The 69,108-nt window shown below is 39.0% G+C and overlaps 1 protein-coding gene and 1 pseudogene across 2 annotated transcripts; both read left to right on the forward strand.

Moving 5' to 3' along the window:
* The first annotated feature begins 187 nt into the window (after window positions 1-187).
* On the forward strand, window positions 188-724 carry LOC308615993 (acireductone dioxygenase-like; annotated as a pseudogene). The gene has a single exon. The product of its transcript is annotated as an acireductone dioxygenase-like (transcript).
* A 27,364-nt stretch (window positions 725-28,088) lies between these two features.
* GAPT (GRB2 binding adaptor protein, transmembrane) lies at window positions 28,089-55,169 on the forward strand. Its single transcript, XM_081233012.1, has 4 exons — window positions 28,089-28,185; window positions 50,324-50,489; window positions 52,789-52,853; window positions 53,384-55,169. The coding sequence occupies exon 4, from the start codon at window positions 53,750-53,752 to the stop codon at window positions 54,233-54,235; it is 486 nt and encodes a 161-aa protein (XP_081089138.1). The 5' UTR covers window positions 28,089-28,185; window positions 50,324-50,489; window positions 52,789-52,853; window positions 53,384-53,749; the 3' UTR covers window positions 54,236-55,169.
* Window positions 55,170-69,108: the final 13,939 nt, after the last annotated feature.

Below are 69,108 nucleotides of genomic sequence, written 5' to 3' on the forward strand. Positions count from 1 at the left end.
ACCAAACCTAGTTTTATATTTGTCACAGTGTATCTAATTGATTGGATATTTAAATTTAAGGTCTAACTCTTTGAAAAGCAACTTAATAAATATAAAAGAAAAGGTTAATTTTAAGATTTAACTTTAAATATTAGGCGTGGCAGCCCTTGCAGGTCCGGGGTCAGGCAACCGTGCCCCCGGCCCAGCCATGGTGCAGTCCTGGTACATGGACGAGTCGCCGGCGACCCGCGGCAGCCCCACGGTGCAGAGCCCGTGCACCCGGTCTGCCTGGAGTGGCTGTATGGGCTCGGCGTCCTTTACTGGACATTGGATGCTGACAAAGATGAGAATGATCCAGAATTAGAAAAGATCCGAAAAGAGAGAAACTACTCCTGGATGGACATAATAACCATATGCAAAGACAAACTACCAAATTATGAAGAAAAGATGAAGATGTTTTACAAGGAGCATTTATACCTGGATGACGAGATTCGCTACATCCTGGACGGCAGTGGGTACTTAGATGTGAGGGATAAAGAGGACAGGTGGATCCGGGTCTTCATGGAGAAAGGAGACATGGTCACTCTCCCCGCCGGGATATACCACCGCTTCACACTGGACAAGAAGAACTACACGAAGGCCATGCAGCTGTTTGTGGGAGACCCAGTGTGGACGGCGTACAGCCGGCCAGCTGACCACTTCAAGGCCCGTGGGCAGTATTGAGTTTCTGGCACAGATGGCCTAGCGGTGCCCCGGGGCCTCAGGCACCCGAAAGTCCGGGACATGATAGCGGCAGAAAATCTGTCCTATTCTCCTTGCTTTTGTGTTGTAGACTTGAGGCTAGGTGAGCTTTCCTCTGCAAGATTGTTTGATCAGAATACGTTTTAATGGAAGTAGCTGTAGAACCGGTTGGTACATGGAAGCACCTGTGGAAATCTGGGCAAATCCGTTCATTTTCTCTAATTCAGGACCAGTGGTCAGTGGCCCTGTATCAGCTCGTGCCTTCAGCTGTGACCGAGTGAGTTTCAACTCCCCAAACGCAGCCACTTAGCTGCCACATCTGGACCTGATTCTTGGACTTTAAGCAGGTACCAAGCAAGGCCATGCCTGCCTTGTGTGGAGGAGTGACAGTGGATGACAGGACTGGGCAGAGAGAAGAAGCTTTTCTCCCAAAACATGGGGGGAAGCTGGGTGGGGGAGTGCCGTGGGGGATGAGCTGGCGAGTTAGGGGGGCCCTCACTTGATTATGCCACTTTCTTCTTCAAAATAGAGTAGGTGCCTTAACGTTTAAAAATAAATAAATAAATAAATAAATATTAAATATGTTGAATACCTTTTATGTTACATTCATTTTGACATACTGGCATTTTGTAAGTGAATAAAACTCTGTGGTAAATCCTGCCAGTAATCTTTGGTGAAGGTTTATATTATACATTTATCAAAATAGTTGACCAAACTTTTATTCATTCATCTGTCTGTCTACCTGTCTACCTACCTGAATACCCATCCACCTATTTCCTGGACATGATAATAACAGTGTTTGAGAGCAACTCCCCTTTCCCTTCATTCACTGTTGCACAGACTGAAACTACTAATTTATTGCAGTGGACATAGATCTCCCTCTACTGGTACAAAATGATAATGCCAATCAATGCTACAAAGTTTTTGTTTGTTTGTTTGTTTTTTATAATTGCTTTACAATGGTGTGCTAGTTTCTGCTCTACAACAAAGTGAATCAGCTATACACATACACGTTCCCACATCTCCTCCCTCTTGCGTCTCCCTCCCTCCCAACCTCCCTATCCCACCCCTCTAGGTGGTCACAAAGCACCGAGCTGATCTCCCTGTGCTATGCGGCTGCTTCCCACTAGCTATCTATTTTACGTTTGGTAGTGTATATACGTCCATGCCACTCTCTCGCTTTGTCACAGCTTAACCTTCCCCCTCTCCATATCCTCAAGTCCATTCTCTAGTAGATCTGTGTCTTTATTCCTCTTTTACCCCTAGGTTCTTCATGACATTTTTTTTCTTAAATTCCATATATATGTGTTAGCATACGGTATTTGTCTTTCTCTTTCTGACTTACTCTGTATGACAGACTCTAGGTCCTTCCACCTCATTACAAATAGCTCAATTTCGTTTCCTTTTATGGCTGAGTAATATTCCATTGTATATATGTGCCACATCTTCTTTATCCATTCATCCGATGATGGACACTTAGGTTGTTTCCATCTCCTGGCTATTGTAAATAGAGCTGCAATGAACATTTTGGTACATGAGTCTTTTTGAAATATGGTTTTCTCAGGGTATATGCCCAGGAGTGGGATTGCTGGGTCATATGGTAGTTCTATTTGTAGTTTTTTAAGGAACCTCCATACTGTTCTCCATAGTGGCTGTACCAATACACATTCCCACCAGCAGTGCAAGTTCCCTTTTCTCCACACCCTCTCCAGCATTTATTGTTTCTAGATATTTTGATGATGGCCATTCTGACTGGTGTGAGATGATATCTCATTGTAGTTTTGATTTGCATTTCCCTAATGATTAATGATGTTGAGCATTCTTTCATGTGTTTGTTGGCAGTCTGTATATCTTCTTTGGAGAAATGTCTATTTAGGTCTTCTGCCTATTTTTGGATTGGATTGTTTGTTTTTTTGTTATTGAGCTGCATGAGCTGTTTGTAAATTTTGGAGATTAATCCTTTGTCAGTTCCTTCATTTGCAAATATTTTCTCCCATTCTGAGGGTTGTCTTTTGGTCCTGTTTATGGTTTCCTTTACTTTGCAAAAACTTTGCAGTTTCATTAGGTCCCATTTGTTTATTTTTGTTTTTATTTCCATTTCTCTAGGATGTGGGTCAAAAAGGATCTTGCCATGATTTATATCATAGAGTGTTCTGACTATGTTTTCCTCTAAGAGTTTGATAGTTTCTCGCCTTACATTTAGGTCTTTAATCCATTTTGAGCTTATTTTTGTGTATGGTGTTAGGAAGTGACCTAACCTCATACTTTTACATGTACCTGTCCAGTTTTCCAAGCACCACTTATTGAAGAGGCTGTCCTTTCTCCACTGTACATTCCTGCATCCTTTATCAAAGATAAGGTGACCATATGTGCATGGGTATATCTCTGGGCTTTCTATTCTGCTCTATTGATCTATCTTTCTGTTTTTGTGCCAGTACCATACAGTCTTGATTACTGTAGCTTTGTAGTATAGTCTGAAGTCAGGGAGCCTGATTCCTCCAGCTCCATTTTTCATTCCCAAGATTGCTTTGGCTATTCAGGGTCTTTTGTGTTTCCATACAGATTGTGAATTTTTTTGTTCTAGTTCTGTGAAAAATGCCGGTGGTAGTTTGATAGGGATTGCACTGAATCTGTAGATCGATTTGGTTAGTAGAGTCATTTTCACAATGTTCATTCTTCCAATCCAAGAACATGGTATATCTCTCCATCTATTTGTATCATCTTTAATTTCTTTCATCAGTGTCTTATAATTTTCTGCATACAGGTCTTTTGTCTCTTTAGGTAGGTTCATTCCTAGATATTTTATTCTTGGGAGTGTTTTCTTGATTTCACTTTCAGATTTTTCATCATTAGTGTATAGGAATGCCAGAGGTTTCTGTGCATTAATTTTGTATCCTCCTACTTTACCAAATTCATTGATTAGCTCTAGTAGTTTTCTGGTAGCACCTTTGGGATTCTCTATGTATAGTATCATGTCATCTGCAAACAGTGACAGCTTTACTTCTTCTTTTCTGATTTGGATTCCTTTTATTTCCTTTTCTTCTCTGATTGCTGTGGCTAAAACTTCCAAAACTATGTTGAATAAGAGTGGTGAGAGTGGGCCACCTTGTTTTGTTCCTGATCTTAGTATAAATGCTTCGAGTTTTTCACCATAGAGGATGATGTTGGCCATGGGTTTGTCATATATGGCCTTTATTATGTTGAGGAAAGTTCCCTCTATGCCTACTTTCTGCAAGGTTTTTATGATAAATTGGTGTTGAATTTTGTCGAAAGCTTTCTCTGCATCTATTGAGATGATCATATGGTTTTTCTCCTTCAATTTGTTAATATGGCATATCACATTGATTGATTTGCGTATATTGAAGAATCCTTGCATTCCTGGAATAAACCCCACTTGATCATGGTGTATGATCCTTTTAATGTGCTGTTGGATTCTGTTTGCTAGTATTTTGTTGAGGATTTTTGCATTTATGTTCATCAGTGATATTGGCCTGTAGTTTTCTTTCTTTGTGACATCCGTGTCTGGTTTTGGTATCAGGGTGATGGTGGCCTCATAGAATTAGTTTGGGAGTGCTCCTCCCTCTGCTATATTTTGGAAGAGTTTGTGAAGGATAGGTGTTAGCTCTTCCCTAAATGTTTGATAGAATTCGCCTGTGAAGCCATCTGATCCTGGGCTTTTGTTTGTTGGAAAATTTTTAATCACAGCTTCAATTTCAGTGCTTGTGATTGGTCTGTTCATATTTTCTATTTCTTCCTGATTCAGTCTTGGCAGGTTGTGCATTTCTAAGAATTTGTCCATTTCTTCCAGGTTGTCCATTTTATTGGCATAGAACTGCTTGTAGTAATCTCTCATGATCTTTTGTATTTCTGAAGTGTCAGTTGTTACTTCCCCTTTTTCATTTCTAATTTTATTGATTTGAGTCTTCTCCCGTTTTTCCTTGATGAGTCTGGCTAATGGTTTATCAATTTTGTTTATCGTCTCAAAGAACCAGCTTTTAGTTTTATTGATCTTTACTATCGTTTCCTTCATTTCTTTTTCATTTATTTCTGATCTGATTTTTATGACTTCTTTCCTTCGGCTAACTTTGGGGGGGTTTTGTTCTTCTTTCTCTAATTGCTTTAGGTGCATGTTTAGGTTGTTTATTCGAGATGTTTCCTGTTTCTTAAGGTAGGATTGTATTGCTATAAACTTCCCTCTTAGAACTGCTTTTGCTGCATCCCATAGGTTTTGGGTTGTTGTGTCTCCATTGTCATTTGTTTCTAGGTATTTTTTTATTTCCTCTTTGATTTCTTCAGTGATCACTTCATTATTAAGTAGTGTATCGTTTAGCCTCCATGTGTTTGTATTATTTATTTATTTATTTATTTATTTTGCGATACGCGGGCCTCTCAGTGTTGTGGCCTCTCCCGTTGTGGAGCACAGGCTCCGGACGCACAGGCTCAGTGGCCATGGCTCATGGGCCCAGCTACTCCGTGGCATGTGGGATCTCCCTGGACCGGGGCACGAACCCATGTCCCCTGCATCGGCAGGCGGACTCTCAACCAGTGCACCACCAGGGAAGCCCATGTGTTTGTATTTTTTACCGTTCTTTTCCTGTAATTGATATCTAGTCTCATAGCATTGTGGTCGGAAAAGATACTTGATACAATTTCAATTTTCTTAAATTTACCAAGGCTTGATTTGTGACCCAGGATATGATCTATCCTGGAGAATGTTCCATGAGCACTTGAGAAAAGTGTGTATTCTTTTATTTTTGGATGTAATGTCCTTTAAATATTAATTAATTCCATCTTGTTTAATGTATCATTTAAAGCTTGTGTTTCCTTATTTATTTTCATTTTGGGTGATCTGTCCATTGGTGAAAGTGGGGTGTTAAAGTCCCCTCCTATGAATTTGTTACTGTCTATTTCCCCTTTTATGGCTGTTAGTATTTGCTTTATGTATTGAGGTGCTCCTATGTTGGGTGCATAAATATTTACAATTGTTATATCTTCTTGGATCGATCCCTTGGTCATTATGTAGTGTCCTTCTTTGTCTCTTCTAATAGTCTTTATTTTAAAGTCTATTTTGTCTGATATGAGAATTGCTACTCCAGCTTTCTTTTGATTTCCATTTGCATGGAATATCTTTTCCATCCCCTTACTTTCAGTCTGTATGTGTCTCTAGGTCTGAAGTGGGTCTCTTGTAGACAGCATATATATGGGTCTTGTTTTTGTATCCATTCAGCCAATCTGTGTCTTTTGGTGGGAGCACTTAGTCCATTTACATTTAAGGTAATTATTGATATGTATGTTCCTATTCCCATTTCCTTAATTGTTTTGGGTTCGTTATTGTAGGTCTTTTCCTTCTGTTGTGTTTCTTGCCTAGAGAAGTTCCTTTAGCATTTTTTGTAAAGCTGGTTTGGTGGTGCTGAACTCTCTCATCTTTTGCTTGTCTGTAAAGGTTTTAATTTCTCCATCAAATCTGAATGAGATCCTTCCTGGGTAGAGTAACCTTGGTTGCAGATTTTTCTCCTTCATCACTTTAAATATGTCCTGCCAGTCCCTTCTGGTTTGCAGAGTTTCTGCTGAAAGATCAGCTGTTAACTTTATGGGGATTCCCTTGTGGTTTTTTTGTTGTTTTTCCCTTGCTGCTTTTAATATGTTTTCTTTGTATTTAATTTTTGATAGTTTGATTAATATGTGTCTTGGTGTATTTCTCCTTGGATTTATCCTGTATGGGACTCTGTGTGCCTCCTGGACTTTATTAACTATTTCCTTTCCCATATTAGGGAAGTTTTCAACTATAATCTCTTCAAATATTTTCTCAGTCCCTTTCTTTTTCTCTTCTTCTTCTGGAACCCCTATAATTCGAATGTTGTTGCGTTTAATGTTGTCCCAGAGGTCTCTGAGACTGTCCTCAGTTCTTTTCATTCTTTTTCCTTTCTTCTGCTCTGCAGTAGTTATTTCCACTATTTTATCTGCCAGGTCACTTATCCGTTCTTCTGCCTCAGTTATTCTGCTATTGATCCCATCTAGAGTATTTTTCATTTCAATTATTGTGTTGTTCATCTTTGCTTTTTTCATCTTTACTTCTCCTAGGTCCTTGTTAAATGTTTCTTGCATTTTGTCTATTCTATTTCCAAGATTTTGGATCATCTTTACTATCATTATTCTGAATTGTTTTTCAGGTAGACTGCCTATTTCCTCTTCATTTGTTAGGTCTGGTGGGTTTTTATCTTGCTCCTTCATCTGCTGTGTGTTTCTCTGTCTTCTCATTTTGCTTATCTTACTGTGTTTGGGGTCTCCTTTTTGCAGGCTGCAGATTCGTAGTTCCCGTTGTTTTTTGTGTCTGTCTTCAGTGGCTAAAGTTGGTTCAGTGGGTTGTGTAGGCTTCCTGGTGGAGGGGACTAGTGCCTGTGTTCTGGTGGATGAGGCTGGATCTTGTCTTTCTGTTGGGAAGGTCCACGTTTGGTGGTGTGTTATGGGGTGTCTGTGGACTTATTATGATTTTAGGCAGCCTCTCTGTTAATGGGTGGTGTTGTGTTCCTGTCTTGCTAGTTGTTTGGCATAGGGTGTCCAGCACTATAGCTTGCTGGTCGTTGAGTGAAGCTGGGTGCTGGTGTTGAGATGGAGATCTCGAAGATTTTCGCCGTTTGATATTATGTGGAGCTGGGAGGTTTCTTGTGGACCAGTGTCCTGAAGTTGGCTCTCCCACCTCAGAGGCACAGCACTGACCCCTGGCTGCAGCACCGAGAGCCTTTCTTTCACAAGGCTCAGAATAAAAGGGAGAAAAAGAAGAAAGAAAGAAAGAAAGAAAGAAAGAAAGAAAGAAAGAAAGAAAGAAAGAAAGAGAGAAAGAGAGAAAGCAGGGAGTGAGGGAAGGAAGGAAGAAAGGAGGGAGGGAGGAATGAAGGAAGGAAGGAGCAAAGGAAGGAAAGAAAGAAGAAGGAAGATAAAATAAAATAAAGTAAGATAAAATGTAAAGTTATTAAAATAAAAAATAATTATTAAGTAAAAAAAAACGGACAGATAGAACCCTAGGACAAATGGTGGAAGCAAAGCTATACAGATGAAATCTCACACAGAAGCATACACATACACCCTCACAAAAAGAGGAAAAGGGGAAAACATTATAAATCTTGCTCTCAAAGTCCACCTCCTCAATTTGGGATGACTCGTTGTCTATTCATATATTCCGCAGATGCAGGGTACATCAAGTTGATTGTGGAGCTTTAATGCGCTGCTTCTGAGGCTGCTGGGGGTGATTTCCCTTTCTCTTCTTTGTCCGCACAGCTCCCGGGGTTCAGCTTTGGATTTGGCCCCTCCTCTGCATGTAGGTCTCCATAGGGCGTCTGTTCTTCGCTCAGACAGGACAGGGTTAAAGGAGCAGCTGCTTCGGGACTCTGGCTCACTCAGGCCGGGGGGAGGGAGGGGCACCGATGCGGGGCGAGCCTGCAGCGGCAAAGACCGGTGTGACATTGCACCAGCCTGAGGCGTGCCGTGCATTCTCCCGGGGAAGTTGTCCCTGGATCCTGGGACCCTGGCAGTGGCAGGCTGCACAGGCTCCCCGGAAGGGGGGTGTGTATAGTGACCTGTCCTCGCACACAGGTTTCTTGAGGGCGGCAGCCTCAGCAGCCCCAGCCTCCCACGCCCGTCTCTGGGGTCCGTGCTTTTAGCCGCGGCTCACGCCCGTCTCTGGAGCTCCTTTAAGCAGTGCTCTTAATCCCCTCTCCTTGCGCACCAGGAAAGAAAGAGGGAAGAAAAACTCTCTTGCCTCTTTGGCAGGTCCAGACTTTTTCCCCGGACTCCATCCCGGCTAGCCGTGATGCACTAACCCTGTAGGCTGTGTTCTTGCCGCCAACCCCAGTCCTCCCCCTGCGCTCCGACCGAAGCCCGAGCCTCAGCTCCCAGCCTCGCCAGTCCCGGTGGGTGAGCAGACAAGCCTCTTAGGCTGGTGAGTGCCGGTCGGCACCGATCCTCTGTGCGGGAATCTCTCCTCTTTGCCCTCCACACCCCTGTTGCTGTGCTCTCCTCCGTGGCTCCGAAGCTCCCCCACTCTGCCACCCACAGTCTCCGCCCACGAAGGGGCTTCCTAGTGTGCGGAAACCTTTCCTCCTTCACAGCTCCCTCCCACTGGTGCAGGTCCCGTCCCTATCCTTTTGTCTCTGTTTATTCTTTTTTCTTTTGCCCTACCCAAGTAGGTGGGGACTTTCTTGCCTTTTGGGAGGTCTGAGGTCTTCTGCCAGCGTTCAGTAGGTGTTCTGTAGGAGTTGTTCCACGTGTAGATGTATTTCTGGTGTATCTGTGGGGAGGAAGGTGATCTCCACGTCTCACTCTTCCACCGTCTTCCCCTCGTCCTCTAAAGTTTTTAAGGTTGTTTAAAATGTGGCTATTCCTTTAAGTCATACCCACCATTCCATTGCCTTGTGTAGCATCAGCATAAAAAGCAATCTCACTTTTGAATCTATCTTAAAGGCCACAGTTCTTTTCTAAAATCAAATTATCTAAATTTTTATAAATAAAAACAAATTATTAAGTGAATATAACACAAACAAAAACAAGGTAAAGGTGTTTTAGCTTTTCCTCATTCTTGGAAGTAAAATCATCTTGTCTTATTGAAACCTTAAACAAATTTTTTTTTCAATTTTATTTTATTTATTTTTTTATACAGCAGGTTCTTATTAGTTATCCATTTTATACCTATTAGTGTATACATGTCAGTCCCAATCTCCCAGTTGATCACACCACCACCCCGTCCCCAGCCACTTTCCCCCCTTGGTGTCCATACATTTGTTCTCTACATCTGTTTCTCTATTTCTGCCCTGCAAACCAGTTCATCTGTACCATTTTTCTAGGTTCCACATATATGCGTTAATATACGATATTTGTTTTACTCTTTCTAACTTACTTCACTCTGTATGACAGTTCCTAGATCCATCCATGTCTCTATAAATGACCCAATTTCATTCCTTTTTATGGCTGAGTAGTATTCCTTTCTGAATGTGTACCACATCTTCTTTATCCATTCATCTGTCAATACTCATTTAAGTTGCTTCCATGACCTGGCTATTATAAATAGTGCTGCAATGAACATTGGGGTGCATGTGTTTTTTTTGAATTATGGTTTTCTCTGGGTGTATGGCCAGTAGTGAGATTGTTGGGTCATATGGTAATTCTATTTTTAGTTTTTAAGGAACCTCCATACTGTTCTCCATAGTGGCTGTATCAATTTATATTTCCACCAATAGTGCAAGAAGGTTCCCTTTTCTCCACACCCTCTCCAGCATTTGTTGTTTGTAGATTTTCTGATGATGCCCATTCTAACTAGTGTGAGGTAATACCTCACTGAAGTTTTGATTTGCATTACTCTAATAATTAGTGATGTTCAGCAGCTTTTCATGTGCTTTTTGGCCATCTGTATGTCTTCTTTGGAGAAATGTCTATTCAGGTCTCTGTCCATTTTTAGATTGGGTTGTTTTTTTAATATTGAGCTTCATGAGCTGTTTATATATTTTGGAGATTAATGCTTTGACTGTTGATTCATTTGCAAATAGTTTCTGCCATCCTGAGGGTTGCTTTCCATCTTGTTTGTAGTTTCCTTAGCTTTGCAAAAGCTTTGAAGTTTCATTAGGTCCCATTTGTTCATTTTTGTTTTTATTTCCATTACTCTAGGAGGTTGATCAAAAAAAATCTTGCTATGATTTATGTCAAAGAATGTTCTTCCTATGTTTTCCTCTAAGAGTTTTGTAGTGTCCAGTCTTACATTTAGATCTCTAATCCATTTTGAGTTTATTTTTGTGTATGGTGTTAGGGAGTGTTCTAATTTCACTCTTTTACATGTAGCTTTCCAGTTTTCCCAGCACCACTTATTGAAGAGACTGTCTTTTCTCCATTGTATATCCTTGCCTCCTTTGTCATAGATTAGTTGACCATAGGTGCGTGGGTTTATCTCTGGGCTTTCTATCCTGTTCCATTGATCTATATTTCTGTTTTTGTGCCAGTACCTTACTATCTTGATTACTGTAGCTTTGTAGTATAGTCTGAAGTCCAGGAGCCTGATTCCTCCAGCTCCTTTTTTTTCCCTCAAGACTACTTTGGCTATTTGGGGTCTTTTGTATCTCCATACAAATTTTAAGATTTTTTGTCCTAGTTCTGTGAAAAATGCCATTGGTAGTTTGATAGGGATTGCTTTGAATCTGTAGATTGCTTTGGGTAGTAGAGTCATTTTCACAATATTGATTCTTCCAATCCAAGAACATGGTATATCTCTCCATCTGTTGGTATCATCTTTCATTTCTTTCATCAGTGTCTTTGGTATTTTATTCTTTTTCATGCAATGGTAAATGGGAGTATTTCCTTAATTTCTCTTACAGATTTTTCATCATTAGTGTATAGGAATGCAAGAGATTTCTGTGCATTAATTTTGTATCCTGCAACTTTACCAAACTGATTGATTAGCTCTAGTAGTTTTCTGGTGGCATCTTTAGGATTCTCTATGTATATTATCATGTCATCTGCAAACGGTGACAGTTTTACTTCTTCTTTTCCAATTTGTATTACTTTTATTTCTTTTCTTCTCTAATTGCCGTGGCTAGGACTTCCAAAACTATGTTGAATAATAGCAGTGAGAGTGGGAAACCTTGTCTTGTTCCTGATCTTAGAGGAAATGCTTTCAGTTTTTCACCATTGAGAATGATGTTTGCTGTGGGTTTCTCATATATGGCCTTTATTATGTTTAGGTAGGTTCCCTCTCTGCCCACTTTCTGGAGAGCTTTTTATCATAAATGGTGTTGAATTTTGTCAGAAGCTTTTTCTGCATCTATTGAGATGATCATATTGTTTTTATTCTTCAATTTGTTAATATGGTGTATCACATTGATTGATTTGCGTATATTGAAGAATTCTTGCATACCTGCGATAAATCCCACTTGATTATGGTGTATGATCCTTTTAATGTGCTGTTGGATTCTGTTTGCTAGTATCTTGTTGAGGACTTTTTCATCTATGTTCATCAGTGATATTGGCCTGTAGTTTTCTTTCTTTGTGACATCCTTGACTGGTTTTGGTATCAGGGTGAAGATGGCCTCATAGAATGAGTTGGGAGTTCATTCCTCTGCAATTCTTTGGAAAAATTTGAGAAGGATGGGTGTTAGTTCTTCTCTAAATATTTGATAGAATTCACCTGTGAAGCCATCTGGTCCTGGACTTTTGTTTGTTGGAAGATTTTTAATCACAGTTTCAATTTCATTACTTGTGATTGGTCTGGTCATATTTTCTGTTTCTTCCTGGTTCAGTCTTGGAAGATTATACCTTTCTAAGAATTTGTCCATTTCTTCCAGGTTGTCCGTTTTATTGGCATAGAGTTGCTTTTAGGAGTCTCTTAGGATGCTTTGTATTTCTGTGGTGTCTGTTGTAACTTCTCCTTTTTCATTTCTAATTTTATTTATTTGAGTCCTCTCCCTCTTTTTCTTGAGGAGTCTGGCTAATGGTTTATCAATTTTGTTGATCTTCTCAAAGAACCAGCTTTTAGTTTTATTGATCTTTGCTATTGTTTTCTTTGTTTCTGTTTCATTTATTTCTGCTCTGATCTTTATGATTTCTTTCCTTCTGCTAACTTTGGGTTTTGTTTGTTCTTTTTCTCTAGTTCCTTTAGCAGTAAGGTTAGTTTGTTTAGTTAAGATTTTTCTTGTTTCTTGAGGTAGGCTTGTATTGCTATAAAACTTCTTCTTAGAACTACTTTTGGTGCATCCCTAGGTTTTGGATCATTGTGTTTTCATTGTAATTTGTCTCTAGGTATTTTTTGATATCCTCTTTGATTCCTTCAGTGATCTCTTGGTTATTTAGTAATGTATTGTTTTGCCTCCATGTGTTTGTGTTTTTTACATTTTTTCCCTGTAATTGATTTCTAATCTCATAGCATTGTGGTCAGAAAAGATCCTTGATATGATTTCAGTTTTCTTAAATTTACTGAGGCTTGATATGTGACCCAGGAAGTGATCTGTCCTGGAGAATGTTCCATGTGCACTTGAGAAGAAAGTGTAATCTGCCTTTTTGGATGGAATGTCCTATAAATATCAATTAAACCTATTTGGTCTATTGTGTCATTAAAAGGTTGTGTTTCTTTTTCAATTTTCTGTTTGGATGATCTGTCCATTGGTGTAAGTGAGGTGTTAAAGTCCCCCACTATTATTGTGTTACTGTTGATTTCCTCTTTTATAGCTGTTAGCAGTTGCCTTATGTATTGAGGTGCTCTTATGTTGTGTGCCTATATATTTATAATTGTTATATCTTCTTCTTGGATTGATCCCTTGATCATTATGTAGTGTCCTTCCTTGTCTCTTGTAACATTCTGTATTTTAAAGTCTGTTTTATCTGATATGAGTATTGCTACTCCAGCTTTCTTTTGATTTCCATTTGCATGGAATATCTTTTTCCATCCCCTCACTTTCAGTCTGTATGTGTCCCAGGTCTGACGTGGGTCTCTTGTAGGCAGCATATATATGGGTCTTGTTTTTGTATCCATTTAGCGAGCCTGTGTCTTTTGGTTGGAGCATTTAATCCATTTACATTTAAAGTAATTACCAATATGTATGTTCCTATTACCATTTTCTTAATTGTTATGGGTTTGTTTTTGTACCTCCTTTTCTTCCCTTGAGTTTCCCACTTAGAGAAGTTCCTTTAGCATTTGTTTTAGAGCTGGTTTTCTGGTGCTGAATTCTCTTAGCTTTTGCTTGTCTGTACAGCTTTTGATTTTGCCATGTAATTTGAATGAGATCCTTGAGGGGTAGAGTAATCTTGGTTGTAGCTTCTTCCCTTTCATCACTTTAAATATATCATGCTACTGCCTTCTGGCTTGAAGAGTTTCTGCTGAGAAATCAGCTGTTAACCTTATGGGAGTTCCCTTGTATGTTATTTGTCATTTTTCCCCTGTTGCTTTCAATAATTTTTCTTTGTCTTTAATTTTTATCAGATAGATTACTGTGTGTTTCAGCGTGTTTCTCCTTAGGTTTATCCTGCCTGGGACTCTCTGTACTTCCTGGACTTGCATGGCTATTTCCTTTCTCATGTTTTGAAGAACGCCTTTCTATGTGAATCCTTGCAGGTTTCTTATCCTCTACACATGTACTTCTGAATTTTTTATTCATTTTAGACCTTTCCTTTTTTTGTTCTTCTAGCGTTACTGAGATATAATTGACATATAGCACTGTGTAAGTTAATGTGTAGAGCATAATGATTTGACTTACATATATCATGAAATTATTATTTCAGTAAGTTTAGTGAATATTCATTATCTCATACAGATACAAAATTAAAGAAAAAGAAAAAAAATGTTTCCTTGTGGTAAGAATTCAGGATTTATTCTTGTTAAAACTTTCATATATAACATATAGCAGTGGTACATTATATCCCTAGTACTTTTTATCTTATAACTGGAAGTTTGTACCTTTTGATTGCCTTCATCCAATTCCCCTTCCCCCCACCCCCTACCTCTGGTAACCATACATCTGATCACTTTTTCTGCGAGTCTTTTTTGTTTATTTTTGAATTATAATTAACCTTCACCACCAAGTTAATTCCTGTTATACAACATATTGATTCTATATTTCCATATGGTTCAAAATGATCACCACGATAAGTCTATAGTCACAATCTGCCATCATACAAAGTTACTACATAGTTACTCACTATATTCCTCACCCTGTACATTTCATACCTGTGATTCATTTGCTTTGCAACTGGAAAGTTTGTATCTCTTAATCTCCCTTACCTATTTCTTTCCTCTGCCGCCCCCCCAAACTCTCCCCACCCCTGGGTCTGGCAACCGTGTGTTTGTTCTATGTATCTATAACTCTGTTTCTGTTTGGTTACATTTGGTCATTTGTTCTGATTTTTTTAGGTTCACATATAAGTGAAAGCATACAGTATTTGTCTTTCTCTGTCTTACTTATTTCACTTAGCTAATACCCTCTACATCCATCAGTGTTGTCACAAATGGCAAGATTTCATTCTTTTTTATGTCTGAGTAACATTCCATGTGTATATTTATACCACATTTTCTTTATCCATTCATCTATTGATGGGCACTTAGGTTGCTTCTGTATCTTGGCTATGATATGGAATAATAATGCTGCAATGACATAGGGATGCATATATCTTTTCTATTTAGTGTTTTCATTTTTGGTTTTGTTTTGTTTTGCTTTGTTTTGTTTTTGGACAAATACCCAGGAGTGGAATTGCTGGATCATATGTTTGTTCTATTTTTAGATTTTTGAGAAACCTCCCTACTGTTTTCGATAGTGGTGGTGCCAATTTACCTTCCCAACAGTGCATGAAAGTTCCCCTTCCTCCACATCCTTTTCAATACTTGTTACTTGTTGTCTCTTTGATAATAGCCATTCTGACATATATGAGGTGATATCTCCTTGTGATATGCCTTTCCCCATTGATTAACAGTGTTGAGCACCTTTTCATGTGCCTGTTAGCCATCTGTATATCTTCTTTTGAAAAATATCTGTTCAGATCCTCTGCCCATTTTTTCAATTGGGTTTTTTTTTTAATGTTGAGCTGTAGGAGTTATTTGTATATTTTGGATATTAACCCCTTATCAGATATATCATTTGCATATATTTTCTCCCATTCAGTAGGTGGCATTTTCAGTTTCTTTATAGTTTCCTTTGCTTTACAAACACTTTTTAGTTTGATGCAGTCTCAGTTGTTTATTTTTGCTTTTGTTTCCCTTGCCTGGGGAGCATGGCCAATAAGAAAGAAAAACGTTACAAGGACCAATGTCAAAGAACATACTGCTTATGTTTTCTTCTAAAAGTTTAATGGTTTCAGGGCCTACATTTAAGTCTTTAATCCATTTTGAATTTATTTCTGTATATGGTGTAAGAGTGGTCCAGTTTCATTCTTCTGCATGTAGCTGTCCAGCTTTCTCAACACCATTTATGGAAGAGGCTGTCTTTTCCCCACTGTACATTCTTCCCTCCTTTGTCATAGATTAATTGCCCATGTACATATGGGTTCAGTTACGGGCTCTGTATTCTGTTCCATTTATGTATGAGCATGTTTTTGTGCCAGTACCATACTGTTTTGATGACTGTAGCTTTGTAGTATAGTTTGAAGTCAGGAGGCATAATACCTCCAGCTTTGTTCTTCTTTCTCAAAATTGTTTTGGCTACTTGGGTCTTTTGTTTCCATACAGATTTTAGAATTTTTAATTTTAGTTCTGTGAAAAATGACATTGGTATTTTGATAAGTATAACATTGAATCTGTAGATTGCCTTGGGTAGTATGGCCATTTTAACAATATTAATTGTTCCAGTTCATGAACACATTGTATCTTTCCATCTGTTTCTGTCATCTTCAGTGTCTTGTAGTTTTGTGAGTACAGGTCTTTTATCTCCTTTGTTAGATTTTTTCCTAGGTATTTTATAATTCTTGAAGTGATTGTAAATGGTATTGTTTTGTTAATTTATCTTTCTGTTAGTACATTGTTAGTGTATAGAAATGCAACATACTTATGTTTATTAATTTTGTATCCTGCAACTTTACAAAATTCAATGATGAGTTCTAGTAGTTTTTTGGTGGTGTCTTTAGGATTTTCTATGCATAATATCACATCATCTGTAGTGATCTGTCAATGGACAGATCATCCAGTCAGAAAATCAATGGCAAATGACACACTAGGTCAAATGGATTTAATAAATATATGTAGAACATTTCATCCAAAAACAGCAGAATACACCTTTTTTTCAAGTACGTATGAAGTATTTTCCAGGATAGATCACATGCTAGGCCACAAAACAAGCCTCAGTAAATTTAAGAAAATTGAAATAACATCTAACATCTTTTCTGACCACAATGCTATGAGTCTAGAAATGAACTACAAGAAGAAAACTGCAAAGAACACAACTATGTAGAGCCTAAACAATGTACTACTAAACAACCAATGGATCATGAAGAAATCAAACAAGAAATAAAAAAAAAAATACCTGGAGAAAAATGAAAGCAAAAGCACAGTGATCCAAAAACTATGGGACACAGCAAAAGCAGTTCTAAGAGGGAAGTTTATAATGATACAGTACTACCTCAGGAAACAAGGCAAATCTCAAATACGTTAACTTTACACCTGAAGAAATTAGAAAAAGAAGAATAAATAAAACCCCAAATAGTAAGCGGAAAAAATCATAAATATCAGAGCAGAAGTAAATGAAATAGAGACCAAAAAAATAGAAAAGATCAATGAAACTAAGAGATGGTTCTTTGAAAAGATAAACAAAATTGATAAATCTTTAGCCAGACTAAAGAGGAAAAAAGATAGAGGGCCCAAATCAATAAAATCAGAAATGAAAAAGGAAAAGTTACAACTAAACCACAGAACTACAAAGGATCATAAGAGATTACTATGAACAATTATATGCCAATAAAAAGCAAAACATAGAAGGAATGGACAAATTCCTAGAAATGCACAGTCTCCTAAGACTAAACCAGGAAGAAGTAGATAATATGAGCAGACCAATTATCAGTAATGAAATTGAGTTTGTAATTAAAAAAAAAAAACACTCCCAACAAACAAAAGGTCAGGACCAGATGGCTTCACAGGTGAATTCTACCAGACATTTAGAGAAAAGTTAACACCTATCCTTCTGAAACTATTTCAAAAAATTACAGAGGAAGGAACACTCACAAATTCATTCTGTGAGGCCACCATCACCCTGGTACCCAAACCAGACACAGATATCACAAAAAAGGAAAATTACAGGCCAGTATCATTGATGAACATTGACACAGAAATCCTCAACAAAATCTTAGTAAATGGAATTTTCAACAATTCTGTTAAAAGGATCATACACCATGATCAAGTGGGATTTATCCCAGGGATGCAAGGATGGTTCAGCATCTGCAAATCAATAAATGTGGTACATCATATTAAAAAACTGAAGAATAAAAATTATATGTCATCCCAATAGATGCAGAAAAAGCTCTTGACAAATTTTAGCATCTATTTATGATAAAAACTCTGAACAAAGTGGGAACCTACCTCAACATAATAAAGGCCATATATGACAAGCCAATATGTAAAGTCATACTCAGTGGTGAAAAGCTGAGAACATTTCCTCTAAGATCAGGAACAAAACAAGTATGCCCACTCTCTCCACTTTTATTCAACATAGTATTGGAAATGTTAGCCAAGGCAATCAAATAAGAAAAAGAAATAAAAGTAACCCAAATTGGAAAGAAAGAAGTAACACTGACACTGTTCACAGATGACATGATACTATACATAGAAAATCCCTAAAGATGCTACCAAAAACTACTAGAGCTTATCAGTGAATTTGGTAAAGTTGAAGGATACAAAATTAATATGAAGACCTCTTCAAATGTCTGCTTGAAAAATAATAATGGAGAAATTTTTTCCTTATATTGTACAATCCATTTGAATCTAGACTCCTTCAGTGTTCATGACAAACTTCACAATGAAATCCCTTTCAACTGGAATTTTATGCATGAATCAACATCAACCTATATCCCCTTAAACATATTTTCTTGAAAGTAAAGAACCTTCTTTCATCATTCTATTTTAATACTGATATTTTATGCTATCACATTTTACCACTTTTAAGACTATTTGATAAAACCCGTCACTTTTGTGCATTCACCTTGAAAAATTATTTTGTTGGGAAATCTATGGGTAATGCAAGTGGGAAATCAAAAACCAGGGGGAAAAAATCTGGCTAGATTTAGTTTTAGTTTCCCATCAAAACCTTCCATACAACACAAAGACACATGTGAAGATTACTTAGAGCTATTCCAAAATAGTGCTCTTAATGTATAAGAAAGAGTTAAAGTTATTAAACTTATAAATGTTTATAAACTTATAAACTTATTAAACTTATAATTTATCAAACTCAGGCTTGATAAACAAAGTGTATTTAACACACAATGACAAAGTACACTCCATCTCTTTCAATGGATGGATGTTAACTAGTTCCACCCCAGTGATTACCCACTTTGGTTGCTGTTGTAGCCCAGGGACTTCTTCCCCTAGGAGGAGTTCCAGTGTCATCAGGAAGGAAGACACACATATATAGATGTGAAGCTGTCCTTTGTTTCAAATATCCTTTCCTCAGTGCTTTTTTTTATCCCTCTCAATGAAGTCATTTCCATAGGAGGCAGGAAGAGTTACAACTCAAGTTTGTTAAAATGCTTCAGACACAAACCATGCTGGAACAACCAGTTAGCCTGGGTCACACATTGTGCTTGCCTTGTCCACCAGAGGGTGACCTTATACTATTCTTCTTCCTCCTTGGAACTGAGGTGTTTTCATTAACTGAAGATCTGTTTAAGAAATATTTATACTCCATTTATTAACTATAACACCTCTGGCAAGCTATTTCGAGTCTTTCCCCATCTCAAAACTGGAGATAATATTACCTACCAAATAGGATTATTGTGAGAATTAAATGAAATATTCCATATAAAATGCTTTTGAAGGTGCTTGGAATATATCATGTTCAATAAATATTAACCATGAGGAATTTCCTATAGCAATGAGTCTAGCAATTTAGCACTTTTCCTTTGTAATGCGGGAAGCCATCTGAAAGGAGAATGGTTAATAAAACCACAAGCTCCATGTTTTTTAGTAAATCTAGGGAGAAAGATTCCAAAATATTTATAATGTCTGTCAAAAACAACCATAGTTATTCAAAATTTATATTCAAAAATCTATCTTAAATAACAATTAGATCACATAAAAATGCAAACCTAAACTTTAGAATATGTAGGAAAAAATGAGAAAACACTAACTATTAGAACAGCTAAAGCAGTGATTCTTAACTGGGACAGTTTTGTCCCCAGTAAGGGGACCTTTGGCTATATCCAAAGACATTTTTGGTTGTCACAATTGGGGAGGGGGATACTGTTGGCATCTAGTAGGACAGACTAGTGAAGCTGCTAAACATCCTGTAATGCACAAGAAAGCCTTTCACAGCAAAGAATTACCTGGACAAAATGTCAATAGCTCTGAGGTTGGGAAACTCCAAGCTAAAATAATGCTCAGAAGCAAATTTATAGCTTTAAATATTTATACCAAAAAATAAAGAATGAAAATAAATCTATTTTAAAAGTAATAAAATAGATTAACTGTTGGCTAGCCCAAACTCTACCCTTTCCTTGAAAATAGAGGCAGAGAAACAGAAAATGTACTTAAACAAAATAACCACAGAGGAAATTTAAAGAATAGTTGAAGACTACTCCATATAAATAATTTAAATCTAAGATGAGATGGATACTTTCCTAAGAAAATATTTATCAAATATGACCCCAGAAAAATTCAAAAGTTTAAACTGACCAATTTCCACAGAGGAGGTAGAATAATTTTTTTAAGAATTGCTCCCTAAAAAGACATCAGGCCTGGATGGTTTCACAGGGTAATTCTATGAAACTATTAAAGTTAATATAATTATAATACTATTTTAGCTGTTCCAGATCATAGAATTAAAAAAAACTTAGAATTTATTTTTATGAAGCAACCATAACATTGACATCAAGACCTGACAAAGAGTACACAAAGAAGACTGCAGATAATCTCACTTATGAATATTTATAGAAGTTTTAAAATAAGACACTAGCAAACAAAAGCCAGCAATGTAATAACAGAATATTACATCATGATGTAGTAAAAGTTTATTCTAAGTATGCAAGGATGCTTCAATATTGAGAATTTAATATCATTGATCTACAAATAATACACAATATTAATGATTTATATTAATAGACATAAAGAGAAAATCAAATAGTCATTTTCATAAGTGATTAAAAGGCCTTTGACAAAGTCAGGATCTATTCTTAAAAAAACACTCAAATTGAGAATCAGTAGATATTTACCTACAATGATGAAATGTACCTCTCAATTTGAAAGCTAGAATTGTGCTTAGTGGGGAAACACTAGATGCACTAGAAGTAAAATTAGGAAACTGCCGGGATGCTCATCTTTATCATATTACCTAATACTCTACCTACCACAAGTACTGGACCTTGTAATTAAAGAAGCAAGATTACAGATATTAAAATGGAAAGGAAATAAAACTATCACTGTATGTATATGATGTGACTGTATTCCTGGAAAACCCTGGAGAATAAATTCAAAAAGAATCACTATAAAAAGTAGAATTCAGTAGCAGGGTACAGAAATTGATACTCAGAAATCAGTTAGAAAATGTAGTGGAAGAAAAGATCTTACTTACAAAAGCAACAATAACAATGAAAGGCTAACATATCTAAGAATAAATAAGAAGTACTCAAGACCTATGTGAAGAAAACTCTTGGAAGGATATAGAAGAAGACTTCGACAAATGGAAAAGCCACACCATGTTCTTGGAGAGAAAGACTCAGTATATCTTAAAACTGTCTGTTCTCCTTGGATGAAATTATAAATTAAATTCAATCCAAATAGAGTCACTTTTTAAAGAAATCTAGGCTAAAGGATTCTGAAGCTCATATAAAAAATTAGCAAGACTGTCAAGGAAAACACTGAAATAACGAACAGTGGGGGCAGGGCATTTGCCTTATCATGTACTGAAATATACCATAAAGTTTCAGTAATTAAAATAATGTGAAACTGGCACATGAATGGTCAGGTAAATCAGTGAAACATGATTGAAAATCCAGAAATAGGCCCAACATATGTAGTGTCTTAGTATTTTATAAAGGTACCAACTGAAATCAGTGAGGTTTACCTTACTGCTTAGGTGTTTACTAACTGCCAAAGTGTCAACGTGGTGACCACCAGGAACGAACATAAGAAGAATTCACACTCTATACCTGGCTTAATTCCAAACAGATGAAAGTTTGAAATATAAAATAGGAAATCGTAAAACATTATGGGAGAGTTCTTTTATAGGCTTAGAGTTTGGTAATCTTTTAACTATTACCCACAATCCAGAATCTATAAAAGAAAAGATCCATTAATGTGACCATATAAAAACAAAAACTTTTTATCTTAAAAAATAAGTAAAGTCAAAAGATAAATAACAAACTGGAAAAATTATTTTCAACATATACAGAGAAAGGGCTTATCTTCCTGTTGTATAAAGAGCTCTTATAAGTTGATTAATAAAAGACCCATTAGCCAATAGAAAATACATAGTTCTTATATTGGCTTAACTTCACTCATAAGAATAGAAATTGAAATTAAAACTGTAATGAAATACCATTTTCTACCTATGAAGTTGGCAAAATCCTCAAAATTTGTGTGAACATAATTAGTGAAGTTAAGGAAAGAAGCAGTCTCGTGTATTCCTGGTGGGAATGCAAATTGGTACAATCTCAGTAAAAGGTAATTTGGCAAAATCTATCAAGATTAAAAATTCATGTACTCTCTTCTAGGAATTTATCCTATGGAGATAATCCCATATATAAAATAATGAATGACAAGCATCAATAAATAAAGCAGCCTGCTGGCCAAATTTAGTCCAATGTGTGCTTTTGTAAATAAGGTTTTATCGTAAAACAGCCATGCCTGTGTGCTTACGTATTGTCTATGGGTGTCTTCATGATACTCAGCAGAGTTGAGACCACATGGCCTACACAGCCTAAAATGTTTACTATCTGACCGTTTATAGAAGCAGTTTGCCAACCCCTGAGGTATAAGTTTATTCATTGGAGCATTGTTTGAAACAACGAAAAGACTAGAAAAAATCTAAGTACGTATCAATAGAGAAATGGTTAAATGTTGATATCTTCATATAATGAAAATGTAGGCAATTGTAAAAACAAAATGAAAAGGCTTTTTAAGTATTGATGTGGTGACATCTCCAAAATAAATATTTTGAAAAGCAAATAGGATAGTGTATGGTATAGTAAGGCATGTTTCCTTAGGGTGAAACAGGAAAGGAAAATAATATACTTTTATAGTCTCAAATGTGAATAGGGCATAAAATTTCTGGAAGGATTAATAGGAAACTAATAACGATAAAGGTTTTCTCCATTTACTTGTTTATACATTTATTTTTGCAGGTGGGTTATTTACTTTTCTGATCACTTTTTTATAGGTTTTAGTGTTTGGACCAGGAGAGTATATTACCTATTTTAAAATATGTAAAAATATTTTTATGACAGGATTCAGCTCCTCAAAGAGGGCTTGTTGGTCTATACTCCATCTGTTACTGTCAATCATCTGATCAAGATTTCTGATGTGTACCTTGCCTTGTATTATTTAATTGTTTGGTGGTTATTTTTCTTCCCCACAGGTGTGAAAGCTTCATGAGTACAAGTTCATTACTATCTTCAGTGCTGTGTTCCCTGTGTCTACAACAGTACATGGTACAGAGTAGGAAATCAATTATTTTTTGGATAAATAAATTTATAATTATAAAACAGTTGAGGAGACTAGACACATTCTAGATTTGGTCTTGCATAAATTACTGAACCTCTCTGTGCCACAGAGAGGTTCATGGGGATTACAGTATTGTATAAGGTGGTTGTGATTAAATAATCCAATGCCTAGAATGGTTTTAGAGCAGTGCTTGACATATAGGAAGAGATCAATAATGTTAGTTACTATTTAATATTCAGGAGAAAGGAAGGGGCAAGACAAAGAACTAGCAAGGGCAACAGGGATGGACAAAGAGAAGTTTAACCCAAGGCCTAGTGGAAAGATCTTCTCTCCAGCATCTGGTTTACTGAAAGTTGAACAAAAATAAATGGAACTAACAAGGAGAAAGAGTGAGCAAATAAGCACTGCTTTTGTTTGCCTTTTTGGTTTGTTTTTGGCTTAGGTACGTGGAAAGAGAGAGGAGAAGCATCTAGGAGGTTGTTACCACCAGCCAAGGGAGAAGATGTCCCAGCTCTGGACCCGGAACGTGAGGGAAGCTGCAGCTGTTCTGAGGGCTGGGAGAGGCTGGTGTGCTTCTCTCAGTGGCTGTCTAGGCAGTCCAAGTGGGACAGGCTTCTTCAGCTCTGCTCCAGGAGGCCAGCCCTGACAAACAGTCTGGTGCCCGGAGTGGCCGTGAGCAGGTCGCTACCTGCTCCTCTTGAGATGTCCCAAACCCACTTTGTCCAAACACCTCTCCACACCGCCTCCCACTGTGGCTCCCACATCCACACCTAACTCAGCTTTTGTGAATTCAGGGGTGCAAAGAGCAAGGCTGACTCTGGGAACTCAGTGTGGTGCCTGCAACGCAGGACCTCCAACCACTGGGGTAGGGACAAAGCCCTGGCAGAGAAGGAGGGATCTGGGCCGCTGGCATCTCACTGTGGAGCTGCAGTGACAGGTTGGCAGCACAGAGCATATTTTTGTTTAACATAATTGTGAAAAACAATCAAACATATAGAATTGTAAAAAAAAAAAAAGGGCATGGTGAATGCCTATACATCCAGCACCAGATTCAGCAGTTGTTTATACATATTCACCCCACTCTCTTGCATGCCATTTAAAAGTATGTTGTAGATATCATAACATGTTATCCTTAAATACTGCAGCATGTATCTCTTAAGATGAGGAAATTCTCATATATAGCTGTAACACTTTTATTGCACCTTGCAAAATAAACAATAATCCTTCATATCTTATACCTAGCTCATATTCACATTTTCCCACTTGTTCCGCAGATGCATTTTATAGCTGATTTGGTTCAAACTAAGAGCCAATCAAGGACCACAGACTGCATTCTGTTATGACTCCTAACTCGATAAACCTGCAAGTCAGTCCTTCTTTTGGCTTTTTGAAGAGACCGGGCTAGATGTCTTGTAAAATGTCTGTTTTCTGGATTTGTTTTATTTTTTTTCCTAAAGGTTTCATTTAACATATTCCTTTGTCTGTATTTCCTTTAAACTTGAAGTTAGAAATGCAGACTGATTTAGATTGGGGCTGAGCATGTTGTAGTAAGAATACATCCTAGAGAACACTGTATAATGCCCATGTGTCCCATTAGGAGGCATGTGGTGTTGTCCCGCTATTACTGATAGTCACTCTGCTCTCCGAGTTAAGATGCAGGCAGCCAGATCTCACCGTTATAAAGCTGCAGGGAATCTGGGGGCAATGTAGGAAAATTTTTCCATCAGCCATTCACCTAATGATTCGATCCCACTTTGATGATTCTTGATAGAACCAGTTATATCATTCATCATTCATCACCATTGCAGAATGGTGATTTTCTGATAGTGTCCATTCTTTCTATATTTATTAGTTGCTATTGCATAAAAAATATTTTCTCATCACCAGACGCTCGGAGGATGGGGGCAAGGGGAATTGGATGAAGGTAGTCAAAAGGTATGAACTTCCTGTTATAAGATAAATTAGTAGGGATGTCATATACAACATGATGACTATAGTTACCACTGCAGTATGATATATAGGAAAGTTCAGAGAGTGGATCCTAAGAGTTCTCATCACAAGGAAAATTTTTTTCTTTTATTTTTGTATCTATATGAGATGATGGATGTTAATTTAACTTAGTGTGGTAATCATTTCACAATATATGTAAGTCAAATCATTATGTTGTACAGCTTAAACAGTTCTGTATGTCAATTATATCCCAGCAAAACTAGAAAAAAGTTTCCTTATCAACTGGGGTTATATTGTTATCCTCAACTGTAAGAAGAGTAAATTAATCCGTTCCCTTTAATTACCAATTTTCAGAATAAGGATTCCAGTGAGGGCAAGGAAGTTTTTGTTTGCATGCTTACTTTTTTTTTTTAATACAACCGTGGTTTCATGAATTTTTTATGTCTCAAGTGTATTAATCAATTATATTCACTTTTTTTAAAAATGGAGGCCCATTCAGACAGCAGAGGTAGGAAATACATTTTTTTAAATCAGGAGTTTAAATTGACATTTATCAATTCAAATTTGACTTATAGGGTTTTATCTAATTCTTTAGATTTTATACTTCCCCTCTTAAAATGAAAATTTTATTTTATAGTGGCATAATCATTTATTTGCTTTAGCTCTATAATGTACATAAAATGACTTCCAAATAACAATACCAATATAACTATTAACAGTAAAACCACTGAATTTGAAGCTCTTTTTGACCTTAGAATATATCTTTCCAAAGGTTTGCAGCAAGAATACAATATTCTAGAGTGATCTAATGTAATTGTTTCCTCTGTCTGGTTATGTTAAATTCTGATATATAGTTAGCATCTTTCCTTTTAAAATATTTTCAATTTTAGGGATTACTTTTTTTTTAATGTGTAAAATATTTACATGATTCAAAAACCAAAATTTCATAAAAGTATACTCCAAGAGGTCTTGCTTCCATTTCTGTTCATTTAATACTGTTTATGTCCCAACCCCCATCCCTAACCAGTAGATATTTTCATTAATGTTGGGTTTACCTTACAGAGTTTCCTTCTGAAAATATAAGTGGATATGTCTGCCTATCTATATCTACCTATCTACTTATCTATATATGTGCATAATATATTATATTCATATTCAAATACTTTTATTTCTCTTTCTTTCTCACACAAAATGTAACATAACCAGTCCTCACTCTGAATCTGCATGAGACTCATTGAATCACCCAGCAGCTGGGCAGACAGAAGAGCCTGCTGGAAGATTATGAGTTTGCCTCTGTCCAGTGCAAGTTCAAGCCAGAGACAATTAGGTTGTTGGTGATACACGTGAATTTTATCTCAAGCTTGGGGTAGCTGAAGAAACACCTTCACACAAAAATTTTAAATTTTAAATAGATTTGATTGTCATGCTGATGTGAAAATCTCTAGTTAAATGTGAGATCTTCAAGTAGAAACATCTGGTTGGTGTTTCTGAATGCAAAAAGAGATCAATAAGATTTCTGAGTCATCCACCTAGGGGTGATAATTGGATTTGTGAGAATGAGTCAATTCTCCAAGAGAAAAAATACAGAGAAAGTAACACGTAACTAATTTTGTAGAAAAGTCAATTCAAATGAGGATATGCATATATTGGAATGTTTCAAGGAGTGCTGGGGCACACAGATAGTTTCAAAGAAATCAATTTACGAATTCCCAGGTGTTACATGAACTCTTTCCTGAAACTCATCTGCCTGTGAAGTACCCCCTCTGCTTGTTCTCCTTTCCCAATTTCTCTTTCACAACTGCCCTTCTCCCATTTTACAGTAGGAGAGCGTGCCTCTCATCTGTGCATCCATCCATCCATCCATCTATCCAGAATTTTACTCTTGTGCATTTCCTCCAGGTGTAAATGTTACTGAACCAGGTTCGTTTGCTCGACACATGGCAAGCCAAATGCTGAGACATTGAGGTTGGCAGCAGATAAAGGGTTTATTCACGAGGCAACCAAGTGAGGAGATAGGAGAACAAGTCTCAGATTTGCCTCCCAAAGGTGAGGGGCTCAGGATATTTATAGGATAGAGAAGCAGAGTGGTCTTAAGTGTGGGGAAAGGAGATTGGAAGTAGGAAAAAGGTGAGGTAATCAGTGTTCTGTGCAGGCATATCTGAGTTACATGCTTCTTCGTGGGATGCATGATCAGAAAATGGCGGTGTTAGCGAGATCTGAGGGTGGAGTTTTTGGCCCTCTGACATCAAAAGGTCATCTGTGGGACGCTCATGCAGGCCCAGTTGGAGGGTCAGTAGTCCCAAACAGCCTTAACCAGCTTGAACTTGAACTAAACAAATACTCCAAGTTCCTAAAAAAAAACTTAAGCAACCATTACCATAGCGACCCATACGTTAGAAGTATTATCTATAGAGGGCAGTTAAAGGAGGCTTGCGATATATTGTCTAGGCTACCTGAAGTTTGGAGTGTAGGCAATTTGCAGGAACAATTAAAGGGAGCTTAGTCAATGAAGACAGGTTACAGTGTATCATTTATTAAGCAAGTTATAGTTTAAGGGATCCTAATTAATGACTGTCCTCAGTTTCATAAATACCTCTGAAGTATTTGTTCCCCAGAACAAAGGGAAAGTTTGAGACTGCAGAGCTTCTGCAAGAAGCTTCCTCCAAGTGGCAAACCTGTGGCAAGACCTCATGCCTCATCATTTCTTTTCTTTTTCCTTTTTTACTTCTTTCTTTTCTGTGCCAAAGACTTAGAATTTAGAAGCAAGATGGTTTACACAGAGACAGGTTTTAACACATTTATTTGAGTTGGAACACAAAGTCAATTTTCTGATTGATTTGTTCGGCAGTGAAGACTGTGTTTGCCAATTGAATTACATAGTGGAAGTTTTCCATAAACTGAAGGTGCAACTCCATAGTTTTGTCAAAAATGTGTTAGAGGCACATATACAATATTCACTGTGTCACATATTATATTCCTTGTGACCCTTAATCTTATGAAAAAAATTTACATATCAACTTAAAAATGTGTGGGGTGGTACATAATTTTAAAAGTTATTTTATTATGGAGTACAGGGACCAAAACATTTGAAGTCCTGTGAGTTAGAGGACCTGAAGAGAAAGAAAAGGACCATAAAAAGTCAGGGGCAAGGAGGAGAACCAGAAGAGAAGGCAGAAGAGACTCCAGTCCAGGAGGTAAGTATGATGGCAAAAAAAGAGGGGTAATGAGAAGCGCTAAACATTGCAGAAGGGTTAAGGAGAATAATAGCTAGATACAAATCTTTGTGAATGCAGTTTCTGCAGGTGGGATAGAGTTAATAGTCTGTTTAGATCATTCAAAAAGTTGGGCAGTGAGGACAAGGAAAATAGAATACTGTTTATAATACAATTTGCCAGATCACTGGGATTAAAATGGATTTTGTAACTGAAAGAGCAATTCAGGATGTTGGGCAGTGAAGATTGTTTGAAGGAATACAGTGGCAGGGGCGCAGGGGACATAGAGAAAGGAACTTGCCTTCAGGAGAAGGAAGAGAGCTCTTGCTCTGAAACTGGCGGGAGTGAGCAGAGAGCTGTTGAGGCAGCTGGAGAGGAAGGAAGTGGCCAGAGCCTCCAGCTCCAGGCAACGGTCTCAGTGAAGGAGAAGCGGAGCTCCTGTGCTGAGAGTAGCCATCTGGGTGGAGAGCAGAGGTCCAACGACTGCTGAGAAGTTATGCCAAGAAATTTCTAAGAGAGGTTTGGGAGAGAGGACCACTTTAGGATTGTTGCTCATTGTAATTTTTTTATGAGTTTTTAAAGTGTAGTTTTGTCAATACTGTCCCCTTTAAGGTTTCTATATTTTTCAAATTTCCTACAATGAACAAGGAATAAAGAATTTTTTTTCCAAAATAAGGGGTTAAAAAATAAAAGATCAAAGAAGGTGCAGGTAAACAATGTCATCAGCCTACATCAAACTAAAAAGCTTCTGCACAGCAAAGGAAATCATCAACAAAATGAAAAGGCAACATACAGAATGGGAGATAATATTCACTAACCATTTATCTGATAATTCATTAATATTCAGGATATACAGGGAACTCGTACAACTCCACAGCTAATAATAATAACGCAATTAAAAATGGGCAAAGGCCCCGGAGGAAGATGGCGGAAGAGTAAGACGCGGAGATCACCTTCCTCCCCACAGATACATCAGAAATTTATCTACACGTGGAACAACTCCTACAGAACACCTACTGAACGCTGACAGAAGACCTCAGACCCCCCAAAAGGCAAGAAACTCCCCACATACCTGGGTAGGGCAAAAGAAAAAAAGAATAAACAGAGACAATAGGATAGGGACGGGACCTGCACCAGTGGGAGGGAGCCGTGAAGGGGGGAAGGTTTCTACACACTACAAGCCCCTTCGCGGGCGGAGACTGCAGGTGGCGGAGGGGGAAAGCTTCGGAGTAGCGGAGGAGAGCACAGCAACAGGGGTGCGGAGGGCAAAGCGGAGAGATTCTGGCACAGAGGACCGGTGCCCTCAGGCACACACCAGCCCGAGAGGCTTGTCTGCTCGGCCACCGTGGCGGGCGGGGCTGGGAGCTGAGGCTCGGGTATCGGCTTTCAGTCGGAGCGCAGGGAGAGGACTGGGGCTGGCGGCAGGAAGAGAGCCTGAAGGGGTTAGTGCACCACGGCTAGCCCGGAGGGAGTCCGGGGAAAGGGTCTGGAGCTGCTGAAGAGGCAAGAGACTTTTTTCCCTTTTGTTTCCTGGTGCGCGAGGAGAGGGCATTAAGAGGGCTGCTTGGGGAAGCGCCGGAGACAGGCACGAGCCGCGGGTAAGGCACGGACCTCGGAGACGGGCGTGGGCCGCCGCCGCCGCCACCCGCCGCCGCCCGCCGCCGCCCGCCGCCGCGGCCCGCCGCCGCCGCCGCCGCCGCCGCCCGCCACCGCCACCGCCGCCGCCGCCGCCGCTGCCGCCGCCGCCGCGGGGCCTGTGTGCGAGTGCGGGTCACTGTCCGCCCCGCCTTCCGGGGGGCCTGTGCACGCCGCCACTGCCGGGGTCCCCGAGACCCGGGGACGGCTTTCCCGGGAAAGCGCACGGAGCGCCACGGGCTGCTGCAACATCACGCCGGCCTCTGCCGCCGCAGGCCCGCCCCACACTGCGCGCCCCTCCCTCCCCTCTGCCTGAGTGAGCCAGAGCCCCCGAATCAGCGGCTCCTTTAAACCCGTCCTGTCTGAGCGAAGAACGGACGCCCTCCGGCGACCTACGCGCAGAGGCGGGGCCAGGTCCAAGGCTGAGACCCAGGAGCTGTGAGAGCAGAGGCAGGGAAATCTCTCTGTGCAGCCTCGGAGGCAGCGGATTAAAACTCCAGGGTCCATTTGATGTGCCCTGCGTCTGTGGAGTGCATGAATGGACAGCGAATCATCCCAAATTGAGGAAGTGGACTTTGAGGACAAGATTTAAGACTTTCCCCCCTTTTCCTCTTTTTACAACGAATTATTCCAAATTAAGGAGGTGGACTTAGAGAGTAAGATTTCAGACTTCTCGCCCTTTTCCTCTTTTTACAACGAATTATCCCAAATTGAGGAGGTGGACTTGGAGAGCAAGATTTTTGATTTTTCCCCCTGCTCTCTTTTTGTGAATGTGTATGTGTAATCTTCTGTGTAAGATTCTCTCTGTATAACTTTGCTTCCACCATATGTCCCAGGGTTCTATCGGTCCGGTTTTTTTTTTTTTCAATAATTACTTTCTAATTTTAATAACGCTACTATATTTCATACTTTATTCTATTTTACTTTACCTGCTCTTTCTTTTTTTCCTACTCTCCCTTCCTCCCTCCCTCCCTTCGCTCCTCCTTTCCTTCTTTATTTTTCTTTCCTCCCTCCCACCCTTCTTCTTTCCACTTTCTTTTTCTTTCCTTCCTCCCTCCCTCCCTCCTTTCTTTCCATCCTTCCTCCCTCCCTCCCTCCTTTCTTTCTTCCTTACTTCCTTCCTTCCTTTCTTCCCTTCTTCCTTTCTTTCCCTCTCTCTTTCTTTCTTCTACTAATTCTTTCTTTCTACTTTTTCTCCCTGTTATTCTGAGCCGGGTGGATGAAAGGCTCTTGGTGCTGCAGCCAGGAGCCAGTGCTGTGCCTCTGAAGTGGGAGAGCCAACTTCAGGACACGGGTCCACAAGAGATCTCCCAGCTCCACATAATATCAAGCAGCAAAAATCTCCCAGAGATCTCCATCCCAACACCAGCACCCAGCTTCAGTCAACGACCAGCAAGCTACAGTGAGGGTCACCCTATGCCAAGCAACTAGCAAGGCAGGAACACAACCCCACCCATTAGCAGAGAGGCTACCTAAAAACATAATAAGGCCATAGGCACCCCAAAACCCACCACCAGACGTGGACCTGTCCACCAGAAAGACAAGATCGAGCCTCAACCACCAGAGCACAGGAATTAGTCCCCCCCACCAGGAAGCCTACACAACCTACTGAAACAACCTTAGCCACTGGGGTCAGACACCAAAAACAACGGGAACTACGAATCTGCAGCCGGCAAAAAGGAGACCCCAAACACAGTAACATAAGCAAAATGAGAAGGCAGAAAAACACACAGCAGGTGAAGGAGCAAGATAAACACCTACCAGACCTAACAAATGAAGAGGTAATAGGCAGTCTACCTGAAAAAGAATTCAGAATAATGATAGTAAAGCTGATCCAAGATTCTATTTCCATGATCCATAATCTTGGAAATAGAATAGACAACATGCAAGAAACAGTTAACAAGGACCTAGAAGAACTAAAGATGAATCAAGCATCGATTAAAAACACATTAAATGAAATGAAAAATACTCTAGATGGGATCAATAGCAGAATAACTGAGGCAGAAGAACGGATAAGTGAGGTGGAAGATAAAATAGTGGAAATAACTGATGCAGAGCAAAATAAAGAAAAAAGAATGAAAAGAACTGAGGACAGTCTCAGAGACCTCTGGGACAACATTAAACGCACCAACATTCGAATTATAGGGGTTCCAGAAGAAGAAGAGAAAAAGAAAGGGACTGAGAAAATATTTGAAGAGATTATAGTTGAAAACTTCCCCAATATGGGAAAGGAAATAGTTAATCAAGTCCAGGAGGCACAGAGAGTCCCATACAGAATAAATCCAAGGAGAAATACACCAAGACACATATTAATCAAACTGTCAAAAATTAAACACAAAGAAATCATATTAAAAGCAGCAAGGCAAAAACAACAAATAACACACAAGGGAATCCCCATCAGGTTAACAGCTGATCTCTCAGCAGAAACCCTACAAGCCAGAAGGGAGTGGCAGGACATAATTAAAGTGATGAAGGAGAGAAACCTGCAACCTAGATTACTCTACCCAGCAAGGATCTCATTCAGATTTGATGGAGAAATTAAAACCTTTACAGACAAGCAAAAGCTGAGAGAGTTCAGCACCACCAAACCAGCTTTACAACAAATGCAAAAGGAACTTCTCTAGGCAAGAAACACAACAGAAGGAAAAGACCTACAATAACGAACCCAAAACAATTAAGGAAATGGGAATAGGAACATACATATCAATAATTACCTTAAATGTAAATGGACTAAGTGCTCCCACCAAAAGACACAGAGTGGCTGAATGGATACAAAAACAAGACCCATATATATGCTGTCTACAAGAGACACACTTCAGACCTAGAGACACATACAGATTGAAAGTAAAGGGATGGAAAAAGATATTCCATGCAAATGGAAATCAAAAGAAAGCTGGAGTAGCAATTCTTATATCAGACAAAATAGACTTTAAAATAAAGACTATTAGAAGAGACAAGGAAGGACACTACATAACGATAAAGGGATCAATCCAAGAAGAAGATATAACAATTGTAAATATTTATGCACCCAACATAGGAGCACCTCAATACATAAGGCAAATACTAACAGCCATAAAAGGGGAAATCGACAGTAACACAATCATAGTAGGGGACTTTAACACCCCACTTTCACCAATGGACAGATCATCCAAAATGAAAATAAATAAGGAAACACAAGCTTTAAATGATACATTAAACGAGATGGACTTAGTTGATATTTATAGGACATTCCATCCAAAAACAACAGAATACACATTTTTCTCAAGTGCTCATGGAACATTCTCCAGGATAGATCATATCTTGGGTCACAAATCAAGCCTCGGTAATTTTAAGAAAATTGAAATTGTATCAAGTATCTTCTCCGACCACAATGCTATGAGACAAGACATCAATTACAGGAAAAGATGTGTAAAAAATACAAACACATGGAGGCTAAACAATACACTACTCAATAACGAAGTGATCACTGAAGAAATCAAAGAGGAAATTAAAAAATACCTAGAAACAAATGACAATGGAGACACGACGACCCAAAACCTATGGGACGCAGCAAAAGCAGTTCTAAGGGGGAAGTTTATAGCAATACAATCCCACCTTAAGAAACAGGAAGCATTTCGAGTAAACAACCTGACCCTGCACCTAAAGCAATTAGAGAAAGAAGAACAAAAATACCCCAAAGCTAGCAGAAGGAAAGAAATCATAAAGATCAGATCAGAAATAAATGAAAAAGAAATGAAGGAAACGATAGCAAAGATCAACCAAACTAAAATCTGGTTCTTTGAGAAGATAAACAAAATTGACAAACCATTAGCCAGACTCATCAAGAAAAAAAGGGAGAAGACTCAAATCAATAGAATTAGAAATGAAAAAGGAGAAGTAACAACTGACACTGCAGAAATACAAAAGATCATGAGAGATTACTATAACCCACTCTATGCCAATAAAATGGACAACCTGGAAGAAATGGACACATTCTTAGAAATGCACAACCTGCCAAGACTGACTCAGGAAGAAATAGAAAATATGAATAGACCAATCACAAGCACTGAAATTGAAACTGTGATTAAAAATCTGCCATCAAACAAAAGCCCAGGACCAGATGGCTACACAGGTGAATTCTATCAAACATTTAGAGAAGAGCTAACACCTATCCTTCTCAAACTCTTCCAAAATATAGCAGAGGGAGGAACACTCCCAAACTCATTCTACGAGGCCGACATCACCTTGATACCAAAACCAGGCAAGGATGTCACAAAGAAAGAAAACTACAGGCCAATATCACTGATGAACATAGATGCAAAAATCCTCAACAAAATACTAGCAAACAGAATCCAAGAGCACATTAAAAGGATCATACACCATGATCAAGTGGGGTTTATCCCAGGAATGCAAGGATTCTTCAATATACGCAAATCAATCAATGTAATACACCATATTAACAAGTTGAAGGAGAAAAACCATATGATCATCTCAATAGATGCAGAGAAAGCTTTCGACAAAATTCAACACCCATTTATGATAAAAACCCTGCAGAAAGTAGGTATAGAGGGATCTTTCCTCAACATAATAAAGGCCATATATGACAAACCCACAGCCAACATTGTCCTCAATGGTGAAAAACTGAAACCATTTCCACTAAGATCAGGAACAAGACAAGGTTGCCCACTCTCACCACTCTTATTCAACATAGTTTTGGAAGTTTTAGCCACAGCAATCAGAGAAGAAAAGGAAATAAAAGGAATCCAAATTGGAAAAGAAGAAGTAAAGCTATCACTGTTTGCAGATGACATGATACTATACATAGAGAATCCTAAAGATGCTACCGAAAAACTACTAGAGCTAATCAATGAATTTGGTAAAGTAGCAGGATATAAAATTAATGTACAGAAATCTCTGGCATTCCTGTACACTAATGATGAAAAATCTGAAAATGAAATCAAGAAAACACTCCCATTTACCATCGCAACAAAAAGAATAAAATATCTAGGAATAAACCTACCTAAGGAGACAAAAGACCTGTATGCAGAAAACTATAAGACACTGATGAAAGAAATTAAAGATGATACAAATAGATGGAGAGATATACCATGCTCCTGGATTGGAAGAATCAATATTGTGAAAATGACTCTACTACCCAAAGCAATCTACAGATTCAATGCAATCCCTATCAAACTACCAATGGCATTTTTCACAGAACTAGAACAAAAAATTTCAAAATTTGTTTGGAAAAACAAAAGGCCCCGAATAGCTAAAGCAATCTTGAGAACGAAAAACGGAGCTGGAGGAATCAGGCTCCCTGACTTCAGACTATACTACAAAGCTACAGTAATTAAGACAGTCTGGTACTGGCATAAAAACAGAAAGATAGATCAGTGGATCAGGATAGAAAGCCCAGAGATAAACCCACGCACATATGGCCAACTTATCTTTGATAAAGGAGCCAGGAATGTACAGTGGAGAAAGGACAGCCTCTTCAATAAGTGGTGCTGGGAAAACTGGACAGGGACATGTAAAAGTTTGAGATTAGATCATTCCCTAGCACCATACACAAAAATAAGCTCAAAATGGATTAAAGACTTAAATGTAAGGCCAGAAACTATCAAACTCTTAGAGGAAAACATAGGTAGAACACTCTATGACATAAATCACAGCAAGATCCTTTTGGACCCACCTCCTAGAGAAATGGAAATAAAAACAAAGATAAACAAATGGGACCTAATGAAACTTCAAAGCTTTTGCACAGCAAAGGAAACCATAAAGAAGACCAAAAGACAACCCTCAGAATGGGAGAAAATATTTGCAAATGAAGCAACTGACAAAGGATTAATCTCCAAAATTTATAAACAGCTCATGCAGCTCAATAGCAAAAAAACAGACAACCCAATCCAAAAATGGGCAGAAGACTTAAATAGGCATTTCTCCAAAGAAGATATACAGACTGCCAACAAACACATGAAAGAATGCTCAACATCATTAATCATTAGAGAAATGCAAATCAAAACTACAATGAGATATCATCTCACACCAGTCAGAATGGCCATCATCAAGAAATCTAGAAACAATAAATGCTGGAGAGGGTGTGGAGAAAAGGGAACACTCTTGCACTGCTGGTGGGAATGTGAATTGGTACAGCCACTATGGAGAACGGTATGGAGGTTCCTTAAAAAACTACAAATAGAACTACCATATGACCCAGCAATCCCACTCCTGGGCATATACCCTGAGAAAACCATAATTCCAAAAGAGACATGTACCAAAATGTTCATTGCAGCTCTATTCACAATAGCCCGGAGCTGGAAACAACCTAAGTGTCCATCATCGGATGAATGGATAAAGAAGATGTGGCACATATATACAATGGAATATTACTCAGCCATAAAAAGAAACGAAACTGAGCTATTTGTAATGAGGTGGATAGACCTAGAGTCTGTCATACAGAGTGAAGTTAGTCAGAAAGAGAAAGACAAATACCGTATGCTAACACATATATACGGAATTTTAAAAAAAAATGTCATGAAGAACCTAGGGGCAAAACGGGAATAAAGACACAGACCTACTTGAGAATGGACTTGAGGATATGGGGAGGGGGAAGGGTAAGCTGTGACAAAGCGAAAGAGAGGCATGGACATATATACACTACCAAACGTAAGGTAGATAGATAGTGGGAAGCAGCCGCAGAGCACAGGGAGATCAGCTCGGTGCTATGTGACCGCCTGGAGGGGTGGGAAGGGGAGGGTGGGAGGGAGGGAGATGCATGAGGGAAGGGATGTGGGAACAGACGTATATGTATGACTGATTCACTTTGTTATAAAGCAGAAACTAATTAAAAAAATAAAAAAATAAAAAAATAAAAAATAATAAAATAAAAAAAATTAAAAAAAAATGGGCAAAAAACTTGAATAGAATTTTTTCCAAAGAAGATATACAAATAGCCCACAGGTACATGAAAAGGTGCTCAGCATCACTAATCATCAGGAAAATGCAAATCAAAACCACAATGAGATGTCACCACACACCTGTTAGGATGTTTATTATAATAAAGACAAGAGATACCAAAAGCTGTCAAGGATGTGGAAAAATGGAAATCCTTGTATACTCTTGGTGGAAATGTAAACTGGTACAGTAACCATGGAAAACAATATGGAGATTCCTCAAGAAAGTAAAAATAGAACTACCATATGATCTAACAATTCCACTTCTGGGTATATATCCAAAGGAAACAGAATCATAGTCTTAAAGAGTTATCTGTGTCCCACATCCACTACAGCATTAGTCATGATAGCCAAAGTATGGAAACAAGCTAAGTGTCCATCAATGATGAAGGAAGCAAATGTGGTATATGTAGGCAATGGAATATTATTCAAATGCCTTAAAATAAAGAAGGAAATCCTGTTATTTTCAACAACATGGATGAACATGGAGGGCATTATGCTAATTGAAATAGACAGACAAAGACAAATATTGCCTGGTGTCACTTATATATGAAATCTAACAAAAACATCAAACTCATAGAAACAGTAAAACGGTGATTGCCAGGGGATGAGGGGGTGGTGGGGGAAATGAGGAGAGGTTGGTAGAAGGATTTAAACTTTCAGATACAAGATGAATATGGTCTGAGTATCTAGTGTATGGTATGGTGTCTATAGTTGACAATACTGTGTTGTATAATTGAAATTTTCTAAGAGAGTAAATCTTGTGTTCCCACCAAGAAAAAAAAGTAAATATGTGAGTGATGAATGTGATAATTCAATTGGGGAATCCTTATATGTATATCAAATCATCACACTGTATGCTTTAAATGTATCATAATGTGTCAGTTATACCTCAGTAAAGCTAAAACAGTTTTAAAACAATGTCCTCAGCAAACTCCCTTGGTACTGTAATACTGTAACGTAAAGGAGGAATCATTGCATTTATGTGGAGTAGCTCAATGTTTCCGAGTTTGTTTTGCCAGTTTGAGGAGGCTTATAAAGATATCTTCTGAAACGTTAGATGAGTACTTTCCAGCAGTCTACCCACAGCTGAGCCGACAGTCAGCCATACTACCTGGTCAAATTTTGCTGGCCCTGAGTATGATGGTTTCTAATGATCAGTTTGCATAGAAGTCATGTTTATAACAAAGATAGTGATGACTTGGCAGGTATACAGGAATTGGGTGTGAAAAAAAAAAGGTTCATTGCCAAACCCAGATTTTTAGCCAGTAGAGGGCAGGTATACAGGAATGGGGTGTGAAAAAAAAAGGTTCATTGCCAAACCCAGATTTTTAGCCAGTAGAGGGCAGACTTCTCTAGGTTTTGGGTTCTACAGCATTTGCTCCTAGTTTTTCCTAGTGGTGATACAAGTATTAAAGATAGATAAAGCCAGACACTAGGTAAAGTGATAAGAACACATTATAATCAGTAATCTACTACTGCAATAGGGAAAGTTCAGCGTGGACTGAACTCAACTTTGACTTATACAGTGGTGACTGGGTGTTTAAAGGGAGAATGAGAATGGGGGTGTTGGTGAGCAGAGGCTCAGCAGAGTCCAGAAGGTGAAAGCTTACAAAAAGCAGGACGAAGTGGGGGTAGGTCCATATGAAACCCATCTGGGTTTGCTAACTGACACTTACCAAAATTAGGCTCCTACCATCCCACAGAGACTGGGAGGTGGGCTCTATCTTTAAGTATTGGCTGGAACAAACAGTAAAGTCTTTTGGCAGCAATGAGTTTTCTCAGGCGGGTACTTTAAGGGGGTGTGAGGGTCATCCTAGGGGTTCAGTCTTGAGCTACTAGAAGCTATGTTGCTATTTGTTCAAGTCTTTATAGGCCAAGGTTGAGGCCTGCTTGAGAAAGGGCTTGAGAGGAACCTGGCTAGAGTTCGGTCAAGGAGACAATTTTTGTCACAGGGAATGGTATTAATACTAGTTTTATTGACAAAAATATAATTCCACTACCTTCTTCTACCAGTGGGACAATGCTGGTACTTCTCGACTTATTGACAATAATTCTGCTTTGGAACTGCCTTAAGATCTCAGCAGAATTTGGGAGACAACTTGAGAAATGGTTCTCTCTGTCCTGAGAGAACTGTTGTCTTGCCCCTGTCCTTTTTCCTTTAAAGAATCTTCAAGAAGAGAAAGGGTCACTTGTGTTTCTTCACAAAACTCCATAATGTCCTTCTGTAAACCATGCATCAGCCGGCAAAGAGAAGTAGTTAACCTCATTTGTCACTTCCGCTCCTGGGGAGGACATGCAAGCTTGGCCTAACCCATCAGAGCATCATACACCCTGAGTCAAACAGTTCTTCCAAGAACTGACTTGAAACCTGACACAGGCCAGTGGTCAATTCTGGGACTTCTGGAACTGTTGAGAAGTCAGGCACTCTTGCCACGAAACTGCCAGCTGTAGATATAGCAAGCTTGGGGCTGCAGCAGATTCCAGCTGGAGAGGGCCTGCAGAGGAATGAGGGGTGCAACCAAGAGGAGGAGGTGCCATTGCTGATGACATTTCTTGAGCTGCTTGATCCAGCCACTTCATGTTGTTTTATCTTGGTTTGTTTTAATTTATTTTGAAGTATTTCAAATATTCAAGAAGGTATGAAAATTATTGTAATGAACATCCATGTACCCATCAGGCAGTTTGGGAAATAAAAGATTACCAATGAAATTGAACTCATGGACTTTTCAGTTATAAAGGTCAGTAAATCTATTTTGTGTGAGCCAGTTTGAGTTGAGGCCGTGTCCCTTACAACAGGAGAGTTCCAACACATATCCAGTAAAGCATGTCCTAGGATGATCTGAAAGCATAGTACATAAACAAGTGTCAAAATATAAATAAATGCACAGTGCATCAGTCACAGTTTTAGTTGCAAGTGATGGATCCTACTGAAGCTGATTTTTAACCCTTTTTGAAAAATTAAGACTTTTGTTTTTAGAACAGTTTAAGGTCCATAGCCAACTTGAAGGGAAGGTATAAAGATTTCCCATATACTCCCTGCCCTCACACATGTGGGGCCTCCCCAGTTATCAACACCCCCTACCAGAGCAGTACATTTGTTACAACTGACCTACACTGACACTTCATAGTCACCCAAAGCCCATAGTTTACATTACCTGTTCAGTCTTGGTGTTGTGCAATTTATGAGTTGGATAAATGTATAATGTCATTTATCCATCATTAGGGTATCATAAATAGTGTTTCCACTGCCCTAAAAATCCTCTGTACTCTGCCTATTCATATCTCCCCCCTTCCCCAATCACAAGCAACCACTGGTCTTTTGACCATCTCCCTAGTTTTGCCTTTTCCAGAATGTCATATAGTTGGAATCATACAGTGTGTAGCCTTTTCAGATTGTCCTCTTTCACTAAGTAATATGCATTAATTTTCCTTCATGCCTTTTCATGGCTTGATAGCTCATTTCTTTTTAGCACTTTAGTATTCCACTGTCTAGATATTTATTTATCTGTTCAGCTACTAAAGGACATCTTGGTTGCTTCCAAGTTGTTTTTTTTTTTTTTTAGGGATGTTTGCATATTTTATTCTTTAAAAAATTTATTGACTAAAACATTCTTTAAATTCTGTAATGCTTTACAATTTTCAAAAGTTTCACACACATTATTTCATATAATCCCATAATAACCCTTTTTCCCCCTACCCTTATATTGCCCCTCCCCCCTCCCTCTTCCCACTGGTAACCACTAGTTTGTCCTTTATATCTGTGAGTCTGCATTTTTTTGTTTTATTCACTAGTTTGTTGTATTTTTTAGATTCCAGATATGTGATATCATACAGTATTTGTCTTTCTCTGTCTGACTTTTTTTTTTTTTTTTTTTTTTTTTTGCAGTACACGAGCCTCTCACTGCTGTGGCCTCTCCCGTTGCAGAGCACAGGCTCCGGATGCGCAGGTTCAGCGGCCATGGTTCACGGGCCCAGCCGCTCCGCGGCGTGTAGGATCTTCCCGGACCGGGGCACAAACCCATGTCCCCTGCATCAGCAGGCGGACTCTCAACCACTGCGCCACCAGGGAAGCCCTGTCTGACTTATTTAGCATAATGCCCTCCAAGGTCATCCATGTTGCAGCAAATGGCAAAATTTCATTATTTTTTATGGCTGAGTAGTATTCCATTGTGTATCTATCTATATCTATCTATCTGCCTATCTATACCTGCCTACCACATCTTTATCCATTCATCTGTCGATGGACACTTAGGTTGTTTCCATGTCTTGGTAATTGTAAATAATGCTGCTATGACATTGGGGTGCATGTATCTTTTTGAATTCGTGTTTTTGTTTCTTTGGATATATACCTAGGAGTAGAATTTCTAGGTCATATGGTGGTTCTATTTTTAGTTTTTTGATCTCCATACTGTTTTCCATAGTGGCTGCACCAATTTACATTATTATAGCAGAATAAACCTGCTATAAACATCCTTGTGCAGGTTTTTGTGTGGACATAAGTTTTTAACTCCTTTGGGTAAATACTAAGGAGCAGGATTGTATGGTATTGTGTGGTAGTTGTACGGTAAGAGTATGTTTAGTTTTGTAAGAAACCACCAAGATTTTGCACCCTTTTAAGTCTAAGGACAGAAGGTCTCAGTGAGCCTGGCCCTGATACTTTCCTATACTTGGCTTGTCTTGACAATATGCTGTCAGGACACTTGAAGCCCCTTTTTACCCGACAGAAATGCTCTTCTTTGACCTACCACTTAAGGCCATACTCAGGAGCAGAAAATACAGAGCACCCTTTGTCCCTGACCTTGTCTCCACTAGACATCCATGTCTAGTCCACACTAGAGGCCTACCAGCTGCTTGACAATAAGCTGTACATTTTCATGCCACTTCCTAGACCTGTCCAGAGACACGCCAGCCCACCAGAAGGGACTTTGTATGCACTCAAGGAGGCTGAGGCAACCGGTGGTCTCGTGGCTCAACACAACTTCTCTTCTCCAGAGAGCCTCATCTGACAGTGGAGATCTTGCCATGTCAACATGAACTGAGTCTGTGCTGGCTCTGCAGTTTTCCAGACTATTTAGTGATATATACATAGGTGGTGGAACTGTAACGAAAAGCAAGGAATGATTAACAGAAAAAACCTGGATTGCCGTTACTCTGGAGATGAGGGAAGACAGTGTCATAGGGTGGCACAAGTTTGGGGCTTCCAAAGTAGTGATGATTTTCAGTTTCTTTATCTGAGTGTTGATACATACACTGATGTAACACTGTGCTAAAGGGAGCAGCTAATGCAGGGCCTAAAGGCAAGAACGAACTGAATGCAGTGGAGGGTTCGCAGACAGCAAATGTGTCTGGGGTTCAGTGAGGGAGGGAGAAAGCAGGGGCCAGATTATGAAAATCCTTATCAGTAAAAGTGGGGTAATTCCAAGACTACAGGAAGCCACTCAAGGGTCTTAGTAAGCAGGGGGCTGATGTGGTCTAATTTATGTTTGAGAGATATCACTCTGTCAACTTTATGGCAGTATTGGAGGGTGAGCAGTGTAGGATTAAGAAGCAGTAAGAGGCTATTTCATTTGTTCAGGCAGAGATGGTGTGGTCTGGAATAAGGACATGTCCATGAACATACAGAGAAGAGGGCAGACTCTATGTGTAACAGCTTACTAAGTCCAGTCAGAGCTAAACATGAGGTCATTTCCATCAATCTCCCTGGTAGTCACAAGGGTCACCAGCCTCAGGCCATTTTAAGCATATCACTCCCCTTCTGTGAATTGTTTAATCTGGTACATCACAGGCATTTGGTTACACAAAGAGAAGGAGGGCAGTTCATAAATACCATAGAGGTTAAAAGCACTTGCTCTAGATTCAGGTCACATGCTGTGAGTTTGAATTCAGGCTCTGGAAAGAGATATGGCCTTGGGTAGGCCTCAGCTTCTTCATCTCTGAACTAGTAAATAACACCCATCCCTATTCTTGCAGAAATTAAAAAAGAAAATCCACATAAAGAGATGAGAGTATGGTCTGACATATGCTCAAGTGTGAAATCAATGTGTGTATACTATTAGTGCCACATTAGCCATCATGCAAATTCCTGGAGTTTTTAGTAACATATATTTTTGTGGTGAACTTTGAGCACTTTGCAAATCTTTTTTTACAACACTACATTTCAAGTTCTCTTTATTTATTTTTGGTTGCATTGGGTTTTCATTGCTGCGTGTGGGCTTTCTCTAGTTGCAGCGAGTGGGGGCTACTCTTCATTGTGGTGCACAGGCTTCTAATTGCAGTGGCTTCTCATTGCAGAGAACGGGCTCTAGGCTCACGGGCTTCAGTAGTTGCAGCCTCAGTAGTTGTGGCACACAGGCTCAGTAGTTGTGGTGCAAGGGCTCAGTAGTTGTGGCTCGCAGACTCTAGAGCACAGGCTCAGTAGTTGTGGCACACAGGCTTAGTTTCTCCATGGCATGTGGGATCTTCCCAGACCAGGGATCGAACCCATGTCCCCTGCATTTGCAAGCAGATTCTTAACCAATGCGCCACCAGGGAAGTACCTCAAGTTCTCTTTTTATAGTGAAGAAAACTGAAGTAAAGAGTTAAGCGGTTCTCAAGATCATACAGCACAGAGCCATAGAATATTAGTTCAAAAGAGGCCTGACTATTCAATACTGGCTTGCTGGGGACTTTAAATACCTGAAGACCTTTTAAAAACTAGTAATGCTCAAGTTACACCCTCAGAGATTTTGCTCTAATTTTTGTGGCCTGGAACCCAAGCATCAAGATTCTTAAAGCTCCTTAATGAGATTCCAATGAACAGCTAGAGTTAAGAACCATTAACTCATTAAGATCCATTTTACAGATGAGAAATTGAGGTTCTCTGTGATTAAATGACTGGCTCAAGCTAGTTAATGTTAGAGATAACGATAGATTCTGAGGACAAGAAGGAGATGGTCTTCAAATTCTGATAAACTAGCTAATAAAAGGAACATATTACGGTGAGATATGTCTCTTAAGAATGAACAACACGATGTTAGCCTGGTCTACTAACGAGAAGCCAGTGGTCTACAACGAAGCATAGAAAATGGGTTTCAGAGACATCGACTTGGCTGGGGCATAACACTGGCTTATCTGAGCCTATTAACAATTTATGCCTTACCACTAAATGCCCTTGTGCTCTGGGTGAATGTTCACCAATATTTACCTGAAGATGAATTGGCTTCCAGAGTGTGTTTCCCACAAGGAGAGAGAAAGATGCCCTCTTTATTGGGACCCTTTTAGACAGGTCCTCTGCCCTACCCACTCCGTTAGTGTTTGTTGTTTTCTTCACCCTCTACTCCTCCTCCTGGAAATAAAGTTATATAGGGCGCCATCTCAGAATAAAGTTATGTAGGGCACCATCTCAGTTTGGGGGGAAAAAAGTGACTCTAAATAGCTGCTATTCTCTCTCCCCCACCTAATTTCCTGCTCAGAAACAGTGTATAACTCAGATCACTCAGGGTCTTCAAGCAAAGGCCTGAGAATATGCTTTCCTCTGATGGGTGAGCCTCCCCTAGTACCCGCTTCCTGTGCCAGGTTTGAAATGGTAATAGATTGACACTGTTCTTGGGAGAAAGGTGTCTGCTATCCAGTAGTTCTTACATCCAGTCTGACTACAGTGTAAAGTTTCAAAATATGTGCAGTTATTTTTACAGTAATGATATGTTATAATGTGCCTTGCAGAATTTTCTGAGGAAGTTGGCAGAATCAACCAGTGACTGATTTGGTGCCTATTATTAATCCTAGTTTATAATACTCTCCTCAAATGAACAGAAACCAAAAATCTGTTGAAATAGTTTATCCGTTATTTGACTTGTGAAATTATATACACAGTCTAAGATGAACAGTGTATCTTCTGTTGAACTGCTAAATTATGCAGCTTTCAATTTTTTTCATGAAGCAGTAAAATGTTTTCAATTTTTTTCAGCTTTCCCAATGTCCATTTATTTTAATCTGAAGGAACAAAAGGGTAAACAGTGAGGGAAGGAGATGGAGTGTTGTTCAACTGAAGTTGAAACAAGCTTCAAGTCATGTTATCTGATATGCACTAGCAATTAGGAAAGACTTATGATGAAAAAGGAGTTGGAGTGAAAGGAAATATATGGTAAACATGAAAACTGCTTTGAACTATCTTCTGAATGTGATGGCCATTTTTATACTATTCATTTGTACTTAGTAGAATTTGAAGGAATCTTAGGGATTACTGAATCCATTTTTGTTTTGTGGATGAAGAAAGCAAGATGGAGAAGTCATATTATTTGCCCAAGATCACAGAATTATTCCTTTTAGGCTAAATTGCTTTATACCTGTGTTTTAGATTGAATATTATTTTTCAGCAACACATCCCTTAAGTAAGTCAAGGTGTGCCAATGAAAGACCATATTCATAATCTCAGAAAGTAGAAATTCCCTGCTTTGACTGGGTGGAAGCTCAAGGTTCATTAGTAACTCCCATCCTTCTTATCACCAGCCTTTACCAACCTTCAGGCTCAGGAAGCTCCAGATAAAGTTATAACTCATCCAGCTCAAAGTCTACCTGCAATTTAGCAAAATTTCCCCTTCCGAATTAGTAGACCAGTTTACTGAAGAAGATGGTAATCTGAATGAATAAAAACATATATCGTTACCTCAATTTTTCATGACTTTTAAAGGTATTGTCTTCATCTCCAGTTTCTTTTATTTAATTAAGATACAATTACATAATGTAGTGCATAAATCTGAAATGGACAGCTTGATGAATGGTTATATATAGATACGTCTTTGTAGCCACCACAAAGATCAAGATATAGAACATTTTCTAGCATCTGAGACGGCTCCCTTATATACCTCCCAGTCTATAATAATCACCTTTCTTCTGACTTCCACCATTATATGGTTGTAGAAAGCTTTACATGATTTCAGGAGTGGAATCATAAAACATGTACTCTTTTGTGCATAGCTTCTTTTTTTTTTCTTTTTTTTTTTTGCGGTATGCGGGCCTCTCACTGCTGTGGCCTCTCCCGTTATGGAGCACAGGCTCCAGACGTGCAGGCTCAGCGGCCATGGCTCACAGGCCCAGCCACTCCACGGCATGTGGGATCTTCTTGGACCGGGGCATGAACCCGTGTCCCCTGCAACGGCAGGCAGACTCTCAACCACTGCGCCACCAGGGAAGCCCAATAGCTTCTTTAATTATATATTAAGTTTGTAAGATTCATCCATGTTTTTGTGCATATCAGTAACTTGGCTGTTTTCATTGTTGTGTAGTACTCCATTGTGTGGATTTACCATGCTCCATTTACCCACTGTATTGTTGATGGACATTTGGAATGTTTCTAGAGCTTTGGGACATTATGAAGAAAGTGGTCATAATCAGAAACGGCCTTCATTTCTGTTGAGTATATACATAGGAGTGCAATTCCTAGGTCTTTTTCTTTGTTTTTCTTTCAGTGTCTTCTTTTTATAGTCCTTGACCATAATCTAACCTTTCTAAGTTGTTAAATGAACCATAACAATATACGTCTCTTTAGTCCTGATAAGTGTTTCAGGTGGCAGATTTCATAGTTTAAAATGGTCCACCAATAGAGTAACATTTTTCATGGTTCACTACCTATGGCATCCCTGATGGATTTTGCTCTCTCATTTTCTTATCTCTAACTTCCTGTCCTATATAATCTGACTTAATGTAAGGAGAGAAAAACAGATAGACTCTTGAAGGGGACATCTAGGACTTTCTTTTTATCTATTCCTCACGGAGGTGGTGTAGTATAGAGGAAAATTACTAGATCAGAATCAGGAGACTGTTTTGATATCTGGTCTAGATTTCTACTTTCTATGGAGTAAATCACATCACTTCTCTGACCTTCAGGGGGTTCAATTATATCAATAGTTCCCAAACCTGGCCACAATTCAAAATCATCTGAGGAGATGTCAATGTTCCTTTTTCTTATGAAAGTGGTACATGTTTATGAAAAAAGATCAAATAGTATAAAAGACTGTAAAATCAAAAGTAAAAATTCCTCCCCCCGACACAGTCTGTGCAATCCCTTATTCCTCTAACTCAGAAATGCCTTGATATTGTTCTTAACTTTTAAAATGAAGATCCCTGGGCCTGACTCCAGACATAATGAAGCAGAATCCCCAGGGTCCTATGTATTTTTTTTTTTTTTAAGTTTCATAAGTGATCTTCATAGACTTTCAGGTTTGGGAATGAATTCGTTGACTAAATAATATCTCACATCTCTTCCAGTAAAATCCATTCCAGTCACCTCAAAATTAGTTGATTTAAGTTTGCCAGCTGCTAACAGGATTGACACTAAGCATAACTAAAGCAACAGTGGTTCTATTTTGACCTCTTCTTATTCGTGCCTTCTCTCCTCACCTTCAACTGCTCAGCTTCCTCACTTTAAAATTTTCTTCACTCCTTGGCCCACACAGTGAAACTTTACTAGTTGAAAGGCAGTGACTCATTCCATTAAAGCTCTAGTTGCCTTTTGGCTCATCCCATAAACCCATCAGTATTAATGAATTTGCTAGCTAATAATATGCTACCTTTCCCAGGCAACATAATCCCTTATGCTAAAATGTATGATTCCATAATGCCTTTAACCAGTAGCATGGAATTTGGGGGCTCCCTACAGAATATCCAGGAAGATGTTTTTAGTCAGTCATGCTTTCAAATAAAATCCACATTCACAAACATTTTTCCACATCTGTCATCACCAATATTACTCAGTTCAAGTATCTGAAAAAGTACATGGTTAAAATAAATAGATATTAACTGACACAAAAGAAATTGCTAGGAATTTTAATCACAGTTAAGTAAATTGGTTGTTAGTCATCAAATAATAGGGGAAGAAATATTATCTGGATAAACTATTCAGTCCAAATTACACTAGAGAACAATTTACCTCCCACGCCCTCTGCTACCCAAACGACATGGTGGAAGGAAAAGAAAGCCTAACTATAATTGCTATGATTAAAAAGGGAACTGTAAGAAGACAATAAAAATGTGTCTCGCTAGGCCAAAGATAGGAAGGTAGGAAAACAGAACTCAAGACATAATATCTGATCCATACAAATGATTATATAATAATTCTATTTTGAAAAAAAATATATATATAGCATCTCTTCTGTAAATTCAAAGAATGGTTATATCTATTACTTAAAAATAAATCATATCTAGAGAAAAAGGCCAGGGAATATCCCTTCATTTTATTTATCTTTAGAAAAACTAAAGTGATAAAGGGTTAAAACTTTCCTAAGTTCAAACAGCAAAATCCAGATGAACTTCCAGTTGTCCTGAGTTCTAGAGTAGACTGTATAATCTCACATAAATATTGTATTTATTACATTCCTTGCATATTGTGTGCATGTGTGTGTGTGTGTATTATTACTTGGAAGGGTGGCTAATGTTGCAGTTAAAATATTGGTAGACTGAAGATTGAATTCCCATTTCAAGCTTCACAACTTCATAACCTCCTTCACTCTGAGATCTTTGCCTAGAACACTCCTATTCTGCCTTGCTTATCTCCTTCGTGCTCTGTGAGGCTTTGCTCATGTCTTCCCTTCCCTGAGAGCTGTGAGCTGGTATCTCTTTTCCTTGCTCCCACTGTTCCCTGTGCATAACGGTGTCTTTCTTAGCTCCTACTGTCTTGATCTGAAAAGATCTGTGGGTACAGCCTCTTCACTAGGCTTTAGGTGCTGCAAGGGAGTTTGTTCACTATTGCATCCCCATTGCTTAGCATAATGCCTGGCACAATGTCAGTGTCCAGGCAGTATTGACAATATTGTTCTTCGAATGTCCAATTGGTATTTCAGTAACTAGATCTTCTTTTAAACTGCCTCATGCAAAGTTCATCCTCTGTGCTTGAAAAAGTTCCAGTACAACAGAAAAGGCAAAATTTCCATTACTTTATCATCTTGTCTGTCTAATTCAGCATTTCCCATTTTGGTATTCCACAGAGTTGTCCTCTGAGAGATGCTGTTAATTAAGGGTTCCGTGATGGAGACTTGTCATTCAGCCTAGCGAGACAGCTGGTATGGTGACTTTAGCACACAGGTGATGGAAGCAAACTGCCAGCCACACAGGGGGAGTGAGTACCTCACCACTCTGCCTTCCTCCCCTCCTCTGTAAGAAAGGACGTATAGAGTCCTCTCCTATCAAGTTGTTGTCAGGATTTACTGAGTAGCACACAAAGGATTTAAATACACAGAAGTGCTCAGAAAATGCTGGCGACTATTATTAAATGAAGTTAAACAGTTTTTCTTTCATGTTTGGTTTTGTTTTGTTTGCTTGCTGTAGGACTGCTCATAGCTTTTAGTATGCTGAGTGCCTATGAGTCTCCAGGTAAGCAGTACTTTCCAAATTTACTTGATGAAACTTCTACTAGAAAATTCCAGAAGTAGTACACTTTGGAATATACTTTAGGAAATCCTGTCTTATCAACTTAAAAGAATATGAGCATATTCTGAACCAAAATTGGGACACTGGTTTGACATGTATAGATGTCACCTGGGGCACTGGGACATAGTAGTTGGAAAAAGGACTCTTCTAACATACAAGCAAATAAACAAAGACCTATGCATTACTACATTTTAAAATATTTCTTTTAAAAAATTTTAAAGAGCAAATAAAATGACTTATTTATTCTAAAGTGAGGACGGCCTGAAGATTACACACAGCATTAAACTTTTAAAAAATTATAAAAATTTGGGCTTCCCTGGTGGCGCAGTGGTTGAGAGTCCGCCTGCCGATGCAGGGGACGCGGGTTCGTGTCCCGATCCGGGAAGATCCCACATGCCGCGGAGCAGCTGGGCCCGTGAGCCATGGCCACTGAGCCTGTGCGTCTGGAGCCTGTGCGCCGCAACGGGAGAGGCCACAACAGTGAGAGGCTCGCGTACCGCAAAGGAAAAAAAAAAGTTATAAAAATTAAAAGGTAAAATGCATACTCTTTTAGGTATTGTAGTGGGTTGAATGGTGGACCCCCCAGCCCCCAAAAGAGCCATCCAAATCCTAATTCCTGGAAGCTGTGAACAGGACCTTATTTGGAAGTAGGGTCTTTGCAGGTGTAATTAAATGAAGGGTCTGAGAAAAGATCATCCTGGATTATCTGGGTGGTCCTACATCCAATGACAGTGACCTTATAAGAGATACATAGAGGAAAAGACAAGAAGAGAAGCCATGAGACAATGGAGCAGAGGTGGGGGTGATGTGTCTATAAGATGAGGAACACCAGGGATCAGCAGGAAGCACCAGAAGCTGGGAGAGAGGCCTGGATGGATTCTCCCCTGGGGTGTCCAGAAGTACCGCCCCTGCCCACCCCTTGATTTTGGACTTCTGGCCTCCATAATGTGAGATAATTAATTTCTGATGTTTAGAAAAAACAAAAATAAAGTGGAGACTGCAAATATTGCTCAAATAAAAGAACCACCTAGGCTTTATGCATCATTTTCTGATATAGTTGGAGAATTATTACTGGGTAAAGATGAAGGGCTGGACTTCCTTACTCAAAAACTCATGCAATTTATCTTAATTCTTGTGCATCTGATAAGAACTTCCTCTAGAGCCAGGAAACTTTGCAAGTATGAAATGATCTGAAAGGAGGGAGTAAAGAAGGAAGTAACTGACCTATGTGAAAAAGAGGAACAAGTTCTAAACAAAAGTGGGTTTAAAACATAACCAAAAGGACAGAAGAGAGCTCGGCATACCAATCTCAAGGTAAGTAAGAACCTGCTTTAAGGTGTTTGTGTGAAAGGAAAACTATAACAAACTAGTTCATTTTAAATAATCAATGGCTTTTTATCTTATCAAACACAGTTTGTAGAATTAGGTGGCCATACGTTGAAAAACCACTTTACAAATTGAGAGTGAGGTTGATGTTTCTTTACTAGTATAGAGCCTCACAAGGATAAGAGTATGCTCTGTTGTTGCCTTGGTTTCAAACAGAAGGGCAGTGTCTGACTTAAAATTTCAGAAGTTTGTCAACAACTTGTGATTTTAAGACAAATAATTGTTAGGTAACCTGTTGGAATTGTCTTCCACAACAGAAGCAGTCTTCCTTCAAATTGGGCAAAGTGAAACCTATAAGTTATATTTGAAGGACTCTTGTTTAACATAGGTATCCCATTCTAGTAGGTCTTTATTCATGTCTTGCAGGGGTTTTCCTATTAAGTTATTTTGAAGAAAGAGGACGGATGCATTTATTTTCCTGTAAAATGTCTCCTTGTCTTTATCTCAGAGAATACTACTTTGACAAACAGCTTTAATATTGGGAATGTACTGGAGTGTCTACATAGAAGAACATAGATGGTTAAAAATAAATTCTCCTCTCGAAAATCCAGAGAGCAATTTCTTACCTTATCCTCAGAGGACAATAGTTAGCCTTCTTCACTGCTTTTGCAATCCTGGCAGCTTTTTAAAAGCTGATTAATTTCAATCAATATGTGAAATTTAGTTCAAATATGCTGGCAAATATTTACTTAAATGAGTAATCATTTATACCATGAAATATCTTACATATGGTCAGTTCTCAGCTGCTGCAAAAAAGGAAGTGGGCTCTGAATTGTTAAAGTCACTTGCCAAACCTTTGCCTTTGAACACAAGCACTGTGTCTGGCCTTTTAAAGGAGGGAGCCTACAAAAGTTCCAAAGAGAGTAAAAGTTGTTGCAGTCTGGGGTGTCTGTCCCTATAGTTTTATGAAATAAATGTTACGAGTTAACTGCATCTCCTATTTAATTTCATATTTTATGTGAAAGGCCAATTGAAAATTTGCATATTGATGTATTCTAACCTTGAACAAATTTAGAAAAGTTCACTGTTGTACATGAGTTCCTACTGAGAGCAGGGCACAATTTCATGGGGTTTCTTTTTTCCTGTCTATCGTGACTCTTTTTATCCTAATGCAGGTTGCTCCCTTCATTAACACATATTTAACAAGCTAGCTATTCTGTGTCTAGTACTGCTGCTGGTAATATAAAAATGAAAAAGATATGATTCTGAACACTCAAGAACCTCAGAGCTAATCATCTATAAAAATTTAGTGATGGATGTGCTTGATAGACATTCATAGAAATGTGGGTAGGAATAAGATTTGGGGGAAATTTTTACTGGAATCCAGGTTTAATCACTTCTTAGTCATTAAAGAAGTTACTTAACTTTTTTAATCCTCTCTTTTCTCACATATAAAATGGGCATAACAGTAGTATCTATTTAACATGACAGCTGTGCATGGTAGGATTAAATGAGATAATCCGTGTAAAAGTGTTTAGAAGCTGACCCCAAATAACTAAATATTATTGATGATGACATTCAGTGGATGATGATAATCATCTCATAAGCACTATGAAATTGGATGACTATAGTTAACAATACTGTATTATTTACTTGAAAGTTGCTAAGAGAGTAGATCGTAAAGTTCTCATTACAAGAAAAAAAATTGTAACTGAGTTGATGCATATTAACTAAATTTAGTGTTTTGATCAATTCACAATACACACATATATCAAATCATCATGTTGTACACCGTAAACTGATACAGTGAAATATATCAATTATATCTCAATAAAACTGGAAGAAAACAACAACAATAATGAAAACAATATTGGATATAAGTATTTCTGTGACTAGGCTAAAAACATACAATAATAATATTTTGTTGATAAAATCATAATAGAACATTCAGCCGAGTTGAACACTTCCATTTTTCTCTCCTCTTTGCCATTTTAAAGCATCAACAGGTAGCACTCTAAAATTATCTTAATTAAATGAAAGTTATTTGTTGGAAGTTGTGAGAAGACTAGTGATAGGAAGTCTTTCAAATTTTGTTTTAAATATTTTTAGGTATTTTGTGTTACATCAAAGAGCTCTTTTCTTTTTTTAAGTATACACTGTACCTTTTAGAAGACATGTCTTGAGTTTTAAACTGTGAACTTAAACAATTAGATGCTTAGATTTGGAGTCTTATGTTTATTTAATCATTCATTCAATCAATATTGACTGAGTGTCTTTTTTGTGCTAGGTGTTATGCTTTTCTCTAGGAGTATTCAGAGGAAAAGACCTGACCCCTGTCCACCATTTAACCAGGTAGGAAGACGCACAATTTCCTGTAATTTAGATTGCCATGCTATAATAGAGAACTGACTCATTAATATGGGGATACAGAGGAATGTGTGATTAAGGAAAAAACATGGTCCCAGATCACTACAAAGAGGGACAGGCAAGGTTTCACAGAGGAGGTGATAGGTAATGGAAATGATTGCGCATCTTATGCACATCTCTTATCTCTTTGCTCCTATTGTGTTTGAAGCATTATTTTTCTCTTGAAAATTATTAGCCTTATGGTCAAAAACCACGTTGAAATCTAAGTGATCAAACCACTCAGGCTTCAGCAGAGACAGGTTCTTTTAACTCTCCCCCCGCCACACACACACACACAACAGCTAGTACTGTATTTTATATTAAAACAAAAACTCACTAAATGCAACAGCTAGTACTGTATTCTATCCTGAAGGAAGAGCTCACTAAATGCTGGTGCTTAATGTAGTGGTAGAAATTGGCAGAATTTTTATTATGCTATGTAATAAATATGCAATTAAAATGTTTCTAATTTACAGCAGGCACGTGGATGGCAGATCGTTCAACCTTCCCTTCCTTGAGTTTTCCACTCTGCTATTAGTTTCCACTCATTGGTGCTTCATTTTGTGATTCATTGATAAAAAAGGAAGTGGAGTTGAATGAAATCCCCCCGACACGGTGCAATTATACAACAACAATTGTATAATCATCAGCTACAACAAGAGCTAGCTTCCAAAATCAAGTTTACTCATCTCTCCTCTATGTACACCAGGATTTTGCCATGATGTTCTTTCATATCTGAAACAGAAATGCCTAAAAGAGCTTCCGAAATTACTTTCAAACCATATCCTACAAAGAATTACAGTAGACTGTACCTGTGAATTCATTAAGGGCTACACCATACTATGAAACAATACTGTGCAGAAATGCTGAAAAGCTGGGGAAATACTTCAGTGGCCGTTTCCATAGGAATTTCCCTTCTTTTACTGTTGGTGATCTGTGGAATTGGGTGTGTTAGGTACTGGAAACAGCATAATACAGTGCACTTTACCTTACCAAAGTTTTTGCAAAGGAGAAAAGACTATACTAAAAGAGTCTCCTTGAGCTCCCAGGTTATCGGCCCAGGGCATAAAATCTCAGTTCAAACCGAAGACCACAGCTCTGCTGGGAAGGACACTAACATATATGACAACTATGAAAATGTGGAAGCGTGTCCTCCCCAAGCTAAAGAAGAAACAGACGAGGGAATATATGAGAACACTTGCCAGACCAATTTCAAGGAACATATCTATGGAAATGAGACATCATGTGACTATTATGACTTCCAGAAGCCTACTACTTCTGAAGAACCTCAAGATGAAAACATATACATTCTTCCGGATTCATATTAACTTTTCAAAATGTGGGTTTAGTTATTGAAGGATAAATATTTGCTGGAACTTTTACTGTACTGATAACATTATTAATCAAGTTCTTCTGTTGAAACTTAATGATCTCTGTTTTATCTCCACCCTTCTGAATCCTCTCTGCATGTATCACTGTGGATTAATTCTAGATATCCTCTCCACCCTCCTTGCCCTGGATTAATTCTGCATTATGTTTTATTGATTCTTCCTTCTGAACATTACTTGTTATATTTTTCTTCTTTTTCTATCTCCACCATCTTTTCTGGCTCAGTCTGCTAACTAGTCTTTCTGGCTCTAGTTTCTACATAATCAGTGATGCTGCATCACTCCCCATGATGTTGCCAGATTCATCTGTAGAAAATATTCCCAACGGCTACATCATTCCTTTGCATATAACCTTTTAATGTTGCCTCTTTGTAAAAGACATACTACTCATAATCCTAACTCCAGAATTCATGATTTTACACAGTTGGTTCAAATTCACTTTTCCAGTGACTTCTACTAATCTCTCACTTCGTTTTCATCAGAATCATCTGAAAACCTGCCGAACTCATCCCTCCTCCACAGCTTTGCTTGTCCACCCCCTCTTAAGCCTGCCTCGGATCATAACTTCTTCCACAAATCTCTTGAATCATTCCAAACCTACGTTTGCCTTTTTTCTTTTCCTGATCTCCTATAGATTTTGCTGCCTGTTCAATTCTTTGGGCGTTTAAACATATGAATGTTTGCAATGGCATTTTATTATTTAGTGTCATATGGCAATGTCTTAAATTCCCTACTAAATAGTAAGGAACTGTCTCATATTCATATTTTAGCTGCAATACCTAGACCACCATATGAGGCACTCAATATTATTCCGTTTTGACAAGAATTGAACTGTATATTTTACTAAGTCCTTTTGAAAACAATCTAATAAATTCATCCATCCAAGGAATATTTATTGAGTACCTTCTATTTACTTCTTACTGTGTTGTACACATGGAGGGGGTAAAAGAGGGAAAAGAAAGACATGGGTCCTGAACATGTTCAGTCTAGTATGAAAGAAAAGACAAAAAACAAACAAATACTATGCTATTTATTAAGCTATGATATCTCTAAACCCACCCTTGGATATGCTGCTCTAAATTGCTCAGGCTGGAACTCTGCAAACTATCAATACCTTTTCCCTTTGCCAGGTGTATCCACGTTAGGATCTGTCAATAGCGGACAGTGAGGAAGAGTGGTAGGCAATAAACAGGAAGCAAAAGGGGCCTTGCTCTTTCTCGTTCTCCTTGCTGTTCTGAGAAGGTACTGTTGTTGTTTAATTTACTCCAGCATCACTGGTTGTTCGCAGTTTCTAGTTCTTCCAGCAGCACTCCCAGAACCAGCTTCTTTGCACCTTGTCAGAGATGCCGGCACCAGCCAAGCAGCACCCTTTCCTTGGTATCTGAGAACCAGCCCCTCAGGCCCTCCTCCAAGCTCCTGAGGGACTGGCAGGAAGCAAACGGCACCTTGAGCTCTGGGTCCGAGCCCTGCAGGACACCTCCTCCTAGTTTCTGATGATCCCCAGCCTTAGGTATGGTGGCTATTTCCTGCATTTCCTATCTCTCTGGTACCTCAGTGTCCTGTTTTTGTCTTTTCAGTCTACCAGTACTTTTTTTAAATTGATGCTTTATATTTGGTTCTCCCTTTTCAGACAAACTGGTATGGTTTCCATTTCCCCAAGTGGACCCTGAGTGATACAACTAAAAATGGGATAGTAGGTGTTGTGAAGAAAAAAAAGCTTTCTGTTTTTGAGAACAATGGCATTCGTTCAGTAGGGAAGAGGATTTGAATTTTAATAAGATGGCCCAAGGAGGCCTCTCTAAAGGCACACTTAAGCTAAGACCTGAGGGTGAAAGGGGTTATGTAAATGTGGTGATGGGCAGGAAAGGAACCAGCATATGGAAAGAATCTGAGGGATGAAAGAATGTATGGTGCTCTGGGAACTTAAAGAAAGCCATGGTGGCTGGAGCTTAGTGAGGGAGGGCTGAAGTGGCACCTGATGTGTTGGCAAAGGGGGGAAGAGTAGACACAGCGCAGCTTCTCGTAGGTCTTGGCAGGTGGCTTGGACTGACATAGGTGCAAGTGGAGTCTAAAAAATGATTTTAAGCAGAGGAGTGACAACATTACACTTTTAAAAGAGCTACCAGGTTGAGAAATGACGGGAAAGGGTCAAGATGGAAGTGCTTAAGACAGTAAAGAATATTGTTCAGTAACTTACTACTCATTAGTGAAAGTCCATAAAGCCTGGCAAGGTTTGAAATGGCTCCTATTCACTTTCTAGAGGAGAAAAGGATTTATGTTGATCTCAAGCATTTATGTTGGTCCCGGACTGCATGGTCATTTTGAAGTCCCAAACAGTAAGTTTTTTGCTAGAGTAATCTATACCCATGCCTACCTAGTACTCAATCTTAGGAGCTGAAAATTACCTGCCAGAAACACCACCAGAGAGTATCTCTGTCTTGGTAGGATGGTGGGAATCAGGCTGGAACGAAGAGGGGGTTTAATCCAGAACAGCTGAAGTGGTTTTATCTAAAGGGATCACGAGACTCCCTGTGGAGGTGAGTAGCCACAGGTGGCCACTGGAGGAGCCGCCTTAACAGTCTGGTCTGAGCCTTCATTGGGAGGTGGTAAAGCAAGGTTTCTCAGTGAGCTAAGCAAGGGCCCATTTGCTGTGAGATTAATAGTGGGTTGGGGTATATTACTCTACCCTGTTATTGGGGTATATCATTATTACCTTTATGGTGAAGTGTTAAGTCAGACTGAAGTGAAACGTTGCAAGTTGCAGGCGTGAGCGCCGGGGCAAGGAGCCCGGTGCTCATTGTTGCTGGATGTTGGCCATGAAACCCTGCAGAGACTAGCTACGAGTCACGGGGTGTGAACACGCCGACATTTCTGTGAGTACATCGTAAAGCCACGCTCATTATATTTGACGCTACTGGGTCTTTTTCCCCACCCCCAACTTCCTTCCTCTTTTAATTGTGGTACGTGTGGTTACTTTTGCTAATAACTAACTCAAATGCAAACTGCTATTCTCAGCCGATGTAGACAAACTTTGTTATTTTTATCTCTCAAGGACGATTTTCACTTTTGAGATTTTAAGAAGGTACAGAAATATTGTAAAGGATGCAGACGGGAGATAGAAATTTGAAAGGGGAGGTGGGGAGGAAGGTAGAGGAAGAGGAGGAGGAGAAAAGTGGGGGAAATGAGAGAAGGAGAGAGATAAACGAGAATAGGAAATTGGAGCGGGTCGGAGAAAGGAGGGCACGTATGGTAAAAAGAGAAGTTGAATGGCAATTTCCTTTATCCCCTCTGTTGTTTCCCCCCAACACACACACACAAGAATTGCTAGTAAGGGGCTTCCCTGGTGGCGCAGTGGTTGGGAGTCCGCCTGCCGATGCAGGGGACACGGGTCCGTGCCCCGGTCTGGGAAGATCCCACATGCCGCGGAGCGGCTGGGCCCGTGAGCCATGGCTGCTGGGCCTGCGCGTCCGGAGCCTGTGCTCTGCAACGGGAGAGGCCACAACAGTGAGAGGCCCGCGTACCGCAAAAAAAAACAACAAAAAAAGAATTGCTAGTAAGGTGAGTAGATATAAAAAGAAGGAAGAAGTTTCTGCCTTTACTGCCTTTCTAACCTTGTTGAATGTAGATAACAATTGGCTACTGGTAAACACATTGGTAATTGCACCCGTCCTTGTCATGGAAGTGTACTTATGTGATCACTAGCCTTCTCGCTAGTCCTCAAACTTGTCTGAATTCAGGGGCATTACATTCTCTCAGCCCTGACTGCTCTTCCTCCAGATATTCACACTGTGAACTCCTCATTTTATTGAACTCTGTGATCAAAGGACACCTACTCAGATCTGACCCCCCCCATCTGAAAGGGCCCCCTACCATGAATCTCAGACCCTTTTCCTTGCTTTAGTTGCCTTCACAGACTTATCACTACCTGACAAGTGTGCTTGTATGTTTATAATCTGCTCTCTTTACCTAGAATGTAAGTTCCATGAGGGCAGAAACATTTTCTGACTCCCTGCTTGATCACCAGTACTTGCTTATAGGAAATGCTCAATTATGTTTGCTGATCAAATCATTAAGGTGTTTTCTTGAAGACTAACAGTTTTAGTGAAATTGCTGACATACTTTGGAAAATAACAAAATGGGAAAACTTACAAAGAGTATTTTGAACATCACTAATATGCAAGGATATATTAAGCCAAATTTTAATAGAAATTCAGTGCCGTGAGACATCTTGGCCGTTTCAGTACAAGTGAGCTTTGTGCCACATCAGTAGAAGGAGCAGAGAAGATGTGGCACTTAGGCCAGTGGGGAGACTGGACATGGGGTTCCGTGGAGGAAAGGGAAAAGAGGAGAGAGATGACCCTATTTCCACATTTTTAACTGCTATTCTAAGCCACAATAACCAGCTGGTTTTTACGATTCAGGGAGTTATAAACTCCATCATCCCCTTTTAGTGCTTACATTGTGTTATCACGTTGCAGCATGGTATTCTTGTTCCCTCTCTCCCCTCCTCAGCTCTTTTGCAAGTTCCTCCCCGGGTGACTTAGACATTTATGCCTGAACTCTCCTGCCCCCAATGTCCTTTGGAAGCATTTGACTCACATAGCTCACCATCTAATGCTTATTTCTATGCAGTATTATCCTTCAGACATCTGAAATTCAGCATGGGCCAAACTGATAGCTAGAGGTCAAGGTGTGGGTGTCACTCAGAAATAGAAATGAAATTAATGACGGGATCAGAGAAGGCTCAGAGGTAAAGGGAGGGTATCTGTTGCATGGGATGCTTGCTAATAATTTCAGAAGCTGACAGTTCAGAATGTCCCAGTGTCAAAAACTTCAGCCTCAAAGTATCATGGTGTCAGTATACCATGTACTGAGTAGCTGCCTCTTCAACATTAGTGCCTGGCTCAAACAAACAAGATTTGTCCCTGTGATCCCCAGTCACTGAATTCAGGTGGTGTCACATTTAGCAAACAGTGTGTCTGTCCTCTTCCCCTGACTGCTGACTGTTGAGATCTGAAACATAAAACTCTGTGTATAGTAGCAAAAGGGGTCCAGGGCTTGCTAGGCATCAGGCTAGTGGACTTGTCTGATGACTGTAGGTGTATGGCTCAGTAGTGCTACTTATTTCATTTACTTCAACATTTTTGTTTGTTCCTTATTTTTAAATCTTTTAAGGATAACTGCATTGAGCTGACCTAAAAGTCAGTGGTTAGTGAACTAAATCATGAAAAAAAACACAGACCACAGACCAGGGATTTTAGAATTTGTCCACTTTAAGTGAATGGTTATCTACTGATATCCCTGTGAAGGATAGGAAAATTGCAAATACATCTTGAATAAAAGCATCTTCTGGTAGATGCTTACAGTTGGATAGACAGGAAGTTGCAGAACACCAAAGTCATGAAATTTATAACAAGGGACTCTCGTGATCTAGTAGGATAAAGTGATTTCCGTCATGTAACAAATATTTGTGAAGCACCTGTGATGTATCAAACCCTGAAGGAGCACTGGAAATTCAGCAGTGGGGTTAGTGGATGGAGAGTGTAGAGACAGACCCTGCCTCTGCATTCAGTGGGCTTACACAGTTTTGAGGAGTTCTGATACTTCTACAGGCTATTAGAATGTATTGAGGTAATGGTATAACAGGGAAGCTCGTGGTGTAATGGAAGACTCACCAGGCTTGGGGTTAAGAAGGCTTTCCTGTGGAAAATGACACCTAAACTGAGACCTGGAGGACAATTACGAGATCGCCAGGCAAGGAGGCTGAGGGAATGATGTTCCAAAAAGAGGGGACAGCATATGTGAGGACCCAGAGTACAGGATGTGTTCAAGAAGTGAAAGAAGATAAATACCACCTAAGTGTAGAGTGTAAAGGGAGACGGGCAAGAGGAAGGTGGTGCTGTGAGCAAAGGTCAGCTGATATAAGGCTTTGTATGACAAGCTGAGGAATTTGGACCCTATCCTGACAAAGCTGATACCCATGATACCAGAACAGGATCTTGGAAGGCAGAAATGGCATCGATTTTCCCAAAAACCATAGGGTATTGCAAATAAATAATTTCTCAGCTGTAACAGAATATGGGAAGCGAGATTCTGAGGTTCAGGATATGGGACTTGATTCTAACAAGCACATGTCTATGAGTTTTATAAAATAAGCCATGCTCTCCAGTGTTTTATTAAGGCTCCCATAGCTTTTAATTTAAATTCAGCTCCCGTAGTTTTGCATTTTGCGATTCTCCCAATAGAGATGGGAATTAAGCAAATGAGAGAGGCTCAAACAAAAGGAAGCATAGAAGATGGTAAATTGCCAGATGCAATCAAGGCTGATGAAGGTGTGACTGCAGCTATTGACCTATGCTGTTGCCATGGGAACAAAAGCTCTGTGGTTCTGGAGTGCTTTTCCTTTTTAAGGACAGACTGGCTTTAGTGAATAGTTAAGACTGAAAATTATGGAAGTCAGATATCCACTGCCACATGTATTCTAAACCTTTGTTAGTGACAGAGATGGTGGCTAGCTGGGTCTGAGGTGAGCTCCCCAGAAGCCCGGAAGCTGTCAAAGGCATAAGGTTGAGGCTCAATGAAAGGCAGAGTTTAGCTGTTGCCTCAGGCCCACTTCCCCAGCTCCACTCCATGCTAGACTGACATATTAATTGTGATACTGAGAATTTAGGAGGAGGAATATAATTAACTAGGCTTTATTAACATATGATTTTTTAAATATCAAATTAGGATATTGGAAACTCATCAAGCAAATACACAGAAATGTACATTTATTTTCCTTCTTAGGTGTTTCCGAGAAGACTGTAGTCCTCGTTACATTCCTACTATTGGAGTGGCTTCTGAGCACCAAGCACCATGATAAGGCTTTATGTGAATTATCTTTCTTAATTCACCAACAATTCTATTGCATTTGTACTGTTGTTATCCCCATTTTACAGATGAGAAGACTGAGACTTAGAGAAGTTAAAATCTGACCAAAGATCTTAGTGTCAATAAAAGAAAAAAATGGAGGCAGGATTTGAACCCAGTCATTCTGATGAGAGACTTGCTCAGGTTATTTTATTACAGTATTATTAGTAGATGTATCTTCTATCTTAGCATCATGGAATTTCAGACCTAGAAAATAACTTGGAAGTTATCTAAACTGACTTCCTCATATTGCAAATGAGAACAGTGAGTCCCAGAAAGTTTATGTGACTTTCCTAAAGTAAGACAGTGATTCCTGACTAACCAGGATCAGAACTCAGGGCTATTCAACGTAACTTGCTGCCTTTCTTATTGACAGAAAATAGAAAGGTTTTGTTTGTTTCTTAATCCAAGTCTTCTTCATAGCATCCTTTCAAGTCTCATTTCCTGAGGGCTTTGCTTTTATCTATTTTATTTTAGCTGGGCCTTCTCTTCTCTGCATTTAGAAATGATGCTGATTTTTCTAAATGTTAAACAAAGATAGTCCTAAGAGAGCAGAGTATACAGATTTCTTAATGCATGTGGTTCTTGTGTGGCCGGAGCTAAGTAATGAAGCCCATCAATCAGGAGTGGAGTGGTGCACGACATGTCCTCTTTTGGTCATTATTTCTTAGAATGTACTCTTTTGTCATCTTGTCTCATCTGGCAGAATTTGTCTAGACTATATACACGTTTAACTTAATTATCTGATAAGAGAAACACATGACCAACAGAAGAGGCGCATTCAGGGCGAGGGGAAGGGGGAGGAAGTGGGGAAATGTCTGTGACAACTGCATTGCAATGAGAGGGCTGGAGAGCACATTTGAAGGAAGAGCTAATGACAAATATTCTCTCTGAGCTGGAATGGCAGGGGTCTAGAAGCTATTTTCAGTCTGTTTGTTCCAGAAGATCAAGAAGAATACTGTGAAGTACCTGAGCAAGGAATAATCTGATGTTACATTTAAGGGAGAATCTCCTCCTTTTAAAATCAAAAGATGCAAAAGCAAAAGCAAAGAAATAATTACTTTTGAATTTGCTAGATCAACTAATTAAATCTTAGAGCAGAGGTTTGGGAGAGGACTAGAAAAGTGCACGGGAGGGGGAACATTTAGAAAAAGGAGGAATGAAAAGATGCACCAAAAAAGAACACTTGAGAATATATAATCCCCTTAATGGTCATCAAAAGAGAACGTTCTGTCTAAAGGAGAAAGCTAGACATCTACAAGGGCTAGGCAAGGACATATATTCATGAATGAGGCTGCTGAAAGGCAGTGGGGGGCTAAGAGTCTTGTATGTGGAGCAAGTGAAAGGGCTGCCTGAGTGTCTTTCCTTTTCAGACCCTCTGCAGAACAAACAATAATCAAACAAATGTGTCCCTTAGCTCTAAATCAAGATGTAGTTCTTTGTTCCTACTATTTCTAATGCGTCATGCAGATCTGTAGAAATGGTTTGATTTTACTGTTTAGTAAAAGTTCTTTCTAATGAAACACTTTATATTTCAAGGATATATAGTAGTAAAGGAAACCAGAGGGGGAAGTGGGAGTCTTTTCATTTCAGAATGAAATTAATTAGCTGTGTTGCTTAATATAACAATACCTTCTCACCCACATGTGTTGAAAAAGAAAGCTGTGAGGCTTAATTTAGGATGCATCTCCTCGATTTCACTTAATGGGAAAAAAAAGCTGTAATAAAGGGTGTATATTTTTAACATGTGGATTGACATGTTAAACATTTTGCCCCCTTCTCAAAGCCTATATTAAATTCCAGATCACATATGAACCCTTGTTTAATGCCAGCAGTCCAAAATGACCTATCTTGTGCTGATTTCCTTCCTCTGTCTATCCATGCATCCATTTAGCCATTACCCAGCTAACAGATATTTACTGAGGGTGCATCACCTGTTAGGCATTGTGATAAGAACTCAATGGTGAATAAAAACATACAATGCAGTCTAGATGAAATACCAAAAAAAAAAACCCTACAAATAAAAGCATAATTAGAAACATAAATAAATGCTATGAAGGAAAGAAACATGGTGATATTAAAGCTTGTAATAGAAGAACTTGACTTAGTTGAGCAGTCAGAACAGGCTACTTACACTGGATTACTAAAGTATGAATTATATAGCAGAATTTACCTAGAATGAAAATAAGAATTAATGACTGCCTTTCTACAAAAGAGGCCCATTATTATAGGACATTATCACTGTGTTGGCTTGTTTGTGTAAAAGAAAGGGAAAAATCTCCAGTTGCTTTGAAAGTCTTGTAAACTGCTATTAAAAATAATTAGAGAGAAACATGAAAATATGGGTTGAGAAAATTTCATACAGATTAGCTTTCTACACAGGTCTGGCAGGAATTTAAATATTTCTAGGCAGTGTAATAGAGTGGAAAAAATAAATGCTAAAACATATACTAGACCTATATTAGTATCACAGTTCTAATGAATATTAGCTATGTGGTTTTGCAAAAGTTATTTATCCACTCTGAGTCAGAAAATCCACAGCTGATAAGTAACACTAATAAGAATACAGTAGGGTTATTGTGGAAAGTGAATAATATGTGAAAATGCCTCAGACATTAAGATTATTCAATGCCTGGACTTCCCTGGTGGTGCAGTGGTTAAGAATCCACCTGCCAATGCAGGGGACACGGGTTCGATCCCTGGTCCGGGAAAAACCCTCATGCCGCGGAGCTACTAAGCCCACGAGACACAACTACTGAAGCCTGCGCCCTCAAGGCCTGAGTACCACAGCTACTGAGCCTGCGTGCTGCAACTACTGAAGCCTGCGTGCCTAGAGCCCGTGATTCACAAGAGAAGCCACCGCGATGAGAAGCCAGCTCACCGCAACAAAGAGTAACCCCCCGCTCGCCACATCTAGAGAAAGCCTCTGCTCAGCAACGAAGAGCCAACGCAGCCAAAAAAAAAGATTATTCAATGCCTAAGATGCATGTAAAACATTAATCTGCTGTATTACTTGTCTCAGTTATATTACCTACATATTATTGTTGGACTTTTCACCATTAAGGATTTTTTTTTTTTTTTTTTTTTTTTTTTGCTGTACACGGGCCTCTCACTGTTGTGGCCTCTCCCGTTGTGGAGCACAGGCTCCGGACATGCAGGCTCAGCGGCCATGGCTCACGGGCCCAGCCGCTCCTCGGCATGTGGGATCTTCCTGGACCGGGGCATGAGCCCGTGTCCCCTGCATCAGCAGGTGGACTCTCAACCACTGCGCCACCAGGGAAGCCCCATTAAGGATTATTTTTTATGATTTTCTTCTTCAAAGATTTTGTGCTTTGAAATATTTTGCTCAATAAAATAAGCATTTATTATATAATAATTGATTTTGATGGACATATATACACTACCAGATGTAAAATAGATAGCTAGTGGAAGCTGCTGCATAGCACAGGGAGATCAGCTCCATGCTTTGTGACCACCTGGCAGGGTGGGATAGGGAGGGTGGGAGGAAGACACAAGAGGGAGGGGATATGGGGATATATGTTTATGTATAACTGATTCACTTTGTTATACAGCAGAAATTAACACACTATTGTAAAGCAATTATATTCCAATAAAGATGTTAAAAAATAATAATAATAATTGATTTTGAAATTTTCAACAATCATGCACTTGTAACTACCAATCAGAACTTCTGATCAGCATGATCACAATTGAATTTATATAACTAAAAAAAAATTCTTGCACTACTTCGACTTTTTAAAATTCAAAATAGCTACCTCTTATGTGAACAGTGAAGCAGCTCTTATCCAAATTCCTTTCCAGGAAAATAAAGGGCAAGAATGCTGAACCAAGGGCAAGGTTGAGGGAGGCTGGGCTGGAGATAGATGAGTTCTGTTCTCCTCACACCAGCTCTGAGAGTCCTAGTTGAACTCCAATGCACTAGAACGATATAGCTTAATCCCTTATTTCAATATGTGTCAATTAAAAATTGTATCGATTCTACTGTTAAGTCGTTGACTCAGATGTTTGGAATGACTTCATTGTCACAGAGCTCACCTTCTGAAAGTTGTCACACTTATTTTGATGAGTTCAAAGGGTATTAAAATTTGCTCAGTTTAGTCTACATTTCTGCTCAAAAGTCATCAGCTTTTGTATATCTTACTGCCTCTCCTTGGCTGCCATACTTTACAAGCTTCCCTCCTTGGAGCATTATGGAGGGCCTTGAGAAATTCTCATGATGGGTACAGAAGTATTACCTAAAGAGACAGTGTCCATAAAAATTATATCCACCCCCATTTGGGCCATGCCATGATGATATAAGTTTCCCTCTTTTCAATTACGAAGATTGTTGATATGCCCTGAAGTTACTTCCACCACATTGACTGCTGGTTGAGTGTGTGCACTTGTCCAAGAGTCAGAATGATATAGGAGGTTGTTGCCTGGGTCAAAGTAATTTAAGGATGTCCAAAGTCCCAATTACACATCCCTCCTGCCTGTCACAGAGTTTGAAACTCACACCAATACAAGGTTCTTCCTTGCTCTTTAGAGTCTCTCAAATCCTTTGTTTAGATGTACAAAAATGTACAAAATACTTATGTGTTCTTAAACCATTACCCACTACTTAATACTTTCAAGAGTTGATGTTTCATGTAAGTGACAGGGATTTAGGGAAGAGCCACCACACATCTGAGCAACTAATTAACTGCTTTCTTCTAAGACAAGTGATCACATAGTGCAGAGGTTCTGGAATTCTGAGTTGGTTCAGGGGGAAGATATAATGGAGTTTCAGATGACTTTTGGTAAAAAGATGCTATGAAGAAATAAGCCAAATCGTCTTCATATTTCTTCTATATTCCTGCCTTCGGGTACTCAGTTGTCCTTTTTAATCCCTGACATTCATCATCATGGCTGCCTAATTAAGAGCATCTCTTACAGCCCTCCAGGTATTAGCCCATGTAATACCTCAGCACAGTATTAAGCTGAGGATACAGATACATGAAAGGCAAGCCACTACCCTTGAGGTTTATAGTCTGCTAAACCTTATAATCATTTTTTCCCCCTCAAATCATGGACTGATATTGCCACTCACTTGTTAATTTGCATTATTAGGCCTGCAAATCTTTGGAATTCAATGTCAATCCAGATAAAACATGTACTGCTTTATTTTTTTTAAATGTATTCATATGCCAGGGCCATTCTAGACTGTAGTGACACAGAAATGATGTCAAATGACTCATAGACTCTTGTGAAAGCCACATAAATAAACCAACAGTTTTAGTACAATGTAATAAATTCTATCTTTAGTAGAAGTGTAAGTTCATAGTTATGGGAGCAGAGATGAGGAAGTCTAATTCTGACTGAGAGGGTAAAATGTGTCTTCAGAAAGAAATGGTGAGCTAAGATAGGGGGACAGTACAAGACTTCATTACCTTGGAAGTCCCAGGAAATATTAAATACAAGATACATAAGACTTGATATGAGAGAGAATCTGAGCATGGTCACTATGGGGACCCAGTGGGGCATCATGAGAAAATCAGAAGCATCATGATAAATTCTGGGCAACCAGAGGTCAGAGAGAGTTTTACTGTTAGGAAAACACTAAAAGTAGGAGAGAGACTAAAGAAGGAGAGGTGGAAAGCTTGTAAAATATAAGTCCACACTTTTTCACTATTTTGTAGAAAATGTATATGTCAGTGTGTATAGGCAGTTCAGATAGAGGGAAGTTAATGAAGGAATTGGTTGCAAAGATGTTGCAGAACTGCGAGAACAAAAAGGAGTAGGTAATTCTACTCAAAAGATCAGTAACTGCAGGAATCTATTCCCTCCCTTACAGCAGGGAGAGCTAAAGCGAACTGATCCAGACTAGACTAGAGCTCACAGTTCCTATACCCCTGAGCCTGCTGCTTGGGGATCAAGCTGTGTGAGCAGGAGCCCAGGAAGTGATGCTCAGCAGCTATCACTGCAGGAGGTACCACGAGAAAGCACAACAAGAGCTTCTGCCTACCTTCAAACCTAACAAAAAGCCAACCGACAAGGGAGCTTGGGAGTTTGAGAAATATAACATGCAGATTCTCATCCCCAGTGGTATAGAGGAGACCATAGGAAAATGATTATGGAGTTGAGAGATAATAGATACTATCTAGCAACTACATGTCCTGACTTAAGAATCCCTTAAGAATCTCCCTCCATCATCCCTATCCCCAGTATTCCATCAACAAAGAACAACATGGAGGACACTCGTGTACTTGTTTTCATTTTTTTCAGCATTACCCACATATATAGTCATGTCTACTCTTGGGAAATAGGAAATTATTCTAAGTATGTACTGGTAATAAATGAGGGAAAATTGGAACAAATAGGAGAGATACAGGTTCAGGAGAGAGCCTTTAAAAACAGTAGAAACTAACACAGCCCTGTAAATCAGCTATATTCCAATAAAAATTAATTTTTTAAAAAAGCAGAGAAGGCTAGTAGTAATTATCAAGAAAAATAATAGTCCCCTCTACTCCTAAACTATTCTTTACCAACACAAAATTTTTAAAAATCTACTTATTTTATAAATTTATCATTTCCTTTTTATTTTTTTTAGCTCACCATATCTGCTTTACTCCCACAATTAAAGATTTAAGAAGAAAATAAGTTGTATTTTTCCAACCCAACAGTTTCTAATAATGAAATATGACAAAGCTAACTCTATTAAACAGCTATTCAGGTTGTTCAAATATGCTCTATGGCACATATTTGGATAGGAAAATAAGATGTATCTCTTTCAAAAGGGGATTAAATGGCTAAAGATCAGAGAACAATGACAACTGGAAAATTCAACTGGAGAACAAAAATAGATACATACCCAAAGAGAGAAGCTTGGGTTTTCTATTTAATTTGTACAAGAGTTCTGTTTTTCAAAAAAACTGATTGCATTTGTTGATCTTTAAAAGATTAATATAAAAATTTAAAAGAAGTTAAAGTAAAAACAGTAAAAAATACTTTATGCTTTTGCTTTTACATTGCTATTTCCTCTGTGTAACAGTTTTTAAAAGCAGTGAGCACTAGAGGCCCAGAAATATACAATATTCTTTAGGGTATATTTTATTTTTATTTTTTATTTATTTTTTTGTACTTTAAATTTTTTTTTTATTAGTTTCTGCTTTCTAACAAAGTGAATCAGTCATACATGTGCATCTGTTCCCATATCCCTTTCCTCTTGCATCTCCCTCCCTCCCACCCTCCCTATCCCACCCCTCCAGGCGGTCACAAAGCACCGAGCTGATCTCCCTGTGCTATGCGGCTGCTTCCCACTATCTATGTACCTTACGTTTCGTAGTGTATATATGTCCATGTCTCTCTCTCGCTTTGTCACAGCTTACCCTTCCCCCTCCCCATATCCTCAAGTCCATTCTCAAGTAGGTCTGTGTCTTTATTCCTGTTTTACCCCTAGGTTCTTAATGACATTTTTTCCCTTAAATTCCATATATATGTGTTAGCCTACGGTATTTGTCTTTCTTTTTCTGACTTACTTCACTCTGTATGACAGACTCTAGGTCTATCCACCTCATTACAAATAGCTCAATTTCATTTCTTTTTATGGCTGAGTAATATTCCATTGTATATATGTGCCACATCTTCTTTATCCATTCATCCGATGATGGACACTTAGGTTGTTTCCATCTCCGGGCTATTGTGAATAGAGCTGCAATGAACATTTTGGTACATGTCTCTTTTTGAATTATGGTTTTCTCAGGGTATATGCCTAGTAGTGGGATTGCTGGGTCATATGGTAGTTCTATTTGTAGTTTTTTAAGGAACCTTCATACTGTTCTCCATACAGGCTGTACCAATTCACATTCCCACCAGCAGTGCAAGAGTATTCCCTTTTCTCCACACCCTCTCCAGCATTTATTGTT

Source organism: Mesoplodon bidens, assembly GCF_964165515.1.
Source record: "Mesoplodon bidens genome assembly, chromosome: 4".
In the NCBI taxonomy this organism is placed as follows: Eukaryota; Metazoa; Chordata; class Mammalia; order Artiodactyla; family Ziphiidae; genus Mesoplodon; species Mesoplodon bidens.

Excerpts from the sequence above, each read along its gene's own strand:
- GAPT (XM_081233012.1), top strand. The coding sequence starts at position 53,750 with ATGAAACAATACTGTGCAGAAATGCTGAAAAGCTGGGGAAATACTTCA.